The sequence below is a fragment of the Pan paniscus genome, chromosome Y, assembly GCF_029289425.2.
Source record: "Pan paniscus chromosome Y, NHGRI_mPanPan1-v2.0_pri, whole genome shotgun sequence".
NCBI classification, from domain to species: Eukaryota; Metazoa; Chordata; class Mammalia; order Primates; family Hominidae; genus Pan; species Pan paniscus.
This window is the reverse complement of record NC_073273.2, coordinates 19,790,093-19,862,181: the sequence shown is the minus strand read 5'-3', so window position 1 is coordinate 19,862,181 and position 72,089 is coordinate 19,790,093.

Sequence of the window (72,089 nt, the reverse complement as noted above, 5' to 3'; positions counted from 1 at the left end):
TTGCACACTTCCAATAGGTGTGTGCCCAGACTGGGGGGGGGATATGATTTTTTTTTTTTTTTCGAGATGGGAGTCTCGCTTTTGTCACCCAGGCTGGAGTGCAATGGCACAATCTCAGCTCACTGCAACCTCCACCTCCCAGGTTCAAGCAATTCTCGTGCCTCAGCCACCACACCCAGGTAATGTTTGTATTTTCAGTAAAGACGGGGTTTCACCATGTTGGCCAGGTTGGTCGCAGACTCCTGACCTCAGGTGATCCACCTGCCTCAGCCTCCCAAAGTGCTTGGATTACAGGCATGAGCCACAGTGCCCGGCTGGGGAGGACCTGATTTTTATCCTCACAACGGGAAGAAGTCACAGGAGGGCTGCACTCAGCGGTGGCCAGGGTGTTCACATGTACACAACCACCGGAGGCCTCGCCTAGAGAACTTCTGACAGTCTGGTCTGAAGCTGTTCTGGTTGCCCAAGAGGAATAAGACAGGAAGGGTGGGGTGGTGATGAAGGCTGAGGGAACAACACAGGCTTGCAGGGGTCTAGAAGGTACAGTGACCAGACTTAGGGAGGGACTGCCTGTAGGAGCTGTAGAGAGGAAAGCTCAGGAGGACGCCTACATTCTGGTTGCGACAGCTGAATCAAAGATGGTCCCCACTGCCAAAAAGTGGAAAGAATCCAGCTGATCATCAAGTGGGAACGGACTCACAAGATGTGGTCCCTCAATGCAAGATGGTGGGAATCGGAGCAAGGCTCAACAGGGCTCTGCTAAATGCCACCCTGGGTATGGGCCTCAAAGCTGTCATGCTTCAGCCTCAGTGTCCACCAAGACTGGATCAAGGAAACGTGGTGCATATGTGCAATGGAATACTACTCAGCCATAAAAAAGGAGATCGTGTCTTTTGTGGCAACAGGGATGGAACTGGAGACCATTATCTTCCATGAAAGGACTCGGAAACCAAAACTCAAATCCTGAATGTTCTCACTTATAAGTGGAAGCTAAATAATGTGTGTGCAGGAATGCAGAGTTTGGAATGATGGACACAGGAGACTCAGAAGTGTGGTGGGGGGTGAGAAATTACTCAATAGGTACAAAGTACATCATTCAGGTGATGGTCACATGAAAAGCCCACACTTTACTTCTATGCAACATTCTCATGGAATAAAACTGCACTTGTACCCATTAAATTTATACCCAAAAAAGCCAATTATGCTGAGTCAAAGAAACCAGGCACAGAAGGCCACATGTTGTTTGACTCCGTGTCTATGAAGTGTCTGGAATAAGAAAATCCACACAGACAGAAAGTGGCTTCCTGGTCGTCAGGGGCTGGAAGTGGGGGTGGGGATCCACTGCAACCCAGCACAAGGGATGGAAACCTCCCACACCAGGATGGTGGTGACAGGTGCACAACTCAGCAAATCCATTAGGAATCATCAAATGATATTCTTTTTCTTTTTCTTTTTTTTTTTTTTTTGAGATGGAGTTTTGCTCTTGTTGCCCAGGCTAGAGTGCAGTGGTGCGATCTCCACTCACTGCAACCTCCACCTCACAGGTTCAAGGGATTCTCCTGCCTCAGCCTCCTGAGTAGCTGGGATTACAGGCATGCACCACCATGCCCAGCTAATTTTTTGTATTTTTAGTAGAGACAGGATTTCACCATGTTGGCCAGGCTGGTCTCAAACTCCTGACCTCAGGTGATCCACCCACCTCAGCCTCCCACAGTGCTGGGATTACAGGTGTGAGCCACTGTGCGCAGCCTGAATTGTGTTCTTATTTTTATAAATTATAACTCAAGAAAACTTTTTGAAAAAAAAGAAAGCTTTTTTTAGTCTTTTTAAAAAGAAACTTTTTTAAAAAAATAAGTATTAAAATCCGTACTTTAAAAAAGTAACTGCTATCTAAGAAAGCAAATAAGAGTGGGACCAGATCTGGAGGATGTGAGAGAAGGTTAGGTCATAGCATTGGTTTTTGCACAACTTGAGGTGAGGGGAATCTGGGCTTTCAACAGAGAAGTTATCAAGGGGGAAATAAGACTAGGCCCCCTCAAGGGAGGCTGCAGCAGGAGACGTGACCGTGGATGCTGTGTAAATGGAAATTCTATCACCGCCTGGGTGCTGGGTGCAGGGAGCTGGACCTGGCCGAGGAGCCCTCCCACCACCCACTCCCCAGCAGGCCCAGGTGTTGAGGAGAATGCACCAGAAGGTAAATCTGACCAGAACCGGCTTTCTACCTGGAAAAATCCACCTGAGGGAGTCAAGGGCAAACCTTCTTGAAGTGGAATTAAGAGGCTGCCATTCAGGATCATGACCACCCAAGCTGTCAACCTCTCAGGCACACGGACTCCATCAACTCCTAGAAGAAGACACCCAGCTCTCACCTCGCAGGAGCCAGGAGCAAGCAGTGAGACACACACACAGCAAAGCATCAAAACGCAGCTTCTAACAGTAATGAACCACTCCTGCACCAGCCGCCCAGAGCCCTCTCTCACAATGGGTGAGTGAACACACACAGCAAAGCACCTGAACACAGCTTCTAACAGTAAGGAACCACACCCCTGCACCAGCCATCCAGAGCCCTCTCTCACAATGGATGGATGCACTCACACAGCAAAGCACCTGAACACAGCTTCTAATGGTAACTAACAACCCCTGCACCAGCCGTCCAGAGCCCCCTCTGACAATGGCCGGGTGCCTCAGGGTCTCTGAGGATGAGGAGTAAGCCTCAGGTACAGGAGGGGAAGATAGGCTCAGATGTTTCCAGGACAGGTAGAGTCCTCCCAATGTTCAAAAGTAGAGGAATCTTCAAATACAAAATGCAATGCGGTAATTATGTGCCTGTGACCAAAAAGAGGGGATTAAATCCTGAAGGCGGAGGAGATGAAACCTCCTTACTTTTGGGGTTCTATTTTAATCCACAATAATAAGCAGAGAGGCCAAGGCCACTTTGGAATCAAGCATATCCGGCCGGGCGCGGTGGTTCACGCCTGTAATCCCAGCACTTGAGAGCCTGAGATGGGAGGATCACTTGAGTCCAGGAGTTCAAAACCTCTCTGGACAATATAGTGAGACTCTGTCTCTACTAAAAAGAAAAAAAAAATCCCAGGGTGGTTGCGTGCACTTGGGAAGCTTAGGCAGGAAGATCCCTTGAGCCAAGGGTCCAGTGAGTCGTGATTGCACCACTGAACTCCAGCATGAGTGACAGAGCAAGACCCTATCTCAAAAAAAAGAAAGAAAGAAAAGGAAAAAGAAAAATCTGACAGTCCATTTGGAAGCAGCAGATAGACGAGAGGACATCCCCTTCAGCAGGTGCATGCCACAGGGTGAGGCAGCACAGCAGGAATGAGAGGGCAGGGACCTCCCAGCATGGCAAATGTAGCGGGGATTTTGAGTGACTGTATGGGAGGGGAGAGAGGGAGGACAGGTGAGTGACAATACATGGTCTTTGAGGGGGGTCAGGATGGCAGTGCAAATGCTTCTTCCTGAATGAAGTACTCCACTGGAAGATGCTTGTGCTTTATAAATGGAAGCACTGACTCAAGCACAGAATGGGATGCTCATTTTCCCTAAGCATCTGCTGGGAGGTGGGCCAGGTCACAAGGATCAGCCCTCAGAGTGGCAGCTTCAGCTGAGCTACTTGGTGCCAGGCCTCAGGGAGAGGCGGACGCGGGGCTGATGTACACGCCCCAGGAGAGCCCAAGAAAGGCCGCCACAGACCCGTTCTGTTTTCTTCTCTGCTCTCCTTGCAATATGGCATTCACTGTGGATTAAAGGGGTGGGAGGAAGGGGAAGGGATAGCATTGGGAGATATACCTAAAACTAAATGAGTTAATGGGTACAGCACACCAACATGGGACATGTATACATATGTAACAAACCTGCACATTGTGCACATATACCCTAAAACTTAAAGTATAATAATAATAAAATTTAAAAAAGAAAAAAAAAAGGAAAAAAAGAAAAAGAAAAACCACTTTGGGCCACAGGGCCAGTTTTCTTCCCTCTTCCTTATTCACACTCCCCAGAAATAACAGAGCTCACTATAGTTTGTACTGATTTTGGCATATACCACTTGTTTTAAAGGCCACACTGAATGCCCAGCGCCAGCACTCCACCACTGTGCATTTGAGAGGTTGGAGAGATGCTGCGCCCCCTGTGCCCAGAGCCCACCCCACCACTCCCTGCGTGGCCCAGGTAGCCCACCCACACAAGACTATTCAAGTGAGGGCTCTGGTTGTGCCTGAAGGGTTGTGGGCACTGCTAGAGGCTCTCACTCAATGACTTAAAGCTTCAGTCCCACTGGAGGGAGAGGCTCAGAAACAGCACTCACTCAGCCAGCAGCAGTGGGCCCAGACAGCAGGGGAGGAGGGGTGGCATTGGGGGAGAAGAGGGGGTGCCCATGTGCTTCTCCAGCATCAACTCCCAATTGACAGGCACTGGGCCTCAGTGCAGACTCACTCGGCAGCTTCTGGCTGGCTCCTCCAGGCAGGGTTCCAGGAACTGTCTCTTGTCCCTGGCTACACAGAGGACTCAGCCCCACAAAGGATTTCTCACATGGGAACAATGTCTGCTTTGTTGCTGAGAGCTCACACCCAGTGAATTTCTGGTTTCAGCCTCCAGGGGCTTTGTTTGTCTTGAGCAGAGTGAAGCAAAGTGGTCTTCAGAAGGTTCCAGAAACAATCAGGCTCCCACGAGTAGAGACTAAACCCTGAAGAGGCCCTGGGTTTCATGAGGAGGTGCTGTAGGTTAAATCTGGGCTGGAGCAGAGCTGTGGCTCCATCCATCACTCCAACAGGTCTCCAGTGCCTCTAGCAAAGTGGGCAGAACACCTGCTGGGGAAACAGTCCCGGCCCTGCAAGGGGAAGATTACCCTGCCATGGAAAGCATCAAACAGGCAGGGAGGCAGGGTCCAGCCAGGTGTAGGAGGCCCCTGATCTCCCAACACCCTTGCCCCAGTGCCGATGGAGCACCTCGCTGGCTGAGATGACCGGGGCCTCACTTCTACGTGGCTGATGAGAGCCACGTGATGTGGAGTCCCATGAACTCCACAGCTGTGACAATGAATGAACCCAAGCTACATGCGGGTCATCCCCAAAACAACACTGTACAAAAGGAAGGCAATTCGTGGAAGGATTCAAACCACATACTATCATTTCCAGATAAAGACTGGAAAGATGCCACACAGTCCTACAGATGGTACATGGGCATTTTCACCATGCGTAATGGCACAGAAGCAGTCAACTGGAAAGGCACATGCCCAACGCAGGAGAGCAGTTCCCTCTCGGAGGAAGACAGGGTGGGCCACACTGGCCACGTTGCTTGGAGCCATAAACTTCCTGAAAGCAGTTCCAGCAACTATGGGACAAGGTCAAACTTGATACAGTTGAGGACACAGATGTTTGCCGTATTATTCTCTTTGTTAGAAATCATTCACAAGGAGCAAGGAAGGAGGGCAGGAGTGCAGGGGGCAGAAGAGGCCACCCCAAAATATGCCACCTGGGCATAAAAACAGTCCTGAGCTGAAGGCGATGGAGGAAAAGCAGGTGTGAGAACAGCTCACTGCCTTCCCCCACCACCAGTGTGCCTCAAAGCAAGACGTAAATTCAGAAGGAGTACCCACCCCCACCACACCAGGAAGGACAGAAGTTCATCACTGGAGACAGCTTTAGACCCTTGTCAGCCGCACCCTGGAGGAACCTACAGAGCTGACTTCACCAACAGACTAGCCTTCAGCTGCTGTTCCTTTCCTAAAGATTGGCCACCCCACAATATGCCCTCCAGGAACTCACAGGCCTTTCCCTTTGTCTTGTCACTTCTCTGCAAATGTACTGTTCTTGCACTGAGGCGCCATCCCAGCACAAGCTGTAGCCACTTTTTCAGACACTCTTTACTGACCGGTGCTCTATGTGTTCACAAACTGTTTTCCTCTTGCGACTCTGTCTTATGTCAGCTCAATTTCAGGGCCCCAGGTAGAGAGGAGGGTAGTAGAAAAAGAAATTTCTCCTCTGCAGGGGGAGGTATTAGAAGAAAGAAAGGAGGGGAGGGAGGTGAATAGATGAATGGATGGATGGATAGATGGCTGACTGAGTGGGTAGGCGAGAGGGAGGAAGGAAGGGAGGAGGGGAGGGAAGGAGGTAGATGGATGGATAGATGGATGGATGGCTAACTGTGTGTGAAGGTGAGAGGGAGGAAAGAAGGGAGGGAAGGCGAAAAGTGGGGAGGCAGGGAAGGAGAAAGGGAGGGAGGGAAGGAGCAAGGGAGGGGGGAGGGAAAGAAGGAAGGAAAAAAGGGAGGGAGGTAAGAAGGGAGGGAGGTAAGAAGGGAGGGAAGGAGCGAGAGGAGGGGAGAGAGGGAAAGGGAGAGGGAGAGGAAGGGAGAGGATGGGAGGGAGGGAGAGGAAGGGAGAGGAAGGGAGGGAGAGGAAGGGAGCGAGAGGAAAGGAGGGAAGGAGAGGAAAAGAGGGAGGGAAAGGAAGGAAGGGAGGGAGAGGAAGTGAGGGAGAGGGAGGGGGAGTGAGAGAGGGAGAGGGAGGGAGGGGAAGGGAGGGAGGGAGAGGAAGGGAGGGAGTGGGAGAAGGGAAGAAGGGAGAGGAAGGCAGGGAGGGAGAGGAAGGAAGGGAGGGAGAGGAAGAGAGGGAGAGGGAGAGAAAGGGAGGGAGGGAGAGGGAGAGGAAGGGAGGGAGGGAGCAGGAGAGGAAGGGAAGGAGGGAGAGGGAGAGGAAGGGAGGGAGGGAGAGGCAGAGGAAGGCAGGGAGGGAGAGGGAGAGGAAGGCAGGGAGGGAGAGGGAGAGGAAGGGAAGGAGGGAGAGGGGGAGGAAGGGAAGGAGGGAGAGGGAGAGGAAGGGAGGGAGAGGGAGAGGAAGGGAGGGAAGGAGAGGGAGAGAAAGAGAGAGGGAGGAAGGGAGAGAGAAGGAGAGGAAGGGAGAGGGAGTAAGGGAGGGAAGGAGAGGAAGGGAGGGAGATGGAGGGAGAGGGAGGGAGAAGAAGGGAGAGGAAGGGAGGGAGGGAGGGAAGGAGGGAGAGGGAAGGAGGAAGGGAGGGAGAGGGTGAGGAAGGGAGGGAGAGGGCAAGGAAGGGAGCGAGGGAGAGGGTGAGGAAGGAAGGGAGGGAGAGGAAGGGAGGGAAGGAGGGAGAGAAAGTAAGGGAGGGAGGGAAAGGAAGGAGGAGAGGGAGAGGAAGGAGGAGAGGGAGAGGACAGGAGGGAGCAGAAGGGAGGGAGCGAGAGGAAGGATGAGAGGAAGAGGACAGGAGGGAGCAAGAGGAAGGGAGGGAGAGGAAAGGAGGGAGAGGAAGGGAGAGAGAGGAAGGGAGAGGAAGGAAGGGAGAGGAGGGAAGGGAGAGGAAGGAAGGGAAGGAGAGGAGGGGAGGGAGGGAGAGGGGAGGAAGGGAGGGAGGGAGAGGGGAGGAAGGGAGGGAGGGAGAGGGAGAGAAAGGGAGGGAGAGGAAGGGAAGGAGGGAGAGGGAGGGAGGGAGAGGAAGGAAGGGAGGGAGAGGGAGGAATGGAGGGAGAGGGAGGAACAGAGGGAGAGGGAGGAAGGGAGGGAAGGAGAGGGAGGGAGGCAGAGGAAGGGAGGGAGGGAGAAAGATGTAGGGAGGGAGAGGGAGAGGGAGGGAGGGAGAAGAAGGAAGAGGGTGGGAGGGAGAGGAAGGGAGGGAGGGAGAAAGATGTAGGGAGGGAGAGGGAGAGGGAGGGAGGGAGAAGAAGGAAGAGGGAGGGAGGGGGAGGAAGAAGGAGGGAGAGAGGGAGAAGAAGGAAGAGGGAGGGACAGGGAGGGAGAGGGAGTTAGAGGAAGGGAGGGAGAGGGAGATAGGGAGGGGGAGGGAGGGAGAGGAAGGAAATGATAAGAAGGAAAGCTGAGAAGACTTTCTAATGCAGGACCTAAGTCTGCTGCCAATTATTCACATTAGAGGAATGTCAGGGTAGCAATGACATTGATAATCCCAAATCAATAGTATAATCTTCTATTAAGTCTCTGGCTATAAACCAAAATATATTTACTGTGTACCAATTATACATGAGGGATCCCCCTAGGGTGCATGTGGCTTCATGTCCAGCGCACATTATTTCTTTGTAAGAAAGGCGCCATGCCATGGTCCACAGTTTTTGGAGCACCCTGCGTCCAACCACCTAACACAATCCCTGCCTAGGTCTCCTGGGGACTCTCGGCTACATGGAGTGGGTAGGGGCAGGAACTTCTCACCCTGTGTTTAGACACTTCACAAGGCAAAAACGACGGCACGAGCCAAGAAAAGGGGGCACCTGTTTCTTACTCTTGAGTCCCTAAAATGAGAGTGGGCTTTATAAGAATCCTGAAATTAGGAGTTTTCACAGAATATCTGGGTTTCAGTCATCTCTAGAAAAATCACAGGCTACTGCCTCCTGAGCCCACTCTACCCACCTTGCAGCCATGTGGGTACCGAGCCATGTGGCCCTCTCGACGGGGCAAGGGCAACATGATTCACCCAGCCCCACCTCACTATGCCCTCTGCATGCTGGGAGCCACTGCCCCTCACCATCCAGGTACACTGAGGCTCACCCTGCACTCAGCACACCTGCCCCATCAGCCCTGGGCCCGGGCAGCAGAATTGTGGACCCTGTGCTAGTGTTTTATAACTGGGGGGCCCTGTGAGTGTTCAGGAACCTCCCAGGGAGGCCATGGGCAGTTCACCAGGAACCAACACTCTATGTCCAATTAGGAGAAAGCTGATACCCGCTGTTGACTCCCAGCACTCTTCCAGCATGGGAAGAGCCTGCCGGGTAGCAGGGTGCACTAGAACCACATCCTCAGCAGGCACTCAGGCCTCGCCCCTCAGCTTTGCTGCCCCGAAACCTGAGAGCAGCCACTCCTCATCAGATATCAACCTCCACCTGTGGCTGTGATGCCACCCGATTCCACCCATTTTTATTCTTCATCCTCATTCTCCTGGGCCCTGCTGGGTTGGAAAGCAGCACAGGCATGAGGTTGAAGGGAAGGAGCCCTTCTTAAGTGGAGCAAAAACTACTCAGAGCTCACATCACTCATTAATGCAGAAAGAAGCCTAGTGTTGTAGCGATGCCAGCCTCAGCGTCAACATCTGAAATACGGGAGGTGGGGGGAGCCTGCAGCTCAGAGCCCTGGCACAGAGCAGACACGGCCCACACTGGTTCTGCCCCTGCTCAGGTCAGATAATGTCTGACTGGCAAGCGCAGGCGAGAGACCATCCAGGCTGCAAGCTGCTTCCAAGGGTGCGTGTGTAGGAAGCCCCCCTCAGTGGACAGTGGACACCCAGTGAACACATGCTGGGTGGCCGGCCAGGGCTCCTGATCACAGACGCCCACAAGAGCAGTCAGGGGGACATGAAAGGGGCGAGGCTGGCAGAATGTGGTCCCCAAATCAGCCAGGCAGCAGCATTCCCACTCTGGCCACAGCTGGTAGGTAGGAACACAGGTCTGGTGTTGCCAGGCCTGCAGATATCTTTTAGATATGTCAGATTTGACCAAAAAAAACATGAAATTTAGAAACATTGGAAATTCACTTTGTTTTTTATTGAGACAGAGTCTCACTCTGTCACCCAGGCCAGAGTGCAGGTTTTCAATCTCGGCTCACTGCAACCTCAGCCTCCCATGTTCACGTCATTCTCCTGCCTCAGCCTCCCAATTAGCTGGGATTACAGATACCTGCCACCATGCCTGGCGAATTTTTTGTACTTTTAGTAGAGACGGGTTTTCACCATGTTGGCCAGGCTGGTCTCAAACTCCTGACCTCAAGTGATCCACCTGCCTCCACCTCCCAAAGTGCTAGAATTACAGGCATGAGCCACCACACCTGGCCAGAAATTCACTGTTTTTAACGGATTACTTTGCAGGCCACATAGTACACATCTACAGCTGGCCCTGAGTCCAGGAACAAAACCAACAGCCCACAGCAGGAAGGACGGCAAGGAGGGGCTCCTGAGGCCACAGCCCCTGCTGCTGCCAGTGGATATCTTCACCCCCCTAGGACTCCTGTGTCCCCTTGGTACCGGCTCTGGGGGTGACGGTGAAAACAGGCGCATCTGCCCCCAAGCCATGGTGCAGAAGGGCCCCGGTGCTTGGTCTGAAGAGGAACTGGGATTTTGTGCAGAAGCAGGTGAGCAGAGAGGAGGAGAAGGCTGGGTCACACTTCTTGGGCTCTTTCCAGAACCATCCTGGGAGCTCATGGCCAGAGATCTGACTGGGAGGGTCTTGACCTTGGTAAGGGGCTTGAGTAACATGATTAGCAGCTTCCTGGGAACAGCAGACACCTGATCATTGCCTGGGAAAACATTTAATTATTAACTCCCGGGTGGAGAGCCACCGGGCATGGCAGACGGCACAAGTCCCATCTGCATTTCAGACAAGCAACAAAGACACTTTACTGCATGTCCCAAATAATTGCAGAGGACATCCTTACATTAAAAAACTCTCTGCTGTTCATCTGAAATTCAGGCAGAACTGGGTGTGCTGCATTTTATCTGGCAACACCATGGGAGAGCCAGCGGGGCTGGGCTGAGTTCTCTTACCCCGTGAGGCCCAGCACGCTGGGAGGCTCCGCAGAGAGAATGAAAGCAAAGCCGAAGACGCAATCTGAAATCCTGGCTTCCCCAGGAAAAGCCAGTGCCAGGTCAGAGGAGAGGAAGGTTGCTCACCTACCCGGGCAACCGTTTTCTATGTAACTGATCTCTTGGGTGGGTGGGGGGTGGGGGGAGAGGCTATAAAACCCCAGGTCCATGAACTTCAATGATTCTTAGTGTGTGTGTCTTTCCTTGGCCCTCCTAGGGTAGCTACTAATGAGGAGAAAAGAAAATCATCACAGTCAAAGCAAGTTCAACAAAAGCTTAGCATTTTGCTGCTAACTTACTCCAAGAAAACCTAAAATCCTCAACTGGCTCATTCGTCCTCCAATACCTCTGATGAAAAGGTAGAGAGACTTTTCCACTAATTATTTCAGCCACTGTGAAAATATGAAAGCTGACCTGGGAGAGAAGATACATAATAAAAACAAACAAAAAACCTCACAGCCAGGGCTGACTTTGTCAAGGTTAGAGTTGCAAAACCTTCGTAAACACCTTTAAAAGGGCAAGAGTTCAGACAGGCGCAGTGGCTCACGCCTGTAATCCCCGCACTTTGAGAGGCCAAGGTGGGTGGATCACCTGATGTCACTCAGGAGTTTGAGACCAGCCTGTAAACATGGTAAAACCCCATCTCTACTAAAATTACAAAAATTAGCCGGGTGTGGCGGTGGGCGCCTGCAATGCCAGCTACTTGGGAGGCTGAGGCAGGAGAATCTCTTGAACTTGGGAGGCAGAGTTTGTAGTGAACCGAGATCGTACCACTGCACTCCAGCCTGGGCAACAGAGTGGGACTCTGTCTCAAAAAATAAACAACGACAACAACAACAAAAACAGTGCAAGAGTTTCCTCAGCTGAACTCTGATTTAAGATTTTTTCACCATAAGAAGGTTTTTATTGATATGGAATCTCTGAGAGACACCCTGTATGTGAAACACATGGAAACCGAGATTTTGTGACTAAACACTTCATTTATTTTGTGCATTCCTGTGTATAAAATGCGCTGGTCCTCAAGGCAGTGAGGACCCCGAGGCTACCCTGGTGCCGTTTACAGACATTTAAACTCGGGGTCAAATGGCTGCAGGACTGACAGCACTCCATGGGAACCCGTGGAACTGGAACAGAATATTCAAGGAATCCAGGTTCCATCGGATGTTAGAAAATTGCCGTTCTAGGAGCTGACATAAACATAGAGCTGAGAGCAATTGCGAGGGGGTGGGCTTCAGGGAAGGGTGGGCCGCCAGCCAGTCCAGAGTTGGCCAGGTGTGAGGGAAGGGGAGGCCAGCCAGGTGTGAGGGAAGGGGAGGTCAGCCAGGCAGAGGAGAGAAAGGCATGCCGGCTTCCTTCTGTTCATTTAACCCACTGTTCTCCTCCCCGCACCTGCAAAACACATCAGCTGAGAAGGAGCTAGAACACAACATATGGGGGCCCTGGCCAAGGAGGTGGACTGCTCTAGAAGTTTCTGCAAAAGCAGACCTTCTGACACACTGCCACAAATACTGGAAGGCCGAACTTACCCCTGCCCACACTATCGGAGGGGAGGACCTACCCCCGGCCCACACTCCCGGAGGAGGGATGGACCTACCCTGCCCACACTCCCAGAGGAATGGACCTACCCCCGCCCACGCTCCCAGAGGGATGGACCTACCCCAGCCCAGTCTTCTGGAGAGATGGACCTGCTCCGCCCACACTCCCAGAGTGGTTGACCTACCCCCGCCCATGCTCCCACAGGGGTGGACCTATCCTGCCCACGCTCCCAGAGGGGTGGACTTGCCACAGCCCATGCTCCCACAGGGGTGGACCTATCCTGCCCATGCTCCCAGAGGGGTGGGCCTACGCCCATCCAGGCTCCCAGAGGGATGGACGTGCCACACCCATGCTCCCAGAGGGGTGGACCTACTCCAGCTAGGCTCCCAGAGGGGTGGATCTACCCCCGCCTATGCTCCCAGAGGGGTGGATCTACCCCAGCCCACGCTCGCGGAGGAGTGGACCTATCCCCACCCATGCTCCCGGAGGAGGGGTGAACCTACCCCAGCCCACACTCCCAGGGGAGGGGTGGACCTACCCCAGCCCACACTCTTGGAGGTATGAACCTACCCCAGCCCACGTTCCCGGAGGAGGGGTGGAGCTACCCCAGCCCACACTCCCAGAGGGATGAACCTACTCCAGCCCATGCTCCCAGAGGAGGGGTGGACCTACCCCAGCCCATGCTCCCGGAGGAGGGGTGGACCTACCCCAGCCCACGCTCCCAGAGGGATGAACCTACCCTGCCCATGCTCCCAGAGTAGGGATGGACCTGCCCCTCCCATGCCCCCAGCCACACCCTCAACATGGAGAAGCCACCAGCCCCCAGTAACTGAAGCAGAACCTGGCGGGGAGGTCTGGGGATCCGACCACATCAATGCTGGGATTCAGTCTAGCACCACCTCTTCCAGCAGTCTTGCCTAGAAGCTGTCCCCCAAACCCGCCCTGCCCCACTACTCCTCAAAGCCCCCCAGAGAGGTGGCCCATCCAACCCACCCCAAATAGAGTGACTATGGCCGTGTCCACATGAAACCACGTGGCAACCCCATGTCAGGGCTGTGCCTTCTGCCACGTAGCCCCCAGGAACCAGCATGGCATTAGACTCACTGTGAGCTGAACTGGGTCCCCAGCTCAAATCCGTATGTGGAAGTCTGAATCTCTGGGGCCTGGGAAAGTGACAGTATTGGAGACAAGGCCTTTAAAAAGGTAGTTAAGTTTCCACAAGGACTTACAGGTGGGCCCTAATGCAAGGCTGGTGTCCTTATCAGAAGAGGAACTCTGGACATACAAGGGGCACCCAGGGGTGCATGTGCACAGAGGGATGATCATGGGAAGACACAGCAAGAAGGCAGCCACGTGCACACCAGGGAGTGAGACCTCAGGAGGACCCAGCCCTGCCACACCTTGATCTCAGACAAACAGCCTCCAGAACTGTGAGACCATCAATGTCTGTCATCTAGGCTGCCAGTTCTGTGGTGCTTTGTGATGGCAGCCCGAGCTGACTCCTCCAGTCCCCAGGACCCTCCTGATAGGTTTGTGAAACAGATGCATGGAACAAACAGATTTCTGAAAAGAACCGCCATCTATCCACGTTTCCTGGGATTTCCCTAATCACCATCAGACAAACACTCTGTTACCAGCCCTGCTGGCATCTCGGGATGAACTCAGGAAACGGGATCCTGCCTCTGAGTTTCTGCCCTCCACCAGTGTCACCGTCTCCTGCCCTGAGTTTCTCTCCCTGTTCAGCCAAATCCTTCCCTTTCAGACTCGTTCTACCCCAAGTCAGTACCAACTGCCTACGGTACACAAGCTCCCCTTCCTCTCACCTCAGAGGGCCTGGAGTCCACGCCTAATTCCACATCTAATTCCTTCCTAAACTGTGCCTCCTGACTCCAGCTCTGACAAATAATTCCATTACACATACACCCTCAAACCCTCCTCTGGACATATACATTTGTGAAATGTAACTGGATAGAACAAAAACACGCAGGTCATTTTGCTGCTGAATTTTTAAGAGGGCTTTATATGGCAGTGTCTCAGAGAGAGGGGTAAAGGCAGCATTTCCCAAGTGCCCCTGCCCCAGACATTCTTTTCTCCTGGGGCTCATAAACAATCTCCCACAACAGGGAGAGAAGCTATGGTCTGAGTTGCCCATGGGCCCTTCCTTGCTAGACTCAAGATCTTAGAAGCAAAAGCCAATCACATACCTACAATGCATGGCCCACTGAGGCCAGCACCCTGCCAAGTATTATCGCCTGAAAGAGGGATAGCATTAGGAGATATACCTAATGTAAATGACGAGTAAATGGGTGCAGCACACCAACATGACACATGTATACATAAGTAACAAACCTGCACATTTTGCACATGTACCCTAGAACTTAAAGTATAATAAATATATATATGGAAAGACACTGACAGCAGGAACTCTGCAATGGTTCTCTATCTAAAAGAAATGGGCTCTTGGGATAGAACGGCTACTTCACACCTTCCTCTTAATACTAAAACCAATATCCCTAAATCAGAAAACAAACTACTAATAAATCAGATGCCTGAATTAAAATGATACGTCACTTAAGAGCACTCCCTTAGATGAATTGCAATGCCTCACTGGTGTGTTCTATTAAGATATTGGGGTGTCCAGGTCTTGCAAAAGACTGGTGAGATGGTACATTCATTAGGTAAGTCTATTTCTCTGCCATGCCTCAGCATTCACGTGGGAGTGTGCCGTTTTCTCGGTGGCACCAGTGACCACACCACTAACGTGGTCTGCACTATCTTTCTTTGGCCAGGCTCAACACAGCCTCCAACAGTCTCTCAGCTTCTGCTAGAAAAGCCAGAGAGAAGAGTCTGTCTGGCTTTCTAATTGGGCCTCAGTGGGTTTCTGTCTGGCTGCTGTAAAGAGCATGTGATTTATAAAGAAGGCTTCATTTTATGACAGGGTTCCATTTCAATTCTCTTACAGCAGAATTCAAGGGGTTCTGGCCAGCTAGCATGAACCCGCTCTTAGCTTATTTGTGATATGCTGGCCTACCCATCTCACAGTTCTGCAGAAACCATTCACCATGACCAGAAAGGGAGTGACTTGCCCAAGGTAAAAGGCTTCCTGGGAGACAACCTACAGAGAAGGAAACCCATCAAGACAACAGGTCAACAAGCTCCTCCTGGGACACTGCCCCTGTGTGCAGCTCTTAAGCGTGGGTCCAACAAGGCCCTGTGTCCAGCAGGAACAAGAGGCCCAGCCACGGACAGCCTGGGGGCCACAAACCACCCCCAGTCATGACCAAAGTCTTGGAAAACTGGGAATAGAAGAGAATTTCCTGAACTCGAACAGAGAGCCTACTCAAATCCTGTAGCAAACATCAAAAATAAGTAAGCAAACAGATAACCGAATGTACTGTTTATGGACTAAAAGCAGGGAAATCATTATTTTCAGATAATATGCTACTGTGAATAGAAAATCCAAGAAAATCTAGGGACAAATTAAATAACGTGTAACTATAAAACTAGTAAAAAAAAAAAAAAAAAAAAAAAAAGTCCAGCAAAATGCCAGATAAGAATATACAAAAGTTAACTGAATTGTTACATTAGCAATAAACAATTGAAAAACATTCAAAAAACACAATAATACCACCAACAATAACCAAAGTCAACTAAAAAAAAATCTAACACAATATGTGTGAGACCTTTATGGAGAAAAGTAATACTACATAGCATTATCTTTTTGAAATAAAGAAATAAATGAAGGTAGACCCAAATAAATGAAGAGCTATACAATGATCATGGACATTAGGCTTTAATATCTTCAAGATGAAAATTCTCCACAAAATATAAACTTGATGTAACTTCTAATAAAACCCTGATAGGACTGTTTGTAGAACTTAACACTCTGATCTTAACGCTCAAAGAAGACAGAGAGCCAGATAAAACCAAGATATCTCTGGAGAATAAGAGGATACTCATTCTACCAACTGCTAAGGCTTACCAGAAAAAGTTATAGTATAAAAACAGTATGGTTTAGACAAAGACAAATAGATGGATTTAAAAAGCACAGAACCTTAGTTTGGGCTTGTAAATATCAGACTCCCATATGAGTTGGGGGAAAGGGAAGAATTAATAAACCTATGAGGCTGACACTAGCAGGTACTCATATGGAAAAGATGAGAAATAGAGCCCCACACCACTCCAGACACGCAAATCCATTCCAGATGCATTGACTACTGTCACATGAAAAGCAACACAACAAACCTCTAGAAGAAAAAGTAAGAGGCAATGCCTTCATGTAAGGTCCTGAAGACAGGATTCTGGCTGCTCAATAAATACTGCTTTGTTGCTGTGTAAGAAGATAACACAGACTTCGTGGGTTAGAGCAACAGAAATGTGTGGCGATGCACTCTCATCATGCTGAGGTCAGAAGTCCTAAATGAATTCCACTGGGCTAAAGGCAAGGTGTTGTCAGAGCTGGCTCCTTCTCAAGATTCTGGGGAACAATCCACTTCCCTGCCTTTCTCGGATGTTGGTGGTGACCTGTACTCTGTCATTCATGGCCCCTTCCTCCAGTTTCAAAGTGGGTCACTCCTATCTCGGCTTCCATCTTCACATCACCATCTGCAGCCAAATCTCTGCAGCCAAATCTCCCTCTTAAAAATAATGACCCTTGTGATGACATTCAGGGCCCACCTGGATAACCCAAGTTAATTCCTCCCATCTGAAGATCCTTAACTTCATCACATCTGCAAAGCTCATTTTGCCATATGAGGTCACACATTCAGAGGTACCAGAGACTAGGACCTGAATATCTTTGGGAGCCATTAATTAGCCAGCGACAAACATGTTCAACTGTTATTTGCTGAATAAAACAAGGAGAGAAAGAAGGAGTTTCTTTCTACAAGGCAACGGGTATAAGGCATGAAGGGACAGAAAAATTGGACAATGTAAAAGTTAAGACTTCCATCAGACACAACAGTAAGAAGACACCTCAGGCCAGGCATGGTGGCTCATGCCTGTAATCCCAACACTTTGGGAGGCTGAGGTGGGTGGATCACTTGAGGTCAGGAGTTTGAGACCAGCCTGGCCAACATGGCAAAACCCTGTCTCTACTGAAAATACAAAAAAATTAGCTGGGCGTGGTGGTGCACACCTGTAGTCCTGGCTACTTGGGAGGCTGAGGCAGGAGAATCGCATGAACCCAGGAGATGAAAGTTGCAGTGAGCCTAGATCGTGCCATTGCACTCCAGCCTGGGTGGCAGGAAAAGAAAAAAAAAGAAGAAGACACCTGAAAGGGACCTTTACAACATAGGACAGAGTGCTGTGGAAAATCTGGGAAGAATTCCTACAGGGCAAAAAAGAAACAATTCCAGATGCAAATGGGTACAGTCCATCGCAGGGGACACCTGAAGGGCTAGTTGGCATGGGAGAACACATCCCAAAGGTACCAGGAAAACAAGCAATGCCAAGGCCCACAGAGAAAATGCAGTCTGAGGATGGGGAAGGGAATGCAAAGTGGGACTGTTCTGGAGGCTCCTGGGGACTCTGTCGTCTCCCACTAAAGCAGCCCTCAAATTCTCACTGCTATGAACTGAACTGTCTCCCTCTAAAATTCGTATGCTAAGGCCCCAACCCCCAATGTGATGGCATTTGGAGGTAGGACCTTTAAGAGGTAATTCAGGTTATGAGATTACAAGGGTGGGGTCCTGATCTCATAGGACTAGCATCCCTATAAAGGAAGAAACATCAGAGAGCCAGCATGCATGTTCATGTGTGGTCACGCATTCCCATCTCCCTGCAACCAAACATGTGTGGACACAGTCAGAAGGTAACCCTCTGCAAGCCAGGAAGCAGTCCCTCACTGGGAGCTGAATCAGCCAGCTCCTTGATCTCAGATGTCCAGCCTCCAGAAAGGTGAGAAAATAAATTTCTGCTAAGTCATCCTATCTATTCTGTTATAGCCTGAGCTGCCCAAGATACCCACCTTCTACAACATCATGTGTAAAACATAACAGAGTTGATGGGGAAAAAGTTGAGGAGGCCACTCCGACATATGCCATTTTGTCCCCATAGCCCAGCAGAAACCAGGAAAATCCCTGCTGTGTTATTTCAGTTCCATCAATGACAGCTTAAATGACAGTCCATGTTGGCAGCCTTCATCCCTGGGCTGCTGAGCCTCCTGAGACATGTCTGTCTCCAAAGAAGATGGCTTCCAATAGAAACCAGTTGCTTCAAAACTGAAAACTAAGTTTGCAGACAGCCTTCTTTAAGAAGTTTACTTTTGTTAACCAGAAATAAAATTCTAAGTCCAACACCAATTGAATGGATCCCCCAGCCGCTCTTCGCCAAGGGCATTGAAAAGTAAAACTGAAAAACTAGTTCAAGGCATGATGAGAATGAGGATTGAACATGCCTCATTATATGTGCCTCCCTTTGTAATTCAGGCACAACTGACCAGCGTTAACATTAAAACAAGAGATCTCAAGATGGACAAAATGGACTATTTGTAGCAATAAGATACCAAATTCCAACGTGACTCTAGTATAGCATCACATGATAGACAGCAGGTCCTGAAAGAAAACAACGTATTTTTTTACCAAAATATATTTCTTTGACATATTTTGAAATAGCCCTGCAAAGCTGTCTCTTGTGGGGAAAATTTACACTCTGTAGAGAATCCCCTTATCTTTCCAGGCCTCTTCCTGGTCCAGGAGAGATTAACTAAGAGGCTGGCATCTTTTTAGGTCTGTTAAGAGACATTTACCCTCCATTCTCCCTGAGTCTGCTACCTGGAAGCTTCTACCACATAATAAGAACCTTGGTCTCCACAACCCCTTATCTCAACTCAGACATTCCTTTCTATTGATTCCAGGTCTTTACATAATAACAACTCTTTCAACCAATTGCCAATCAGAAAATCTCTGAGAATCTACCTATGACCTGGAAACCCTCCCCTGACTCCACTTTGTGTTGTCCCACCTTTTTGGACTGAACCAATGTACACCTTGCATGTACTCATTGATGTCTTCCTGTAACTTCTACCCCCTAAAATGTATAAAATCAAGCTGCAACCCAACTACCTTGGGCACATGTTCTCAGACCTCTGGGACTATAAAATGGGCCTTAGTCACTCATATTTTGCTCAGAATAAACATCTTTAAATATTTCACAGAGTTGACTATTTTTCTTTGGCATTTACTTAGACACAGGAGGAAATGTCTTCGCAGTCTGTCCACAGGCAGGGCAGCATCCTCAAATCTGGTAGACAGTGTGGAGGCTCCCTAAGCCATTGCAACAGCCTCTCTTTACACTGAATGAGACACCCCTGCAGCATTTTCTGCTTTTTGTTCTGGAGCATCACATGATCTCTATGGACACTTGGTGAATTAACCAATAAACTGGAAACAGCTTAAATGCCACTATCTTATTCTACTATTTCTTGCTATAACAAGATACCATAGGCTGGGTTATTGATAAAGAAAAGAAGTGTATTTCTTACAGCTCTGGATGCTGAGAAACTCAAGAGCATTATGCGGCATCTGGTGAGGACCTTCTTGCTGCATCATGACATGGCAAAGGGCATCACATGGTGAGAGGGTGAGATCATGCATGTCACCTCTGGTCTCTCTTCCTCTTCTGTTGAAGCCATAAGTCCCATCATGGGGACCCCATGCTGATGACCTTATTTAATCCCAGTGACCTCCCAAAGGCCCTACCTCCAATTGACAGATGAATTTGGGGATCAAGCTTCCAACACATGAAATTTGAGGAAAATGTTCAAACTGTAGCAGCCACCAACAGGAAACTAAGTAAATGATTGTATAGTAATACCAGGTAAAATTATAGAACAGTGAAGACAAATCAAGTAACATACATTGGCATGTGACAGTGAAATGGGGAAATGTCAATTTCAAAAGAATAGATACATTTATCAAAACGCTTTCATACATGAATTAAAAATATAGATGTCAATGGCTATCTTCACCTATCTATAGCCCAACTTCAAAACAGTGATTACTGCTTTAAAACAGGGAAAACTGATGAGAACAAGTGGCAGTTATCTCAAAATAAATAAATATATATATATGGTCTGGGCGTGGTGGCTCACGCCTGTAATCCCAGCACTTTGGGAGGCCAAGACGGGCAGATCACGAGGTCAGGAGATTGAGACCATCCTGACTAACATGGTGAAAACCCGTCTTTACTAAAAATACAAAAAAAATTAGCCGGGCGTTGTGGCGGGTGCCTTTAGTCCCAGCTACTCGGGAGGCTGAGGCAGGAGAATGGCGTGAACCTGGGAGGCGGAGCTTGCAGTGAGCCGAGATTGCACCACTGCACTTCAGCCTGGGCAACAGAGTGAGACTCTGTCTCGAATATATATACATACACACACACACACACACACACACACACACACACACACACACACACACACATATATACACATATATATACAGAATAGAAACAAATATGCACATAGGGCAAAATCTTCAAATGTTTAATACTGACGGTGGGTATAGAGTCATTATTGTGTTTTTCTACTTTTCTGTGTTTATAATGCTTTTAACTAAAAATAAAAACTTTAGAAATTAGATGACCATGGCACAGGGTCTGCCTGTAATGGTCTTTCCAGTGCAAGCCCTTGATATATCAAATCTGTTCATTTTGGAAGCTGGACAGATGTGCTTGTGGGGGGATCTCAGTGGATGAGAACATGGCAGGCCGTGCTGCTGCAGGGAGGCAGAGCTGATGCTTCTTGAGGGCTTCCTGCAAGTCAGCCTACCAGCTAGGCCTGCATTTTAGTATCTCTTGTCAGTGTCGGGAGAATGTGATAGGAGGACGTTGTGACTTCCCCTTATCTGATAGATAAGGAGCCTTAGAAGATAAGCTCCTGGTGCATCACAGCCAGAAAGAGAGGCATCTCACCCTCAATCCAAATTCAAGATTCTCCAGACAATTTTCAAAAAATAGCTCAGTGGAAACTGCCCCAAATATTTGCAGTGAGAGGTCTCAGAGGAGTGAAATTTGAATCAATTCACTCCCCATCTTTTTTTTTTTAATTATACTTTAAGTTTTAGGGTACATGTGCACATTGTGCAGGTTAGTTACATATGTATACATGTGCCATGCGGATGCGCTGCACCCACTAACTCGTCATCTAGCATTAGGTATATCTCCCAATGCTATCCCTCCCCCCTCCCCCCTCCCCCCTCCCCACTTTCATGCAAATCACACACCCTCTTCAACAGGGAGGCTGGAGGAGGACAGAAGGCAGAATGCAAAATATCTATACATGCGTGCTGTTTATTGGGCACTTCTAAATTAATAGGTTTTATTTTTCTAGAGCAGGTTTAGGTTTATAGGAAACTGAGCTGATAGTACAAGAGAGTTCCCACTGATCTAGTTCCTAGTTTGTAGTCTGTCTGCTCTAACAAATCTGTTGCACTTAGGATCTAAAAGGAAATGTAAAATCAAAATACAACCCTCCCAGATGCCAGTGGTCTCCAAATTTTCAGGTGCCCTGTGTTTGTTCCTCAGCCTCCCGTGGTTGGCTTGGGTCCATCTGGAGAGTTCTGGCTCCTGGATTGTGAATGCAAGGGAGGGGTGTGGCAGTCGAGACTAGCCACTAAAATCATCCCCAAGTACAAGCCAAGTTCTTAAAATCCCAGTACCTGGCAGTAGAGGGCTGGGGGATTAACTGGCCTTTGAAGATTAAATATCACAGCACATTGCATCTCAGCAGTGTCTGTCTAGGCAGAGGGGCTTTGGCATTAAACAGACCCAGCAACCTAGGCTACTGCAGAGAAGACAGAAGCATGACCAGGTTCTATTCCAGCTCCAGACCTAACACCAGAGCAGCCACAGAATAACCCAGTGGGCCCCAGTGTCCCCAGTGAGGGGCTGACCGCAGGGTGACCCACCTAAGACACCTCCAATTCACAAAAGGGCCTCATGACAGCCGCTGCACCTTCTAAACTATGGGTTACCAGAAACTAAGTTAAATTACTGTGCCTAGGAACTGGGAACATCACACAACAAAATCACACAGCTCTGAGACCTCTATGGAGCGATGAAATGTCACTGGTAAACTACGATGTGCCTGTTACTAAACATATTTAGTGTACAGATGTGCTTGTACACTAAACAGATTTCAAACCAAAGGTAAGAACTCTCGACAGCTTTCTGTGCCGCACCCAATTCCATCAAAAGCCGGCCGCAGGCATCTATCTGTTCGGGGCCTAGGAGAGATGCCAAGTCCTTGAGTCTGAAGGGCACTTTCCAATCACCTGCTTGGGGACGGCCTTGACTCCACCATGAGTGGGACTGTAGCTACTCCATCCTGCCATCATCTGTAATGACAGTGTTTAAGCTGGAGGTGGGTTCCTTTAATTCCTATTATTCCAATGTTTGTGGGAACCTAGCTGTCCTTTGCAATCTTCACTTTAATTTTCTTGTCTTCATTTTTTTTTTTTTTTTGAGATGGAGTCTCACTGTGTCGACCAGGCTGGAGTGTAGTGGCATAATCTCGGTTCACTGCAACCTCCACCTCCCGGGTTCAAGTGATTCTCTTGCCTCAGCCTCCCAAGAAGCTGGGATTACAGGCATGTGCCACCACACCCAGCTAATTTTGTATTTTTAGCAGAGACGGGGTTCTCATCATGTTTGTCAGGCTGGTCTCGAACTCCTGATCTCAAGCCATCCACCCGCCTTGACCTCCCAAAGTGCTGGGATTACAGGCGTGAGCCACCGCTCCCAGCCTTGTCTTGTTTCCTTAAGAAGAAAGATTTTTCCCATCTGGAGCATTTTAAACTATCACGCTAACCTCATGGTGAGAGAATATCTTGCAGGCCTCCGTGGGAGCTGCCCCCAGTTGTGTGTGCCTGTCCTTAGTGTATCCTGCTCCTAGGATGCTATGCTGTGCAGCAGCCCCACAGCCTCAAGGCCCCTAAAGCATGAAGAATGAAGCCCAAACACCAGGTGGGAAGGCTGTTCTCGCTTCTCTCTGCGAATCCTGGTCAAATCCCAGAAAGGGAGATCATTCATCCCAGAAATCTTCCTCCTGGGAACTTCTCAGCCCTTGAGATTTGGATGCCAGGGGTTGCCTGGGGACCTGGGAATCATTCACCTTGAAATACACCCAAGTGAAACAGGGGCCCAGCCAAGGTTGAGAACTGGCAACATCTTTTATGTGGCGTTGTCATGTAACCTTTTCTCAGGAGCAGAGACACTTCTCATCCTCGGGCCTCCCTCCTGGAACACTTCCCAGCTGATCTCACAGTCCAGCCCTGCCAACTTCTCAGGACCCAGTGCAGACCACGTCCGGGGAGCACCCTCCATGAGCACTCTGTCGGGAAGCCGTCTCCTCTGTCCTCTGCTGAGCATGAGTGGAGGACAACTCTCCAACCTCCCAAGTGCTGCACAGACAGGCGAATGTCAGTGTCCACATGCCCCCCAGCCTGGACCCACACCGACAAGCACACACTACGGCTCACCTGGTGTCAGCCCTTCCCTTGAAGGAGGCTCCTGGCAAAAAGGCAGGGATGACAGGACAGACTGGGGGTTCCACAGATCAAAACTACACAGGCCAAGCGCCAAAGCAGGTACCATCCTGGTACTGGGTCACCTAGCTTCACCCTCTCACGGATGTCCTGGAACAAAAGGTCTGCAACAGATAGTCTGTGGGCTGTGCCACAAAGATGCCAGAGACAGGCAGGCAGGACCTCTGAGTGGGAAGAGAATTTGAGCACTGGAAGGATCTAGGTAAGGACAAGCCAAGGAATTAACTGGACAGCTACTTCTTTCCAGACAGCAAGAATGCAATGAAATCTCGTACAGCAATGCAGCCCCCCTTGGTATTACAAGATATGACTTTTCTTGGTTTACCTTCCAATCCACACTTCTTTTTTTTTTGTTTTGTTTTGTTTTTGAGATGGAGTTTTGCTCTTGTTGCCCAGGCTGCAGTGCAGTGGCATGATCTCGGCTCATTGCAACTTCCATCTCCCAGGTTCAAGCGATTCTCCCGCCTCAGCCTCCTGAGTAGCTGGGATTACAGGCACCTGCCACCACACCTGGCTAATTTTTGTATTTTTTAGTAGAGGCAGGATTTCACCATGTTGGCCAGGCTGGTTATGAACTCCTGACCTCAAGTGATCTGCCCTCCTCAGCCTCCCAAAGTGCTGGGATTACAGGTGTGAGCCACCACACCAGGCCCACACTTCTAAAAGTAATCAATATTCACAACAGTGGCAGGTAGCATCTAGGGACCATTTGACAACACTGATAAAAGGTCACTGAGTCAGAATAAGATGCATAAAGAGTTAGTTTGAGCAAACAGTGATTTATGAAATCAGGAAGCACCAAACTGAAGGTATTCGGTTGGTGCAAAAGTAATTGTGGGTTTTGCCATTGCTTTAAATGGCAAAAACTGCAATTACTTTTGCAGCAACCTAACAGTTTTGGGCTCCACCACAGGGATGGAATGGGAAAGCTTCATGGGGTGAACAGAGACGCAAGGCAAAGGAGATACTTGGTTGGTTACAATGATGTGGTCACCGTACTAGCTTATCCCATTGGAAAGTCCCTAGTTGAAGTTAATTGACAGCTTCTGATTCGCTAAGCTCGCTTTTCATTTTTCTTTAATATAGTCATTTATCAGAAATAGCTCAAGTTAGATTTCACTCAGGTGTTGCACATCCAGCGAGGCTGAGGTCACTTATGAAGTCTGATGGCTTTGCTTAGGATTCTTTAGGCCTGTTTTCCTTTTTAATTTATTTTAACAATATAAAACAACTCATGTGACTCCAAAATATGTAGGTACATAAGTCTACACAGAATGTGTATAAAACCAAGCCGGGTGCGGTGGCTCACGCCTATAATCCTAGCCACTTTGGGAGGCCGAGGCAGGTGAATCACCTGAGGTCAGGAGTTCAAGATCAGTGAAACCCCATGTCTACTAAAAATATAAAAATTAGCCAGGTGTGGGGGCAGGTGCCTATAATCCCAGCCACTTGGGAGGCTAAGGCAGGAGAACTGCTTGAATCCAGGGGCAGAGGTTGCAGTGAGCTGAGATCATACCACTGCAGCAGCTCCACCCTGGGTGAAAGAATAAGACTCCATCTCAAAAAAAAAAAAAAAAAAAAAAAAAAAAATGAGAGAGAGAGAATGTGTGTAAAACTACATACTGATTTTTGCATATCTCAGCGGTAGAACTGTGATTTGTTTTATATTCATAACAATACTTAGAATAAATTTTCAGAAACCTAAATTAAAGTGTTTCCATTTTATAGGAATCATTTAGATTAAAATTTTGAGGCCAGGAGTTCAAGGCTGCAGTGCTCTGTGACCCCACCTGTGAATATCCTTTCCAGCCTGGACATAATAGCAAGACCTCATCTCTTTTTAAAAAAGATATAATACTCATTAAATTTAACTTGTATTTTGCCTTTGAGCAGTTAATTTGGAATATTTTAGTAGATATCATTTTTGGAATCATGAAAAATGTTTAATGCTAAATTTATTTCAATTAATACTTGTATCAAAATACATCGATTTTTTTTTCTGTATTAGTCCATTTTCAGATATCCAAATTTTGTATACATTGAATATATTAAATTTCTAATCATTTAGAATATTACTCTCAATGGAACACAGATTGTGCAAAATGCTAGACTAGAACAATATAGTGGTAATTTGGCTGAATAGACTAGCAGGACAAATATATTTTCTGGCATATATAATAATGAATGACATTTATATTTATTACTTATCCAAATGTCACTATGCATCAATGAGATGCCCAAGTGTGCAACAGAACAATTAAACTCAGCTGTGTCTGGTGTATCACCAGCTTTCAATCTCATGAAATAGTCAATTCCCACATGATTTACATTTTGCCATCATGAAGGGATGTCTGTGAAAGCAGAAGAAACGATGATCTAACTGTGTGCTAGCTGGGTGTGTACCTAACTTTCAAATAGGAAACACATCACGTGGGCTTCCGCTGGTGCTCCTTGCCCAGACCCCAAATAGTAGGGACCGGCTGGCGAGAGGTGGGCACTGAGGGACGTGTTGCCTGTTCCCGACCTCCAGGGTCACGGCAGAGCCCACACTCAAAGGGGTCTCCAAAGAGGCAAGGAGCTGGGATGCTCCCAGGTACCAGGAGGAAGCAGCTATTTCTTTCAGGACAAGGGGCAGACCTTCATGCATATCAAATCACGTGAGCTTTAGGAAATGTGATGGTCCTCGTCCTCCCGGGATTCCTGCTGTCACTGGCAGGGGGTGCATTAGTCAGCTCTGCCGCCATCACAGAAAACCACAGCTGCGGCTATGACAGCAGAAATGTGTGTGTGCTCACATTCTGGGGACTGGGCATCCAAGATCAAGGTGCAGTACAATCAGGCTCCCGGTGAGTGTTCTTCCTGGCTCATAGACAGCTAACTTCTAGCTGCTCTCAGCATGGCCTCGTCTTTTTGCACATGCGAGGAGAGAGTGAGTCTTCTGTTTTCTCTTCTTCTAGGTGCACTGTATTCATCCGGATTCTCCAAAGGGACAGCATCACCAGGAAATGTATACAGACACACGTGGGTGGGCTTGTCAGGGGGCTGACAGAGTCCCCACAATGACAGAGGCTGAAAAGACCTATGATGGGCCGTCTGCAGGCTGGAGTCCCTCGAGGCTGAGAGTAAGACTCAGTCCAGGTCCTAAGCCTCAGCACCGGGGAAGGCGATGGCATAAGTCACTCTGAAGCCAAAGGCCAGAGAACCTGAGGGGAAGTGGCTGCCTGGGGATCTGGGGATCATTCAGCTTGAAATGCCCCCAAGTGAAACAGGGACTCAGCCAAGGTTGAAAATTGGTGACATCTTTTACATCTTACTGGCTGCTGGTCAAGTCCTGAAGTCCAAAGGCTTGGGAGTTGTCCAAAGACAAGAGAGGACGAGTGTGTCCAGCCCAGTGGCTCCATGCCCTCGCCCCTTCTCTTCATTGTTCTCTCTGGACCCCCAGCATATTTAATGGGCCACCCATACCCAGGGCAGATCCCTGCCTGCAGTCCCCTCAGACTTATGTGCTAATCCCCTCTGGAAACCCCACATAGACTCGCCCACAATAACACTTTACTGGGTTCCCAGGTGTTCCTTAGTCCAGTCAAAAGGACACCAAAGATCACCCCTCAGGGCACTAATCCCATTGGATTAATCAGATTAATCCCTGTGGCCTTGTTTAACCAGGATCACTGCCTTAGAGGCCCCATCCTCAAAGACAGTTGTGATGGGGGTCACGGCTTCCACGGAGGAATCTTGAGGGGACTCAATCTAGTCCACAACACCTGGGAAGGCCCAGCTCTGATCCTGAGACCCTGGGCCTGGGAGGCCTCCTCAGGGCAGCAGCAGTGGGGTGATGGGAATGTCCCCTTGGGCAGTCCCCCATGGCTGCCCAAGGGTTGAACAAGGTGGCAGACTTCACCACTGAGCCCCATCCATTGCACACTGACCATGTAACCAAAAGGAGCAAACAACTGCTAGGATTTCCAACACAGTGATTCCCATATGGTGCAAGGGTAGCCCTCAAAATATGCAACTGTCCTGCCAGCTCCCTTCCCTGACCTCACACAAGGAGAAGGAGTGCCAAAGAAAGGCATCAACCTCAAGAATGCAGGGGCCACGGGGGGCCACGTGCTTTCTCTTGTTACCTTATTTACTTAAAAGAAACAGCCTCCGGGCGCAGTGGCTGACACCTGTAATCCCAGCACTTAGGGAGGCCAAGGTGAACAGATCACAAGGTCAGGAGTTCGAGACAAGCTTGGCCAATATGGTGAAACCCAATCTCTACTAAAAATACAAAAGTTAGCCGGGCATGGTGGCAGGCTCCTGTAGTCCCAGCTACTCCGGAGTCTGAAGCAGGAGAATCGCTGAACCCGGGAGGCAGGGGTTGCAGTGAGCTGAGATTGCACCACTGCAGTCCAGCCTGTGCAACAGGGCAAGACTGTGTCTCAAAAAATTTAAAAAAAGAAAGAAAGAAAGAAAGAAAGAAAGAAAGAAAGAAAGAAAGAAAGAAAAGAAGAAGAAAAGAAACAACATGAGCAGCATCTTCCCATATTTCCAATGGCCTCTTGGGAAATACTCCTGAGAAGGGAATAACCCTCAGGGCACATGTACCCCCTAAAGGCACTCCCCCATGAGAAAACAGTCAGACTGCCACCCAGGAAGCCTGCATAGTTAACGCCAGGGCAATGCCTGCCTCCTGTAGGTGCACAGTCTAGCCCTGCATGCCAGGGCAGGCAACAGCAGGTACACACACAGTGACTGAGTCCCGTGTGAGAACGTGATAAAAAATGCACGAGCACAGCAAATTTTCACTCCTTCAAAGACACTCTCGTGGGCTGCATTTCAAAGTGCTCTGGCCTCCAGGGCCATTGGGCTGCTGGAGGCTGAGAAGTGGGCATCCCAGCCAGCACTCAACCTTGTCGCTGTGCACTGTCGTCTCTTAGCAGGGAGAGGCAGAACGCCTTGTTTGATGAAGTGTCTTATCAATCATGCCTTGTTTGATGAAGTGTCTTATAAATCTATTACATTTATTTTTTCAAGCTACTGGTCTTTTGTGACTATAAAATACTTGACTATTGGAGTCAATAACCATAAAAGGAAAATCGGTCTCACCCCTCATGGAGGACAAGATGAAACGGAAGAGGGAAATTGATTCCAGTATAGGTTTCTCCTTCTGGCTGGGATCACTGCTGGAAGGTGTCTGCTGTGACCCTGCCTGCTTTTGGAGCAGATGTAAAGGATGAAGCTCCCGGGTGCCTCCAGGCAGGGTGGCTGCTGGCCTGGCCTCGGGATTGGCACCACTGCATGTGGTCCAGGTGTAAGTTCACCCTGCTGGAATATCCTGACTGTCCAGCACCCAAAGCTAATACTGTTTTGAACCCTCTTCTTTGATGAACCAGGCGAATGTCCCCCAAGGAAACATTCTTTCACATCCACAAGTTAGGAGGACTTCCACTACAATAATTTTAACTTCTGCCCAAAGAGTAGACTATTCCAAAACACACTGAAACCTACCCGAGTGCACTGGCGTGAAGAGTGTCCTCTCAAAATGCATCTTCACCCAAACCACAGAATGAGATCTTCTTTGGGAACATTTGCAGATGTAATTAGTCAAGATGAGATCATGTAAGGAGTGTGGGCCCTAAATCCAATGCCAGGTGCCTTTATGAGGAGGAGAAATGATACAGAGGCAAAGACGGGGAAGTGACCAGGTGAAGACTGAGGCAGAGACTGGAGTGATGTGGCCACAAGCCAAGGAACACCTGAGGCCTCAAGAGGGGAGGAAGGACCCTCCTCTAGAGCCTTTGAAGTGAGCACGGCCCTGCCAATGCCTTGATTTTAGACTTCTGACCTCCAGAACTGTGGGAGCAAGTTTCTGTTGCTGTGAGCCACTAGCTTGCTTCCATCTGTTTCAGCAGCCATGAAAACCCAATACACCAAGGCTTCACACTTATGGAAGTGGCACCATTAAAAACTGCCATCAATGTATTTCTCTTTGGATGACACGTACACTTTAAGTCTCATCCTGATATCTTTGCAGAAAGAGGAGACAATCATGGTAGTCGTCACCATTAACAAAGGTGCTTAGAAGCCACTGATTTAACACAGTATCTGTGACTGGAAACAGTTGTTAAGAACACAGGACCAGGCACAGTGGTTCACACCTGTAATCCCAGTACTTCAGGAGGCTGAGGCGGGAGGATTGTTTGAGTCCAAGGGTTTGAGACCAGCCAGACAACAGGTCAACATTGTGAGACCTCATTTCTATAAAAAATCAAAAATCAGGCCAGGTGTGGTGGCTCAAGCCTGTAATCCCAGCACTTTGGGAGGCTGAGGCAGGCAGATCACGAGGTCGGGAGTTTGAGAACAGCCTGGTCAACATGGTGAAACCCCGTCTCTACTAAAAATACAAAAATTAGCTGGGTGTGGTGGCGCACGCCTGTTATCCTAGCTACTTGGGAGGCTGAAGCACGAGAATCACCTGAACCCAGGAGGCAGAGGTTGCAGTGAGCCAAGATTGTGCCACTGGACTCCAGCCTGGTGAGAGAGCAAGACACTGTCTCAAAAAAAATAAAAAATAAAAAAATAAAAAATTAGCTGAGTATAGTGATGCATGCCTGTGGTCCCAGCTATTGGGAGGCTGAGGCAGGAGAATTGCTTGAATCTAGGAAGTGAAGGCTGCAGTGAGCTGTGACTGCACCACTGCTCTCAGCTTGGGCAACAGAGTGTGATCCTGTCTCAAAAGAAAAAAAAAGAACACAAGCTTTGGTGCGGGGCACACAGGATTAGATTCCAATGCTGGGGCTCCCTCGAGGAGTAGCTTGGACACAGTGAACATACCCAGCTTTGTGCTCATGATTTCTTCTGCCTGGAATTATCTCCTTGTCTCCCCCTCCTCCTCTCCCAGTTTACATGTACTGGTTTCAGATAAGCCTTCCCCGGTTACCTTTCTGCAGCTACAAAACACACACACATGGTCGCTTATCTGCATTTAGCAGAGCAAGGGATTTTGTTAAATCTGTGCCTTATGCATTTTGTGTGTCGCTCCCAGGAGGGCAAGAGACAAAACCCATCATCTTCGCCAGTGCTTCCTCAGCACCTAGTCCAACTCAGCACAAGTACAAAGAACGAATACATGAGCAGCAGCAGGCTCCTGGATGGGCATGGAAACAAAACAGCTGAGCATGACAGGTCACCACAGAAAATGCAAAGCTGATGAAACCTGAGCCACAGAGGTGGTGTCAGTCAGAAACCAAAGCTGCTGCTAGGTGGTCCTGTGGACACCGAAGCAGGAAAGTGAGTATGTAAAGAGAGCAGGAGGAAGGAAACAAAAAGAGGGAGAGGAGGGGGAGAAATAGACCAAGGCTGGAGAAAGAGAAGTGGGGACAAAAAAGGCAGAAGGGCAGAAACAGACAGACAGACAGAGAGAGAGAGAGACAGAGACATAGACAGAGACATCACTTCCAGCCAAGATGGAGGAAGGGAAACTGGATTTAGTGTCCTACCTGAAACCACCCAAAATATATTCAAAATATGTAAAAAGAAAAATAACATATATTTTCAAAGTATAGGACAGGATGCTCAGGAGAGAGGAAATAACGAGGTGAGCCCTATGATGACTCCCAGCTTTCTGCCTCCTCAGGGTTTCCAGACCATGCTGCAAGCAAGGACCACCCAGGCAAACTCCCAGAGTGGAGGTGATGGGGCTGAGAACATAGGAAGGCCAAGGTAGCTCCAGTTTGCGGGACAAAACCAGGAGGGGAGAGAATGGAACAGAGCCTAGTAGAGATGTGTTCCCTTATTCAGAATATGATGGATGCAAGCATGTAACAAACCACCTTAGGCCAGAGAAAGAACCACCCAAAAGGACTGGCAGAAACAATACATACTAATTACATAGGCCAGGAACAGTGTCTGTTCCCATCTCACCACTCATGGGGCAGTGAACATACAGAAGAGTTTTGACTCACTTAATGGGAAATAATCAGACATAGGCTGAACACTGCCATTATCCTGCCCAACGAATATACAAAGCAAGACCCACAAGGATCAAGCTGTTTCTAAGTAAATTAACTAAATCCCCCGCCCCCGCAAAAAAAGCTCAAGAATATGTACAGAAATCCAAAACACACAGGTCCAACAAGATTAAATTCATATTTTATAATGTTTAGCAATAGAAAATTCAATTCATGAAACAATGAAAAATTATCACACATGCAAAGAAGAAAATATGACCCATAATGAGGAAAACAACCAATCAAAACTAAGCAAAAATACCAATGTTATGATTAGCAGACAAAGCATTCAAATCACATTAACTGTATTCTGTATGTTCAAAAAGGTAAGTGGCAACATGGAAAAAAATTAAACTTCCAAAGATAAAAACTACAATATCTGAAGTGAAAAATACCCTGAATAGAATTAATGGCTAATTACACATCACACAAAAAGATTTGTGAACTTGAAGCCAGAGCAACAGAAACTGCCTAAAATGAAACACACGAAGAAAATAGTAATAACACCAACAAACTATAATAAAAGAAGAGAGTATCAGTGAACCATGAAACAATGTCAAGCAGCCTGATGTGTACATAGTTGGAGTTTCTAAAAAAAGAGGGGGGAACAGAACGAATATTTCTACTTTTGGCCAAAAGTTATTGAAATTTGATGAAAAGTATAAACTCCCAGCTTCATGAAGCTCAATGTAACCTAAGCACAAGAATCATAAAGAAAATTACACCAAGGCACAACATAACAAAATGGCTCAAAACCAAAGATAAAGAAAAAATCTTAAAAGCAGACTAGGGAAGGGAGACATGTTACATCCAGAAAACAAACTTAAGAATGACAGCAGATTTCTTGATGGAAATGATTCAAGTGAGCAGACAGAGGACTGGCATCTTTAAACGAAAAAAGTCAAACTAGAATTCTATAAGCAGTGAATATATCTTTCAGAAATGAAGACTTTTCAGACATATAGTAGCCAAAAGAATTCATGACCAGGAGATCTGTCCTACAAGAAATGTTAATGGAAATTCTTGAGGCAGAAGAAAATGATACCAGATAAAAATATGAATTACACAAAAGAGTGAAGATGATCAGAAATGGTAACCATGTGGCTAAATATGCAAGTTTTTCTTATTTAAACCCCTTTAAGACAACTGACTAAGCAGAAAAAAAAAATGTATTATGGGGTTTACAAGAGATATAGAAGAAAAATATACAACAATACCACAAAGGTTGGGGTGGGAAAATTGAAGCATATTATTGTAAAGTTCTTATGCTTACATGAACTGGTGTAATACTACTTGATGATAAAAGTGTAGTAAGATAAAGATTTATGCTATGAACCCTAAACCAACCATTGAAAGAACAAAACAAAGAGTAATCGCAGATGAAACAATAAAGATAAATGGAATCATAAAATTCTATTAATCTAAAAGAAGACAGAAAAAGAAGAAAAGCAGAATGATGTAATAAAAAGAAAATAAATAGTAAGATGAGAGATTTAAATCAAACCATTTATCAATTTTTCCATTAAATGTGACCAAACTCTAAGCTTTCTATAAGAAATGCACTTTAAACCAATAAGCCAATTCAAAAATAGGCAAAGAATTTGAATAGACATTTCTCCAAATAAAATATGCTAATCACAAATAAGCACATGAAGAAAACATCCAACAGCGTTAGGCATTTGGGGAATGCAGATCAAAACAACAGTGAGATATCACTTTATATCTACTAAGAGGGCCATAATAATAATGATAGTAATAAATTGAAAATGACACATTTGCTGAGTATGTAGAGAAACTGGAACCCTCATGCACTGCTAGTAGAAACGTAAATGGCGTGGCCACTGTGGAAAATAGGATAGCAATTTTCCAGAAATTTAAATAGAGAGTAACATCTGATCCAGCAATTCCACTCCTAGTTATAAAACCAAAAGAATAGAGAGTAGGTACTTAAACAGAGCTTTGTACACGAATGTTCATGGCAACAGTATTCACAAGCACCAAAAGGTGGAAACAACCCTTTCACCTGTCCATCAACTGCTGAATGAATAAATAGAATGTGGTCTATCCATACAGTGGGATAAAACTCAGTCTTAAAAAGGAAGGAAATTCTGACTCATGCTACAATATGCACAAGCTTTGAAAACATTATGCTAAATAAGCCAGACACAGTAGGAGACATCTTATATGTTTCTACTTATATGAGGTACCTAGAATAGCCAAATTCGTAAAACCAGAAAGTAGACTGGTGGTACCAGGGGCCAGAAAGAGAGGCGAGAGGAACTATTGTTTAATGGGCATGGAGATTTTGTGAAAAATGACAAAAAAAAATTTGGGTATAGACAGAGTGGTGGTTACACAATGTTGTGAATGTATTTAATACCACTGAGTTGTACACTCCTGAATGGTTAAGATGATAGATATTATGCTATACACATTTTACAACAATTTAAAAAGTCTTTAAAAAGAACTATGCTTTAAAAATAAAGACAAATACAAGTAAAAAGTAACTTGATTCAAAAAAGCATACTTAGTATTAGTTTGGCCAGGTGCAGTGACTCACACCTGTAATCCCAGCACTTTGGGAGGCTGAAGCAGGTGGATCACTTGAGCCCAGGAGTTCAAGACCAGCGTGGCCAACATGGTGAAACACTGTCTCTACTAAAAATACAAAAATTTTTGGGAGTGGTGGTGCATGCCTGTAATCCCAGCTGCTCAGGAGGCTGAGGCATGAGAGTCACTTGAATCTGGGAGGCAGGGGTTGCAGTGAGCAGAGGTTGTTGCAACACTGCACTCCAGCCTGGGTGACAGAATAAGACTTCGTCTGAAACGAATGAATGAATGAATAAAATAAATAAAAGAATAAGTTAATATTAATCAAAAGAAAATTGGAGGATTATATTTTTTTCCAGAAAGCTGGATAAAAGGAAACATCCCAATGCCTTATGTGAGGCCAATATTACCCCGATATGAAAAAGAAAACACAGACCAACATTCTTCATGAACACAGATGCAAAAAGTCAAAAGAGAACAACAAATCAAATCCAACAATATGTAAAAAGGATATTTCATAACCAAGTGTGATTTTGATCAGGAACTGATCAAATTTAACATTTGTTTCAACATTTGAAATTAACTGTTGATTTAACATTTGAAAATCAAAGCATACTAACAAACCATATTAACGAACAGAAGCTAAAAACCCTATGAGTAGCTCAATAGTTGCAGAAAAAGCATTTCATAAAATCTAACACAGATTTGGGATAAAATCCCTCAGCAAAGCAGAACTGGAAGGGAGTCTCCTCAGCCTGAGAAAAGGCATCTCTGAAAAACCCACAGTGTCCACCGTATTTACATGGGAAGACTGAGAACTTCCTCCCTAAGATCAAGGAAAAGGCTGAGGTGTCCACTCTCACACTTCTCCTCAGCAAGAAAAGAAAAATACATAAAATGCATCCAGAGTGAGATGGAAGAAATAAAACCATCCTTGTTTGCAGAAGACATGATTGTCCCCATAGAAAATCCAGTGGAATCCTTGAAAAAAGTACTAAAACAAGCGATTTTTAGCAGGAAGACTGAAGAAGGCAACAGGAATATACAGCAGTCAATTATATTTCTATATAATTGCAATGAATGATTGGAAGTTGAAATGTCAAAACAACTCTATTTACAAATGCCAACAGAAAATAAGTAAGACATGCTTAGGAGAAAATCTTGGTGAAAGATGTGAAAGATTTACACACTGAAAACAAGAAAACACAGCTGCAAGAAACTACAGATGACTCGATAACCGAGGTGCCACCTTGCAATGTGAGTCTCACAGTCCACCTTCATGCAAACCTCTGCTGGCCAATTAGGGTTACAGGACTTCCAAGCACAGGACATCCCGGGAGCAGACAACCATCCTTCATATAGTAACCTGCCTGCCACTTAGGAATGACAAGCATCTTGCTGAATTTCCCGGGGACAAATATCATTATCTTCACTTTGCAGTTGCAGAAAAACGTGACTCAGAAGGAAATAGCTCTGGACATCGTTATTCCAGGTGTACCCACAACTACATCTTACTCCAGATATGCCCACCAACACCTTGTTATTTGTCACCACAAACCACGGGGCACAGAATATGTGCCTTTCTTTGAATGGAGTCTACCTGCTGGAGTTTTTTATCAAGAGGTACAGGATAGAAGGAAAGAGAACAGAGGAAGTGGTTTCCAAAGAAAAATATGGAGGAGTTGACAGGCTTTGTTAATTTATGATCTGGGCAGTTAAAACAGCTTTTCCTAGCAGGGTAGGAGCAGAGGGAAAGCAAGAAAACACGAAGTTCCTTACCCTGTGCCCATCTAACAACGCTTTGTAAAAGAAGTCGACAGTGAAAGTCTAGGTTGCAAAGAAAAAAAGAAAACAAACCCCCACACACAAAGTTCAGTTTCTAATGAAAATAGATACAGGCTTCTAGAAAACATCTACAGATGGAATTTTTTTTCGGGGGGGGGGCTGTGGGGATGGCATGTTTAAACAAACCAGTCAATCCACATAAACCACACCACACTAGCCCACACACCAATGTAGATCAAATGAATTTCAGCTCAGGAACTTACACTTTTAGGAAGTGCTGAAGCTACAACCCAAGAAGGATGGAATTTTTACCAGCCACCACTCTTAAATATACCACTGGAGAGGAAGCAAAAATTCACGGGGCAAGGTCAGACCATTGGATAGTCCCTCCCCTCCACCAACGCCCATGAGGCACAGCCCCATCCAGCTGTCTAGTGTATTTCTAGCCATAAAACAACCTTCCCCTTCCATGTGGCAAATCAGCCTTACCCCTGCTTGAAATCACACACAAAAAACAGCAGCAAAGGGATTTCATTTTTAACGCGTATAAACACAAGGACAAACAGGAAAGGAGAAGCTGGGAAAGAAACCAGAGATGGTGGAAGATCCGTGAGTGCAACTGCTGCCAAGGGGAGGTCTGGAGAAGCCAACCAGCTTGCAGCACAGAACTGCAGGAAGGCCCAGGAATGGAATTGCAGGTTCCTCCCGCTGAGTTGAAGGCAGGAAGACTGGTTCAAAGTTTGTCAGTAAGGTAGCACTTGGATCCCCTCAATACAGCCAGCTCCTCTTTCTACACTACATCACTCTCATGTGCAAAGAAGCCACTGGGTAACAAGTGGCACATGGACTTTAAGAATGGCAATGACAGCTGGGCATGGTGATGAGTGCCTGCAGACCCAGCTGCTTGGGAGGGAAGGCAAGACGGGAGGATCATTGGAGCCCAGGAGTTCAGGGCCAATTTGGGCAACATAATGAGGTTCTAAAAACAAACAAACAAACAAACAAACAAACAATAAAAGGCAATGGTCACATGACAATTCAGGATCTCAGAAGAATGAAGCCGAGGTCAGAATCTTATCTTGACAACCCCAGTGTCAGGGAAAACCTATCGGAGTGGCCAATGGCAAGAGGAAAGAGCAGGTGCTATAGGCAGGAAAGGAAGCAGCAGAGGCCTCCAAGCAAGGCGCCCACTCATGGTGAAACACTGCAATTCCCTACATCCAAGGCAACCATGACACCGCATGCACAACGGAACCAGGACAACAAAGAGCCACAGGTGTGGGGAAGTGCCCAGGAATCCTCAATCCTGGATGCTGTCAGAGCCACCTGTGGAGCAATAAGATGTTCAGGTTCCCAGCCCCCCGAACCCAGATCTACTGAATCTGAATCTCCAGGGAAACAAGTGGGAAGAAGAATTTGTATTTTAGCAAGAAACCTACGATTCCAAGGGGCCACCTGGATGAAGCATCATGGGTGTGACCAACCTTGCTGGAGGGGCAGTGCCCTGCAGTAACCCTACCAGGGGGGTCCCTCTCTATCCCTGTCTCCCGCTCATAGAGGACGGCTGTGATGACAAGTGTTTTCTCTCCTGAGGAGGAACAGAAATCTGCTTCCCAGCAAGTTCCAGAGGCTGGGGCCTTTTCCTTCCACAAGGCAGCGACTTTGTTAGGGAAAAAAAAAAAAAAAAAAAAAAAAAAAAAAAAAAAAAAAAAAAAAAACTCTCCAAACCTGTTCCTATTCCAGGTTCCCATGCCTGTAAGTAGCACGACTGTCCATCTGCTGGGAGGAGATTGTTCTTGGGGCTCCTGAGTTTCTACACACAGAGCAGAAACAGTGTCTGTCTTTGTTCAGACGATCTTTTCAAATGTGCTTGCAGATGGAACAGCTTTGAAGATGGATTTGTTTCTTGGGACTACCACGACAAAGTACCACAAACTGGAATTGAAGCAAAAACGGCAGAAATGTATTATCCGACAGCTCTGAGGCCAGAAGTCCAAGATCATGGTGTGGGCAGGGTTGGTTCCTTCTGAGGCTGTGAGGAAGCATCTGCTCCAGGCCTGTCGCCCAGCTTCAGGTGCATGGCCTCAGGCATTCCTTGGCTGGTAGGTGACCATCTTCTCCCCGTGTCTTCACACAGTCTTCCCTCCATGTCTGTGTCTGAGTTCCTCCTTCTGATAAGGATGCCAGTCATTCTAGATCTGGACCCATCCTAACATTTCATTTCAACTTGATCATCTGTAAAGTCCCTATTTCCAAAGAAGATCTCATTCTCAGGTCGAGGGCTTAGGACTTCAACATATTTTATGGGGAGCAGGGATGCAAGGTAACCCATAACGGAAGATATGGTGTTTCCCTCTGGTGCAAACGGCAGACAGGCTCACTGTCTAGCATAAAATATTTCACTTCCCTAAGCTCAATGTTTCTCTCCCACAACGTGCCCCACCATGCATGCAGGCATCATCCATGCCTCTCCGCATCACAGTGTGGGAATCAGGGCTCAGTAAACCAGCAAGAAAACCCTGAGGCTCTGTCTAGTGCTACTGGTGTGAGTAATAAACTCCTTCATCTCTGACCCGGGAGTCTTGTGTCTTCATGAAACTCTGGTGAGCTCACTTGTTAGCCACCCAGGAGGGGAAATCTCAAAGCCTTCAGGGTCTTGACAGTTTCAATGAGGAGGATGGGATACTCCCACAGCCAAGGCTTTCTGGAAGATAAAATAAAGAGGCTGTGCAGGCTGGGTTCCAGGATATGAGAACCCTCCCTGGATCAGGTAGCAAATGTTCTCGTCCAAGTGATGGAGGGACAAGAGGAAAAGGTGCCGGAGTTTCGAGGCTGAGGATGAGACCCTGGATGGAACAGCCTGCCCTGACTCATGCTGTGGGTGAGACTCACTCTCCCCTGAGTGAACAGAGAAGGACTCCAATCAGGACAATGAGGCGGTACTACCCACAGTCCCAGCTGTGAGGCCGCAGGGCTGCAGCTGCTGGGCCAAGACTCTGGCATGCTTTAGAATGGTGTCAGTGAGGAGGCACTTGCTTTTCAATGCAAAGCTCTAAGCAAACAGAAAACAGCAGCCCTTCATCTGGCTATGCCCTGAGCAACCGTGACACTGCTAGAAATCAATACATCAATGCATGTGGCTCACAGGCACAAGGTCACTCTCCCTCTGCTCCCATGGATCCCTGACACCCCTCTACCCTGACTGCAGCTGCTGTAAGGAGAGAGATGACTGGGGGCAGGTGGCTCCATCCCCAAGGAACCCCAAAGACCACCAAGGCCCACCCAGCATGCTGGGAAACTTCAGGGATGGGTGGAGCTCCAGCTTTTAGGGCTCTGTTGGAGACAGTTGTCCAAGTCACAACCCCACTGGATCTCATGGTGGGAGACGGTGCCTGGACCCAGCTGATGAGGCCAAGTTTATAGGGGAGAGGGTAGCTTATGTACCCTTGTAGGGGGAGAGGTTGGACCACATCAATAAACTGGTTTTGTGGCCTCCACATCCAAAAGTAACATAGGAAGGGGTGTGTTCTATGCTTGTACTTCCCCATTTCACACGGGCCAAGAAGGACGCTCCTGACTGGGGAGCGCTAACTAGAGCCCCTGGGCTACAACTCTGAAGACTCCATCAAGCTGCCCATCTGAGATTACCGACTGGGCAGATGGAGACAGCCCCACCCCGGCGACACCTGGACTTGCCTGGCATGGTTCCCAGGCACCCACCGTGTCATTATGCTCTTTTTGAAACTGAGCATCTGATCCTTGGAGGGAGGCTTTGTGATTTTCAGGCTTGATATTCCCATTTTTGGGTGGGCCCGCTCTGACTCAATGGCCCACAAGATAAGAAAGGCCCCACAAGCCTCGCTGCTTAAACATCCATGGTCTATTCTACACCGAGGGCCAAGCTGCACACAGAGGCATCCTGGCCCCGACGAAAAGCAGTGGCTCTCACTTCTATCACTTGAAACAATGTCGCTGGCTTCATGGGTCCCTCAATTCAGAGTTTGCCCCGAATGTCGGGGCTGGGTTCACTGATGGTTCAACTATACTGAAGCTCAATGATGCCCACTGGGCTGCATCGGCTGCTCAACCTCAGGGCTGGCTCTGTAGAACTGCAGGTGCCCAAGGCCACACCACTTAGCGGGCAGGACTCAGGGCTCTTCTCAAACCTGTGGTCAACTCTCCCCCTGATGAACTTGGTTATGTTTTTACTGACTCATGGGCAGCTGCTGGCAACAAACTCACTGTCTGGTCTGCCACTTGGAACAGTCAGATTAAAGACGTCCTTCTTTGGGGCCACACATTCTGGCAAGTCACGGTGGCTGATTGGCCATTCTGGGTCAGCATGTAGATGCCTGAGCTAAGAGTCCATTTGTTCTTTGATGATACTGAATGAGACCGAGCTGTTGACTGGGACTTCACTGCCCAGAGGCCACCACTACTACCCAGATGCACCATCACACTAGAGAGCACCCCATCCACCACTGCCTGGGCACAAAGCTAAACACTCTGTTCCTGATGCAGAGGCCACCTCTGCATACTAGACTTGTGACTCCTGCCCAAAGCTGTCCTGTCTGTCCCCTGTGAGGGCAGGCCCATTGCTCCTACCTCCTCTCAGCCAATCAACAATCTCAAAATGTGGTGCTCTCCCCACCAGGGGTACCGGTGGGGGCCTCAGCAACACTGAGACCATTATAGGCTACAATGATTCTGTCCCAATACAATCAGCCAGCACTGGCCATGCTGTTATGGTTGCTGAAACTCACCTGTGGCATGTCTTCAACTTTCAAGACCGTCTACACTCAATGATGGTGTACCTTGTATCACAAAAGCCACTTGCCAGCAGGCAGAGCATTGAGACACTCAAGGGACTGTCTACCCTCCCTACTCTCCACCCTTCCTACCCTCACCTCCTTCTGGTCCTTAGTAGAAAAGTCTGATCACTATATATGGCTGATCCAGGAAGGAATCATCTCCTCTTTGCCACATCCTGAGTAGTGGCCAGGAAGAGAAGGCCAGGAAGAGAAGGATGGGGATTATATTGACCAACTGTGAAAACTCAAGCTTCCACCCTGACCATCCTTGGGCATGAAGCTTCTTTCTTCCCTCTAGCAGCAAGCCCAGGCTAGTCTGGTTGGGGCAGCCTCCAGGTGACTACCCAGCCAAACGGGGACCTAGAGGGTTCAAACCTCATTCCAGTGCAGCCACCTGGATTCTCCTGTTGACTGACATGGTCCTGGGTTGCAAGGACAACACACACTTGGGAGAGGGCCCTGCTGACCATGTCCTTCCACATGGGACAAAGTGGATACAATGGATCCTCCAGTTTTATAAAAATGCCTCTTGCGTTTGACCCTTCAGAATGAAAGTCCGGGTGCAAGGAGGGGACAATTGAGGAAGAAGGTGAAGTTGCAGCTATTGTCACGAGACACCAATTTGGGGGGTGGGTGGGGAAAGAACAACAACCCCAGAGCCTGGAGAGGGAGGGGGATATTAACAGTCTTGTCTGTCTCCCATGGCGCATTCCCAACAATGGAAAATACAATGGTACGGTGACATCCGCAAAGGGTGGTACATTTCACTGGCTGCGGGGTCCAGCATTCTCTGCCTTTCTGAGCCACCCATGGCTCATTCACCACGAAGGAAAATATATTCATACAGTGACGCCCGAAAAGTGTGATAAATTTCACTGGCTGCTGGGTCTAGCATTCTCTGCTTTTCTGAGTCACCCATGTCTCATTCCCCATGATGGAAAATACATTGGTACAGTGACACCCCAAAAATGTGATAAATTTCACTGGCTGCTGGGTCTAGCATTCTCTGAACACAATTTGATGCCCATTCACCTTACTGTCACTGAGAAATCTGTCAGAACACGCATGGGAGAACTTCAGTCCTGCACGTCCCAGACAAAACACAAGTCAACACCTGCTGATGTCTTCCCCAGCCCCAACCTCACCCCCACTCCTGGAACCACTGGCCAGTCATTCAGTGGGGTGGACAAATGCCATCTGGCATGGACACATTAAACAGTTTGGACCCACAGACTGAACTGAATTATTCTAACTGAACCAGGCGCCTTAAGGTCTATCAGTCATCCAGGAGACCATGTTGGAGACACTGACAACCTCTATCCTGCATCCTATGGAGGTCCCTCTTGCAGGGGCTCCAGCAATTGTAAGCAAACCTTACTTTCCAGGGCACCATGTGCCCACAGCTCTCTGCTTCCTGTGTGGAAGCCAAGTGTCACCTTGCTTCCCTCCTGAGAACATGGACACTTGTAACTTAGAGGGTTCATAAGAGACCTTCGGGTATATAAGCAGAAGCACTCCCTGCATGTCACATAGCCCTCGATCACTGAGAAGTTCCCTCCAAAGTGGACCTGCCCTCAGTGACTTGGTTAACTTCTCGGGTTACTGGCACATTATTTATGTGAATGCTGCAGACAGCAATCCATAGGAGATATTTAACTAGAAAAGGTTCTAGGAAATGTGTCCCAGGACTTAGGGAAGTTGATCAATGCCACTACCTTGGCCCTCGGCATTCAGCCCAGCCTCAAGTCACCATCCAGGAGCATCACAGATGACAGGATTGCCTTTGACTTCTTCCTTGTGGTTCAAGGTGAAGTCCGTGCAATTGCCGATTACTCCTGCCATAGCTGGTTTCTTAACACATGCCGCCAAGTGGAAAGGTCAACAGGAACTTATGGAGAAACTAGCTTGGTTTCTAAGGGGACCCTGGAGGCTTGTGGGATTTGCTCAGCTGGCTGGATCCAGGACCCTGGAAGTCACAATTGAGGTTAATACTGCTGTCCTGTTGGCTGTCGTCTTAATTAAAGACTGCATGAGACAAATGGGGTGGATTTGGTCCCAATCTGTCTGTTAGATTGATCAGCATTGCCAACAGAATGGCACACTCAGGAAAATTTGCCAGGATGATGTAGACATGAGGGGTAGATATTGCTCAGGAACAGTTCTTCATGGGTTTCTCAAGTTTTATTCAGGGACAGTTCTTCACGGGTTTCTCATGTTTTGTTTGGGGACAGTTTTTCATGGGTTTCTCATGTTTTGTTTGGGGACAGTTTTTCATGGGTTTCTCATGTTTTTTTCAGGGACAGTTCTTCATGGGTTTCTCGTGTTTTATTCAAGACAATTCATGGGTTTCTCATGTTTTATTCAGGACAGTTCATGGGTTTCTCATGTTTTATTCAGGACAGTTCATGGGTTTCTCATGTTTTATTCAGCACAGTTCATGGGTTTCTTATGTTTTATTTGGCAGAGTTCATGGGTTTCTCATGTTTGCCTAGGAACCGTTCTTCATGGGTTTTCATGTCAGGAATGTACAGACCCAGGCAGAAGCCTCGGTGGGAGGCAGTACTCGGTGGGTTTCTCTTGGTCTGTGTGTTGTGTGGGCAGAGGCACTGATTCTGCCTTTTTCTGGCTCATCCTCTAAGATGTTTGTACAGCGAGCCGTCTTGGAAGCTAGAGAAAGTGTCTTCCTCTGGAGCAAAGGGCAGGTGTGCTGAGGTCATCTTTCATAAAGGATTCTGTTTCCCTAAACTCAGCACTTCCCTCCCATAATGCAACACGTTGTGCATGTGGTGCCAGGTGGCCTTCCCTGCACCGTCCTGTGGAAACAGGGCCAGTGCTTTTCCTACTGGTGTTGCTGTGAGGAATGAACCTTCATCTCTGATCCAGGGGCTTCATGTCTTCTACTGGTATCACGAAACTGAGGTAGGCTAACCTGGAGGGTCAAAGGTCAGACCACACACATTCCTTGCCACCACCAATTTGCTCCTCCCATTAGAAACTAAGACATCATCCGAGACATTTCCCTCTGCCTCTGCCCAGTTATGCCAGCCACTCCTGAGACCTGGTGATCTTGCCACCTCCATCTCTCTCACATCCTGCTGAGACCTCCCCTTATTATCCCCTGCTCGTGTCACTCTGGTCATGGACCACTGGAGCTGCCCACTCACCATCCTACCCACATCTGCCCAGCCCCTTCCAGCATATGCCTGAGAAGGTCAGCCCCAAATGCCCTCAACAGCCCATGCCCAGGCCTCAGTACACACTATCCCTCAGCAAGCTGAGTGTTCCCAACAAGGACCTGCTGAGGTCTCTCTAGACACAGTATCCCCTCCCTCTGGGGAGAAGGACTTCAGGGCAAGGCAACAGGAAAACACTGCTAATATTTACAGCTGACGTACGAAAAGGCACAGGAATAGTGAGTAATTGAAAGGCAGAAATAAATGAAGCCCCATGAATTACCCTGGCAACCAGGTACAGCTGGGAAGACAATGAAATTCACTGTGCCTATAACTCAAAGTCAAGATGAAACTGAGGTGTGGGCCCAAATACACCGTTGCCCACCACACCCCTTCTCATCTGCTGAGGGCCTGCCATGTCCCTGCACTGTGCTGGGTGCTGACCTGAGATGACTATGACCACCTCCAAATGGAGCTCAGGCCTACACGGTCTCTCAGGGACCCTGACCTTCTCTCTAGCAGGGGGTCACCCCTCACACAGGAAAGTGATGGGTCAAGGTGGGTGGAAGCAAACCCTGGGGTTCTCTCAACCCAGCAGGAGTGGGTGCCAGCTCCACGGCCCCCCACTCCTACCTGGATGGAGTCCCAGGAAGCTGCCCCGCCACAGAGCAACAGCCAGGTCACAGCAACCACAGACGGCCAGGGAAGACAGAGCTCCTGGCTCCCAGTGATGAGGCTCTCAGGGTTGGGTTGTGAAATAGTTGCATCTGCCATTCTCGGCTGAAATCCCGACCATTCATTCCCTCTCTCTCCCCTTGTTCCAGGTTCTCATTCCTGAGCCTCCTCCTGGCCACCTTGGCTTCCCACCATCCACTGGCAGGTGAGTGATTCCCCCAGGGGCTCCCAGGTCCTGTCCTGTTTCATTTCCAAGCTCAGCGGTGCTGTTCAGGGCTTATTCCAGTCACTGGTGTCTCGCTGGTGACCAGTCAGTGCCTGTGTAACTGACAAACTCTATCAAACCTCAGAGAGTCTCTCAGTAGAGAGAGAGTCACCCCAACTTTATTCTTTCCTTTTTTTTTTTTTGAGACTGAGTCCCACCCTGTTGTCCAGGCTGGAGTACAGTAACACAATCATGGCTCACTGCAGCCTCATCCTCCCAGGCTCAAGCAATCCTCCCATCTCAGCTTCCTGAGTAGCTGGGACTACAGGAGCACAACTCCCACACCAAGCTAAGTATTTTTATTTTTTGTAGACTCGAGGTTTATCCATGTTGCTCAGGCTGGTCTCAAATTCCTGGGCTCAAGCAAGTCACCTGTGTTGGCCTCTCAAAGTGCTGGCCATGAGCCACCATGCCTGGCCATGGTCCCAACTTTACCATGAGCCCACCAACACTCAGAGAGGACAAGCTGTGTATCTGAGGCCAGCAGGTCTCAGGGAAAAACTCCATGTCCAGAGTGCCCCTCCCAAAGCCTGTGCTGCTGCCCTTGGGGGTGAATGAACATGGGAAAGGCCACAGCTGAGGCCTGGGGAAGCTTTTCTGCCAGCCTGGCTTCAAAGCCCCAGCATCTGGGGGAGGGTTCACCACGATTGCTGGGACAAGACGGGCACAGTAAGGAAGCTGAGCAATCCGAGCATGAGGGCCCAGCCCAAGCATCCAGTAGCATGGTGAAGAGCACAGCCGACTTGCTCCCAGCAGCCCAGCCCTTATCTGCAAGGAAGCCCCAAGTCATCCACACATAGGTCGACCAACAGCAGAGATGTCCACCTGCAGGGCCCCAACCCCACGACTGAAAAAGAAACCAGCCAAGCACAGGCACTGCTGCCCAAACTGCCCAGTGGCTACAGCTGCCATTGTTCTAGTCCCCGCTCTTATCCAAGCTGGCCTTGGACTAGAAGATGGCCTTGCCACTTCGGAGCAGAGGGGAAATGCTTCTGCAGCTGCAAAGGTGGGCGTTGTTGGCAGCAGCTTCAGAGGGCTTTGGCTTCTTGTGTTCTCCTTCCAAGTAATCAATAACCAGGCCCTAGAGGTGGCGGTGTTAAGTACTTAGCAAGGGGACAGTGTGAGGTTCCATCCAGACCCTTAAGCATCTCAGCACCCATCTGCCACACTCCTGAACTAACCCCTGCAATGAGAGAAAGGGACATCTATACCACTTCTCAGAGGAAGTGTGGCTCACCGTTGTCTGGAAAAATGAGGTCTTGGAACCAACAGATGGTTGATGGGGAACAAGAGAAAGTGTGTCACCACCCACCAAGGCACAAGGCCTCTGCAGGGAATCAGCCTCTTAAGGCCTCTCCCCTTTCTGACAACGTATGTGCAGAAGTGCTTGATGTCCCGCAGGCCGTGACGGAATGCCAGGACATGGGAACAAGGGCTGCACGCAGGCGTTGGGAGGAGGCTTCTGCAGGTCAGGCAGAGCCCAGTCCCAATCCCACGGCTCCACCCTGGGCTGTGTGGCCTGCATGAACCCATCATTTCTGTCTTGGCCTCACTTTCCCCATATGGAAGGTGGACGTCCAGCCCCTGCAGTGCTGGAGAAGGCCATTGTGAAGCTTAAATGTGAGGTATCCCTGGTGTGTTTGTGCACATATATTCATGCATGCATCCGTTTCTCCCATGCAATGGGAGAAAGGGACGTCTATGCCACTTCTCAGAGGAAGTGTGGCTCACCAAGAAATACCTCACACCAGAGATACCATGCACAGTGGCTCATGCCTGTAATCCAGGACTTTAGGAGGATGAGGCAGGAGGATCACTTGAGCTCAAGAAGTCAAGGCTGCAGTAAGCCATGATTGCTCCAGTGCACTCCAGCCTGGGCGACAAAGCAAGACCTTGTCTCAAGAAAAAAGAAAAAAAAATGCAAAAATGAATGCAGCACACTCAGCTGTATCCCCATCCATGCTATGTCTTAGTTCACAATTTAATACTGATAAAACTGTGTGTTATGAGGGAAACAGGACGCTGCATATCACCTCAGATGTCTTTGCTCAGGCTACCGTACAAAGCCCCACACACAGGGCAGCTTACGCAACAGACTTTCATTATCTCACATCCCGGAGGCTGGAGTCCGCACAGGGCTGGGTCCTCCTGAGGCTTCTCTGCTTGGCTTGCAGACACCACCTTCTCACTGTGTCTTCACAGGGTCATCCCTCCACACAGGTCTGTTTCCTCATCTCTTCCTCTGTTTTTTGTTTTGTTTTGTTTTGTTTGGAGATGGGGTCTCACTCTGTCTGTCATCTAGACTAGAGTCCAATGGCATAATCTCGGCTCACTATAACCTCCGCCTCCCAGGTTCAAGGGATTTTCCTGCCTTAGGCTCCCAGTAGCTGTGATTACAGACATGCACCACTACGCCTGGCTAGTTTTTGTATTTGTAATAGAGACGGGGTTTCAACATGTTGGCCAGGCTGGTCTTGAACTCCTGGCCTCAGGTGCCTGCCTCAGCCTCCCAAAGTGCTGGGATTACAGGTGTGAGCCACTGTGCCCAGCCCTTAACTTTATTTTTTATTTTTTTTTAAGATGGTGTCTCGCTCTGTCGCCCAGGCTGGAGTGCAGTGATGTGATCTCAGTTCACTGTCACCTCCACCTCCTGTGTTAAAGTGATTCTCCTGCCTCAGCCTCCTGAATGGCTGGGACTACAGGTGCACAATACCACACCTGTCTAATTTTTGTATTTTTAGTAGAGATGGGGTTTCACCGTGTTGACCAGGCTGGTCTCAAACTCTTGGCCTCAAGTGATCCACCCACCTCAGCCTCCTAAAGTGCTGGGATTACAGGCGTGAGCCACCATGCCTGGCCTTCATCTCATCTTCTTACAAAGACACCACTCCTTTGGATTAGGGTCCATCCATATGACCCTAACTTAACTTGATTACCTCTCTCCAAATACAGTTACATTCTGTGCTACTGGGGGTTAGAGGTTCAACTTAGGAATTCAGGGAGGGGACACAGTGCAGCCAATGAAAATTCTCCACTCTGTTCTTCATGACCTGTGGTGATGGGGCTCTTTGAAGACTGTTGGGCTGTGACTATGAGAGCCCACTGACCAATACATCAAACAAAACTGCTACTCTATGTCAGAGTCCACATTTTTGATGCTTGTATCTCAGTCACTGCCTGGAACCCTGTTTCATGAATGGGGCAAGATGACATTGGAAGTTCCCAGGCTGTCCCCACTGTAATTAGAAAGACCAGAACCTGAGCCTTTATGAAGATATTTTAAATGAAAAGAAACATGAGGTCCGGGTGAAAGGAACAACGTGCCCCACCCTGGGTGGAAAAGCCTCGCCTTTCCCAGGAAAATGACCTAATCAATACAATTTCATACACTCTGTCTTCAGTCATTACTGGAATATTCACTTACAAATGCAAATTGAAAAGAGATCTATATTCATCAAGGCTTCCTTTTTCTTTTTTTTTTTGTTTATCATCTATGATTGCTTTTACTTAATAACAATTCTTTTTCTTTTTTTTTCATTCTTTTTTTTTTATTATACTTTAAGTTTTAGGGTACATGTGCACATTGTGCAGGTTAGTTACATATGTATACATGTGCCATGCTGGTGCGCTGCACCCACTAACTCGTCATCTAGCATTAGATATATCTCCCAATGCTATCCCTCCCCCTTCCCCCCTCCCCACCACAGTCCCCAGAGTATGATATTCCCATTCCTGTGTCCATGTGATCTCATTGTTCAATTCCCACCTATGAGTGAGAATATGCGGTGTTTGGTTTTTTGTTCTTGCGATAGTTTACTGAGAATAATGGTTTCCAATTTCATCCATGTCCCTACAAAGGATATGAACTCATCATTTTTTATGGCTGCATAGTATTCCATGGTGTATATGTGCCACATTTTCTGAATCCAGTCTATCATTGTTGGACATTTGGGTTGGTTCCAAGTCTTTGCTATTGTGAATAATGCCGCAATAAACATACGTGTGCATGTGTCTTTATAGCAGCATGATTTATAGTCATTTGGGTATATACCCAGTAATGGGATGGCTGGGTCAAATGGTATTTCTAGTTCTAGATCCCTGAGGAATCGCCACACTGACTTCCACAATGGTTGAACTAGTTTACAGTCCCACCAACAGTGTAAAAGTGTTCCTATTTCTCCACATCCTCTCCAGCACCTGTTGTTTCCTGACTTTTTAATGATTGCCATTCTAACTGGTGTGAGATGATATCTCATAGTGGTTTTGATTTGCATTTCTCTGATGGCCAGTGATGATGAGCATTTTTTCATGTGTTTTTTGGCTGCATAAATGTCTTCTTTTGAGAAGTGCCTGTTCATGTCCTTCGCCCACTTTTTGATGGGGTTGTTTGTTTTTTTCTTGTAAATTTGTTTGAGTTCACTGTAGATTCTGGATATTAGCCCTTTGTCAGATGAGTAGGTTGCAAAAATTTTCTCCCATGTTGTAGGTTGCCTATTCACTCTGATGGTAGTTTATTTTGCTGTGCAGAAGCTCTTTAGTCTTCCTTTTTCTTAGGGAGCTTATTAAGCTATCGGAAGCTATCAGCTCGTAAAGGTGATAGGAAAAGGCGAGACCCAGAGAATGCAAAACAAGAGCTGGTACTGCTTACACTTCCCCTTTAAAGAAGCCTGCAAAACCAAACCTGGCTGTCTGGAAAGTATTAGAAAAAGAGAGAAATAAAATCCTTCCTCTCTTTATTGCCATGTTAGATACACAGAGACAAATGGCCTCCAGGCAATGCAGAGACATAACTCTGCTAAAGCCAGATTCCTCCACCAAATCATACTAATAAATCAACTGAAACCAAAGGCACGGGACCCAATGATGGTCACACTCACCAGAACCAGCTGAGAGGGCTTCTGTGGCAGGTCTGGCATCCCAGCCCATGGGTTCTGGGGCCGTCTCATCAGAGCCTTGCAGCCATTCCAAGAGGAGTGTGTGAGTGTGTGTGGGAGTGTATGTGTGCACAAACACACCAGAGATACCTCATTTCCTGGGCTCCCCTATGATCAGCAGAGCTGTTCCATATCCCAGGGCTTGACCTTGAGCTGGACGTGCAAACATCTCATGACCCCATCCAGAGGAGGGGTTGAGGTCTCTGTCATAACATGAGATAACAGGCTGGAAAGAGCCACAATTTCTGAGGTCAAAGGGTACTGGTGTGACTGTTAGGACCAGAGTCCCCATCCCATGTGCTCCTAGCCACTGCCTGCTCCCCGTCCAGAGCTCTCCAGCCTCCTCTGGCCCTGGGCACCTGCACGAGTTGGCCAGGGCTGCTATGGCAAAGGGCACATGCCAGGCAGCTGAAACCACAGAGACGCACTGTCCCACGCTCCCGGAGGCCAGGAGTCCCAGGTCCAGGCAGGGTGGGTTCCCTCTGCAGGCACAGATTGTTCCAGGGCCCTCTCCTTTGCCTGGGCACTGCCATTTTCCCTGTATCTCTATACAGCTGTCGTCTTCTAAGGACACCAGTCACAGTGGATCAGGCTCCACCCTACTGGCCTCATTTAACTTGATTACCTCTTTAAAGACCCTCGCTCCAAATAAGGTCATGTTCTGAGTACTTGGGGTTAGAGCTTCAATCTGTGAATTTGCGGGGACACAGTTCAGCCCACAGCAGTGCTGCTGGTGGGAAGGGCTGGGCCAAGACGAAGATCGTTCCCATTTTCCATGGAAATCAAGGCACAGAGAGATCCCCAAGCCTTACTGACACCAAACACATCACCACCCACTGCAGGATGGGGTGGACAGCAGGTATTCGGGTAACTCAGGGAAAGTTTTGTGCTCAAAGTGACCTGAGGCCACATCTGGGGATGCTGGTCTGTAGGTGGCTGTTCTGATGGGACCACAGTTACTCACGGGGACAACTAAGCAGTGGGTGCCCGACGGAGTTGATGTCATGAAGAGACCCCAGCATCAGTGCCGGGCGTGATGGCTGAGACCTCAGGACCTAGGTGTGGGGGCTGCAGGAAGTCAGGGCAGGCTGCCACTGCCTCAGCCCCACTCTCTCTGTAACCTCAAACCCCAATGCCACTCACTTGCACTTCTTTAAATCACCTCACCTTTGTGTCAACTGAGAATTAAGCCAAGAAACAGGATGTTAACAGCTGGATCCAAAGAGCAGGTGCCAATGGGAGAGGGGCAGGTCCAGACAGACACAGAGTTCCAGTGACCAAGGAAGTGGATGCTAAGTGACACACAGGTATGAAGGGGCTGATGACATGGCGACATGTCTTCAGAGCCAACCTGCAAGTAATTAAAATTACTAATGTAATTTGTCTAAAGACTGCAAAGAAATGCAAAAGAGAACCAGACCATTAAAGTGAGCTCCGAACTTCCTGGCAAAGTATGCTTGACACAATAATGCAGGCTTCCATAACTCAGGCAGGGGCTGGTGGACAGCAATACCCAGCCTTCTGCAAATCACAGAAGACCTGCTACAGCTGCAGAGAGCAAGGACCGTGAGGAAGAAGCAAATCCTGGGTCCCAGCGCTACACCCACCCCAGTCAAAGGTCAACTGCAGCTACTTAGAAGGTCCAGTCTCCTTCCTTTGTGGGTCAATGGTTTACAATCCCAAAAAGGCTTAAACCTGAGGACAGACATGAAGAAAGAAACCAAAGCCACCTGACATGTGTTGTTGTAAAATCCAGAAATAGAGCTCACTTTTTACATAGGTCACCTATTTATATTTAGTATTAAAAAGTGTCTAACTGGCCAGGCCTGGTGGCTCACGCCTGTAATCCCAGAACTTTGGGAGGCTGAGGCAGGAGGATCACAAGGTCAGGAGATCGAGACCATCCTGGCTAACACAGTGAAACCCCATCTCTACTAAAAATACAAAAAATTAGCCGGGCGTGGTGGTGGTTGCCTGTAGTCCCAGCTACTTGGGAGGCTAAGGCAGGAGAATGGCATGAACCTGGGAGGCGGAGCGTGCAGTGAGCCGATTGCGCCACTCTACTCCAGCCTGGGTGACAGAGCGAGACTCCGTCTCAAAAAAAAAAAAAAAAAAAAAAAAAAAGTGCCTAACCAATTAATCTTGTCATCACAGCCAAAATATACAGGTGAATGATTGATGGAGACATGAAATTTTATACTGAAAGCATAATTTTAAGAAAAGTGAAAACATTTCTTAGCTATTTTAGAGAATTTAGGATTCCCATTTTCAGTATATTGTGATTAATAAGGATTATTTACATACCCAAAACAGAGTTTTTGGATAGAATTTCAGGAATTCAGGTTTACAAATGAGATTACACTGTAATCAGAGTCCCACTCTTAAAGGATCATAAAATCAACTAGACATAGAGACATCCTTGCAAAATTTACAAACTTTAAGAAAAATAAGTTTTTGAAGCTATCACTCTAATAAATTAAAAGTTTAATGCTAAAATCACACATAACAAAAATACTCTTTTCTGAGGGGAAATCTTCCCTTGAGGAACAAGGAAAGACCTGGTGTTGGTATCTGCCTGTCATGGAGGACAGTCAGTCATAAAAATAAATGTGATGGGCTTGGTGCAATGGCTCACACCCCAAATCTCAGCACTTTGGGAGGGTGAGGCAGGAGGATGTCTTGGGCCTAGGAGTTCGAGACCACCCTGGGAAACATAGTGAGACCCTGTCTCCACAAAAATATTTAAAAATTAGCCAAGCATGGTGGTGAGTGTCTGGGGTCAGTCGGTAGGCTGAGGCGGGAGGATTCCTTGAGTCTAGGAGTTTGAGTCTGCAGCTGCAATGAGCCATGATCACGCCACTGCACTCCAACCTGGGCAATAGAGTAAGACCCTGTCTCAAAAATAAATCAATATGTATGTGAATAAATGGATGATTCTTAAATTTTAGCTACATGCTTTAATCTACCTAAGGCTCTCAACCCACCTCTGGATTTTTGTTTGTTTTTTTTCTTTCTCCTGAGATGGTATCTTGCTCTGTTACCCAGGCTGGAATGCAGTGGCATGATCTTGGCACACTGCAACCTCTGCCTCCCCGGTTCAAGCAATTCTCCCGCCTCAGCCTCCCAAGTAGCTGGGATTACAGGCGCACGCCACCACATCCAGCTAATTTTTGTATTTTTAGTAGAGACGGGGTTTCATCTTGTTGACCTGTCTGGTCTCGAATTCTGGACCTCATGATCCACCCATGTCGGCCTCCCAAAGTGCTGGGATTACAGGTGAGAGACACTGCACCTGGCCCTGCCTCTGGTTCTTTCTGCTAAAAATGGAGAGAGACTAGCAAGGTCCTAGGAATGTGAACCGCTCTCTGGCACAACAAACAAGGGTTCTCCCCACATGCCCTCCCCGTCATGACTTACAAAGACCCATCGGTGCCCAATGCAATGGCTCATGCCTACAATTCCAGCACTTTGGGAGGCCGAGGCAGGCCGATCACCTGAGGTCAGGAGTTTGAGATCAGCCTGGCCAACATGGTGAAATTTCATCTCTACTAAAGATACAAAAGTTAGCTGGGCATGGTGGTGGGTGCCTATAATCCCAACTAATCAGGAGGCCGAGGCATAAGAATTGCTTGAACCTGGGAGGCAGAGGTTGCAGTGAGCTGAGATAGTGCCACTGCACTTCAGCCTTGGTGACAAAGTGAGATTCTTTCTCAAAAAACAAAACAAAACAAAACAAAACAAAAAAAAACCCATCCCTGCTCTCAGCTTTTATTGGATGAATGCCCTCAAGTGACTCGTTCTCTCCCTAAGGGCTTGAGACCTCACATTGAACAAAATCAACATAAATCTCTGCCCTGGGAGACCATCTGTTGTCCTGGGAGTCACAATAGAACTGAAGGTAGAAGAACTTAGTTTCGTGACTCAGTGTGACCCCACGTGTTTGTATCCATGAAACCATTTCTTCATTTCCTTCCCCCCAGTGTCCGGCCTGAGCACATGGCTGGGCCTTCCCGGGTGGGGTGGAGGAGGGTGTGGGCAGGTTCCAAGATGCTACCACTCCAAGCACGTGCTACAGCCTGTGCCAACCTCAGCTCACAAATCTGCTCAGGGCTGTCTCAAAAACAGATTAATAAATAATCAAATAAATGTGATGGTTCTTAAGTTCTAGCTCAGTTCTTTCATCTAGGGTTAGGCCTCCCTGGTGCCAGGCAAGCTGAGGCTGCCAACACCCTGCCCCATAAGGCCATCTTCTTCTCTGTGTCTCCATCTGGGCAAATCCCACCTGCTCCATCAGATGGTGAATGCTAGGGAGATGGATCCTGTCAGTCTCAGATTTTAGATTTTGTCTGAATCTTCTGAAGAGAACCTGACAGATGTTTTATTTTATTTTATTTTTTTTGAGACAAAGTCTCACTCTGTCACCCAGGCTGGAGTGCAGTGGTGCAATCTTGGCTCACTGCAAGCTCCACCTCCCAGGTTCACACCACTCTCCTTCCTCAGCCTCCCAAGTAGCTGGGAATACACTGGCAGGTGTTTTATAAATCACTGTTGATTAACCAAAAGGCCATTTCTGAGCCACATCACTTACCCATGCTCAGCTCCAATGAAAGGGCAGTTAAAGCAAAGGGTCTCAATTACCAACACCAGCCAGGGAAGAAGGAGTCAGGCACCCTGGTCACAAACTCCAACATCAGAGAAGTCCAAGTTCAAACACAGGGGCAGTCACTGCTAAGGATGGTGAAAGTGCAGCAGTTGCCGAAGCTTCATTCTGTGTGCCATTTCAGGTCAGCTCCACACCCAGCCTTCAAGGACAGTGGCTTGAGTTTGCATATTTGCCTTGCTTTTAATTATTATTATTATTATTATTATTATTATTATTTTTGTAGAGATGGGGTCTCAATATGTTGCCCAGGTTGGCCTCAAATCCAAGAGATCCTCTCATCTCAGCCTTCCAAAGTGCTGGGACTGCAGACATGAGCCACTGCACCCGGCTGCTTTTGCCTTTGTATGTTATGAATTTTGTGGCTGGTGCTGGGGCCTCCTGCCCAGCATCTGTCCCAACAGGACAGTGACCCCAGTTAGGATCTCCCCCTGCGGGGAGTTTGGATGGGCCAGCAGCTCTCAGGTTAAACAATCCCATTCTCCCAGCCAGAGACCAGCTGAGGAAGTCTCATGCCATATGAGGAGAGGTCTCCAGAGGGGCCTCCAAGAAGGGTTTCTGCACCCTTGAGAGACAGTGCCACAGGAAACAGGCCTTCTCTTCCCCAGGACCCTGTCAGGGACATCCCACTACCACACCGTGAGTCTGCAAGCTGTGAGGGGTGAGACCACTGCTGACCCCGCAGACACCGTCCCCCACCAACCCCCATCCATGGCTGATTCCACACCACACTGGGGATGGGCCGAGACCAGACTCCCTTCCACATCAGTCCCAGTGGGGCCCCTCTCATCCAGCAGGTGACCTGGAGATTCAAAACCCAGAAGGCAGCAGCGAGCCTCTGAGGCAGATGCCTCGTGTCTGTGGGCAAGTGAGGTTGCAAGGCAGCAGGGCCTTTGAAGGCAGAGTTGTTTCTGGATCCTGCACTGGCCACCATGGCTCATGGAGGCCTGAGCATCCCATGGCAGGCTCCTTAGGCTGCAGCCTTGAGAGTTGCCTGTGATGCTCAACACATCTCAAAGATGTCGATGAGCCCAGCATTGACAGTCATGACCAGGCCCATTTCCTCAAATTCCATCCCGTTCTGCTCAGTCACCTGCCACCATGCCACAATGGATATGGGGTGGAGGCGTATTCAATGATGTGGCCCAGAGCCCACGAGTGAGGCACTCCAGGCCAGGGGGTGTAAGGGACCCCCCAAGAAGGTCCAGAGACCAGAGACGGTCTCAGGAGATACCAGTTACTTCCCTTACTCACAGGAACTGTAGGCCAGCGTTCTCAGCTCTGCCACTTGCTGTGTGACTTTGAGAAAGTCACCAGACCTCTCTGAATCTTGGCCCCTCCACCTGTAAAATGGGAGCTTTACTTCCCACCTCACAAGGCAAATCCACAGAAGTCAGCTTCTGCAGATGTGAACAAGCCACATATTAAAATAGAAGACTCAGCCACAAACTGTGTCACCACCTGGAGGTAGCCAGCGTTTGCTCCAGGCAAATGGGCAGGCAGGAGCCAGACTGAATGAAATGTGACCTGCTCTGGAGGCAATACCAGCAGCTACACGTGACCACTCAGTCAAAATGAACGTTGCATTCACGCCCCAGTAAGAGGCACTTCATGGATGGGAGGAAGACACAGCAGCAAGGATGCCTTGGCTCTCAAAGCCTTCGCTAAAACATGCACACTCCCCAAGCTGCAGCCCATGCAAAGCAGCTGCAGCCTCGAAGGGAGCATGCAGGAAAGATGTGACAAGACAGCCACTGCCCCTAGGACCTGAGCCCAGTGGATGCCCATGAAGCAGCTGGGTCATCAGGAACCATGGAAGGAAAGCTGGCCGCATGGACACCGCACCCTGCCATAGGAATTCCTAATTCCCTGTGCTGTAAAGACCGAGGATGACCTTGGCCAGACGTGCAGACCTGGTAGCCATGAGCTGCTGGGGACAGCGTCGGGTGTATTAAGGATTCAAGGAGACAGCAAAATGCCAGGCAGGAATCCCCTCTGGCAAAGAGAATGATGCTTCATTTCCAAACAGATTAATCTCTCAAAGGCAGACATGGTTTTGTCTTTTAGGGCATTTGTTTCCTTAGCAATTTTTTAGACAGATAAAATTCACATAACACAGAATTTACCACTTTAAAGTATTTAATGGTTTTTAGCCATGTTGTGTAACCATCACCACTATCTAATGCCAGGACATTCTCAGCACCCCACATGGAAAGCCTAAACCCTTTAGCAGCCACCTCCCAGCCTCTGGCAACTGCTAGTCTATTTTCTGCCTCTATGGATTGGACCATTCTGGACAATGCAGATAAATGGAGTCACATCACACGTGGCCTCTGCATCTGCCTCCTTTCAGCACACATAATGTCCTCAAGGTGTATCTATGCAGTAGTCCTCATCCGTAATCCATTCCTTTTCAGCCGAGTCACATCCCATCACATGGGTACACCACATTGTTTATTTATTACTCAGCTGACAGACATCTGACTGAGTCCACTTTTGGGCTATTATAAATAATGCTGCCATGAGCATGTATGTAAACATTTTCACTCGTACCTATGATTCCATTTCTCTTGGGGACACACCCAGGAGTGGGACTGCTGGCTCATGTGCTAACTCCACATTTAACTTCACTCTACATTTGACTTCACTCTACGTTTGACTTCACTCTACATTTAACATAACTCTACATTTAACTTCACTCTACATTTAACTTTTTTTTAGGGCTTGCCAGGCCGTCTTCCTCAGCGGCAGCCACATGTTAACCGATACCAGGGTTATGGCTCAGACAGTAATTCTCTTCCCACTGCTGTCATTTGGTCTTCAAGCCTTTATCTGCATGCTCAGTCAGGAGCTTCACACCGTGGTCAGATGTGTTTGCCCTCAGTCACCAGACCTCAGAGAGGTATCAAGTCTCAATTAATACACATACGCACACACACACACACACATGCACACACACACATTTCAGATCCTTATTTTAGTGACTGTCATATGGGGAAAACCCTACGTGTAAAAAAAGGTATGTGCTCAAAGCTTTGTTCAGTGGTGCATTCAACCAATATTGGGCACCTGCAATCTGGCAGGGCCTGCCACGGGCCCCGAGGATGCATCAGTAAACAACATAAAGCCCACACACCGACCTCCCCTGAGCCATCAAAGAGACAGACATGATAGTGACAGTTTAAGACAATTAGCAGTGCCCAAAAATTCCTCTCAAGATGGAAAATTAATCTTCCAGTCAGGCCATGAGGAGCTCCTGCAGATGACAGGCATTCATCTCCCTCAACTGTTCCTTATCCACAGCAACCACGTGCCCTCTCCCATATTCCAACTTGACAAAGCCGTGGAAACCTGAGGCACTGCAAAGAGAGAGGCCTCGGCTACGAGAAGCACCTCTGCCCTCATGGATATATGAGATCCGTTGTGATCCCAAGGATGAGCATATCCTTCCATGCCTCAGGAGAGCTGCGCTGCCTGCCACTGCCTGCCCAGAGATTGTGCTGAGCTGGCATGTGCCACAAAGGGTGATCACCACACTGTGTCCACTGCACTCCAATGCCACGATGGTTGGAGCTGCTGCTGCTGCTACTCACTTGGTCACAGATGGCGGTCACCTGCACAGCAGGGGCTCATGAGTGAGGGTCCCTATGAGCCAGTTCTCTTTCAAGCCCAGACACCAATGACTTCAGCTTTAAGATAAATCAAGTGACTATTCCCATTTTATAGATAAGAAAAGCAAGGCTGAGAAGTATAGGTCACAGGTTCACAGCCAGAGTGGGTACAAAGCTGAGACATGTCCACGCCCAGCACACAGGGTAGTGGGGCTGGCTTTTAAGTCCAGAAGGAGCACATCATCTCCCGCCAGAGGATGGCGGATGAATCTGTGGGAAGGAGGCAGGGACGAGGCACCTACTCCAGTTCCTCCAGCCACCCTGACCCAGGGAAAAAACCTGCCTCCTGGAAAATGCCCAGTGGCTTCTGTCAATGCCAAATTTCAGAGGCATAGCCATGAGCCCTCCAAATGGATTAGGGTCCCCTGTTCTACAGGATACTGACCAATTATTGTTATTTGTACAAGTCCTGGTTTATCTGATTCTCTGATTCTTCACAGCTGTGTGGAAGACGGTTGTACCCACATGGCTCACGGGTACACAGTAGGTGCTTTATCTCTGTGTGCCAAGTGAATGAATGGCTGCTTGGCAATGAGGGTGCAAGGCGCATAAACAACTCCCTGCCTTTAAGGCATCTGCATGGGCCTGGTGGACATATCCTTCTGCCGGGTGGCAGCCCGGATCAGGACCTCACCCCAGAGGCCACTGGTTCCCCAGCCCCATCCCCTCCTCATTCCTCCCCTCGGGGCCTAGACAGGTCATGGAACCACATCTCAGAATGTGCACAGAAGCACAGAGGGGACACAACCAGCCACTCTCTGCAGCTCAGGTCCTTGTACCTTAAGAACTGCCTATCTGGTGGGTGGGCAGGTGACTGAACCCATTTCAGAGATCCATAGACTGAGGTCAGAGAGGTGAGGGTGCTCCCAGCCCCTCAGCCAGACAAGGCAGAGCTAGGACCCGGGTCTTCCAACTCCATGCTCAACATCATACCCACATCTCAGACTACGCATCCTCAGGAGCTGGCTTCCAGGTGGCTCTGCCCAGGTGTCAAAAGGGGTCGATGTTGGCCAGAATGACACATTGGGAAAGCAGCCAGCACACAGAGTCACTAAAGGTGACCTTTGGAAAGTCTCTGAGTCATAGGCCAGCCAGAGCACACTATGGACAATCCTCTTGTCCATGTGGGATTCCTGACCAGGTCCCACCCAAAGGGCACAGCAAGGCTGTCTCCATCCACCTGGCCAGCTCCACTGCCCGCTGTGCCAAAGTCACCTGCCCTGGTTAAGTCAATGAGCATGCAAGGGGCAACAATGAGCATGGCACTGACGCAGGGTCAAAGCCATGGGAAACTGCCTCGGAAAAAAACGGAGCCAGATGCCACCAGGATAGTTGCCACTGGGGCTGGGTGACTTTGACCCATTTTCTCTGTTTTCCAAATTTTCTGTGGGGCAGCAAAATAAGAAGTAAATTGAGATTTGGAAAATACTATGTGTCCGCAGGACTGCACACACAGGCATGTTCACGGAGCAGGTGGGCCTGTGGGGTTCCAGTGAGCTCAGGTACCACCTGCAAGGGTGGGGTCAGCTTTTGGAATCAAGGGTCACACCAGCGTAATGACCATCTGTGAGAGGGAGGTGCAGGGTCTAGGGAGACGTGCCCAATTGTCTGCTGGAGATGGTGAGGAGGCAGTGAACTTTTGCCAAGACTTTAGTGGTCAGCATTTGCCAACAAGTCGATCTCCCACATGCGTAAGAGATAAGTGCTATGATAACCCCTATTTCAACAAGAAAATAATCAGATATAAGAAGTATCTAAATCTGAGAGCTAATAAATGGTCAAACCAAGATTTGATCCTGTGCAGCTTGGACCAGATGCCAGACATTTTAATACTATGGTGCAATAAAGGGTTAACTCAGCAGGCCTGGGTTGTCCAAACCCCACACACTTCAAAGAAATACTGGGTCCCCAGGAGAATTGCTTGAACTGGGGAGGCAGAGGTTGCAGTGAGCCAAGATTGCACCACTGCATTCCAGGCAACAGACCAAGACTCTATCTCAAAAGAAAAAGAAAGAAAAGAAAGAAAGACAGGGTCCTTACCCAGCTCATGGGAGATCCCCTCTGAGCCCTGGTAATATCCTTTGTGGTAAGAGTGCCTCAGTTCACCTGGGGCCTTGAGCAACATCAGACGGCCTGTGCTAACAGGCATTACAGTGGGGACCCCAGTCCACATGGCAGCAGCATGACCTCTGGGGTCCTAGGGACTAAGGCCAGTCATACCTATGTGAAGAACCCCCAGGAAAAGCCCTGGCTCCAAGGCTCTGAAGCAGGGTGCCGGGGGCTGGACTCCTTGTGTGCTGTCACACATCTTTGGGGGGAGCCATCTATGTGCTGCCCCAGGAGAGAACACGGGAAGCGGGTGCCTGGTCTCTCCTGGACTCTGCCCCACATGCCTTTTGCTTTTGCTGATTCCACCCTTCGCTGTGATGAACCCTGCCTGTCGCTAAAACAGCTTCACTAAGGACTCTGTGAGTCCTTCTCATGAATCAGTGAACCAAGTTGGGGGGAGGTCTTGGGTAGCCCTGAACACAGCTGTCCTGTTCCGAGGAAAACTGCAGGCCAGGGGTGGGGAAACTGAGGTCTGGCTGGATTTACAAGAACATAAGTTACTTTTATAAAAGTCAAAGATGTAAATCCAAAAAATCCCCATAAACTCCATGGAAATGATCTGGAAGGGGAGTGCTCCCATGGTAACTGCAGCACCAGGCAGCCAGCTCAGGGCACAGGCAGAGGGCCCCTGCTGGGCTGGTGGTGTGGCTTGATAGGAGTGTCCCATGGGCAGGTAACAGGACCCGGCACACCTCCCATCTGCGCTGCCTCTGTAAAGTGAGCCTGTGTCAGGAAGGGACCCCATGGACACGTTCTCGGGTGACAGGCTCCAATGTGAAGAGGCACCACAGGATGCTGCTTGCTCACCTCCTCTCCCCTGGGTGAAGGCTGTGGCAAGGGACTGTTGAGGCAGGTGCACTTCACCCTGACACCTGGACACCTGTACCCTGCCAGCCATGCCCTTGCACTTTAGGGGAAGATGGGGTTTCTGAGAACAGGGTCCCCTCAAGGTTTCAGCTGGGGCCACTGTCTCCTTCCTAGACAGGCCCAGTCTAAGCCTGACCAGAGACACAGAAAACAAGACCAAGAATGCACTCATTCTGGGACCGCTAAGTGATGAGGGCCACCCTGGAGCCACGCCTGGACAAGTCCTGGGAAGGGGGCAGGAGGCAGGGGCTTGGAGCACTCCACCTCCCCAATGGCCCATCCACAGGATGCTGACCACGGTCAGACAGGGAAGGGACACCTGGTCCCAAGTAGGAGGGTCCCTCTGCAGATGGAGATGGCGGAGGCAGGGGACAGCCAGCTCGGGTGATGTCAGTCTTGGGTTATGTCAGCCTGGCCTCCCTCCCTCCCTCCATCACCTGCCCTCTCTCCTCTTCCCCATGAAGGCAGCCCCAGCAGGGTCCCCCAGTTAACACCAGAGGCAGGAAGGCCCCAAGTGCCCAGGGAGTCCCAGCCCTGGATTCTGTAGCACCCTTGTGTAATGAGCTACTCAGACCCAAGTTCCCGTGGCCTTTGCGGCCAGAGGCCTGACCACAGAAGTACCCCAGGCCACGGCCTCTCAGCACGGGCCCATCCTGTGGGGTAGCCCCTTTTCTCACAGTCACCACCCCGCATCCAGCCCACATTCTCCCCAGCTTTGGGTCATCTGAAAATCTGGTGGTCATGCCTCTCTCTGGTCAGAGGGTGCTGACCAGGGCCACCCTGACCCTCAATCAGTGGCAAATCCAGCAGAGTCCTGTGACTCTGTCTCATACCCCTGCTGGGCACTCCTGCAAGAACCTCCAGCCTCCAGCTCCTGCCTGTGCCCCTCTTGCTGGGTTCCAGTAGAGGCTGCACAGCCCCTCAGGAGGCAGTGCCAGGAGACCCCCGTGCCAGGAGGGAGAGTCCCCTTCAGCCTCCTTCCCCAGTCCCTCTAGCTGTTTGTCAACTTTGGGAAGTCCAAGTTTGGCCACCCAAAGGTTTCCAAGATGTCACGGAATCACCACACTTCCAAATTTTACCAGGAGGAAAGTTCCAGAGAAGAGTAGGTCTGCTAATGCTCCCTCCCTCACACCTACCAAGCCACTCCTAATGTGCATCTGGGCATGTTGGGTCAGGCGTGTTATTTATCCAGTTGTTGGTGGCAGGGTGGTGGCAGAGTCCACAGGGTCACTGTGGGAAGATGGCCAGGGACAGTCTGGGACAGCATCTTGGGGCCATGTCAAGAGTCATTTCTGGATGGCTGCTGAGATCTGGGAGAAAGGAAAGGCCCCTTAGCCCTGTGTCCCCCCAGGGCTGCAGCAGGTGAAATGAGGTTGGGGTCCTCTGGGGAGAAAAGCTCCAATCAGGGCTGAGCTCTCATCGGCCCCATCCCCATCCAGACAGGAGCCAGGTCCAATTTCTCTCCGTGTGCCCCACGCCAGCCTGCATGGAACCCTCCATGTTTCCTAAAGTGGCTACTCCACGAACACAAGGGGAAAGAATAAGTGAACGCACTCTGCAAAGTACACATCTGCCCATGCTGATGGAAGAAGAAGGATGCTAGTGCAAAGTCTTCTGTTTCTGAATTCCCTCCCATTGCTTCCCTCTCCGGACAGGCACACACACAGGGCGACTCCAGAAAGGGCTGGGACAACACCTGCATGTGATCAACAGCATCCGCCCACCCGGATCTCCTCTGCGCGTTTTAGTTAACTATTCCTTAGAGGTTACATTGTGACTGTTAAACAGCTATTGGAAGCCAACTCTTCCCTCTGAAAACATCCAGACAGAATTAACACTGGAAGGTGGATCTGCAACTGCCACTCAGAGTGGCAGGAAGCACAGGAGCGTAAATATTTAGAGAAAGCCGGGAGACAGCAGTGCCGCACCCCCGCCAGCCTACATCCAGACAGACAGAGAGATCGCACTATTCTCAAATCCACAGTTACGGAACCACAGTAAAATTACAGAGCTCATGTCCCCATACCTCCAAAAGACTAGCTTGCTACCTCGGTAAACAGTCGATAATTTGTAATATAATAAAAACATCAAGGCTGCGTGCAGTGGTTCATGTCTGTAGCCCCAGCACTTTGCAAGGCCCAGGCAGGAGGGTCACTCGAGGCCAGGCATTTGAGATCACCTGGGCACCATAGCAAGACGCAGCAACTATAAAAAATAAAAGTAAAAAAACTAGACGGACGTGGTGGCACACCCCTGTAGTCCCAGCTACTCGGGAGGTTGAGGTGGGAGGCTCGCTTGAGGCCAGGAGTTTGAAACCACCCTGGGAGACACAGCAAGACCCTGGTCTCTACAAAAAGTGAAAGTAAAAAAAAGATTAGCCAGGAATGGTGGTGCATGCCTGTAGTCCCAGCTCCTCAAGAAGGTGGGGAGTGAGGATTGCTTTAGCCCAGGAGGTCGAGGGTGCAGCAAGCTATGATTGGGCCACTTTGCCCCAGCCTGAGTGACAGAGTGAGGCCCTGCCTCAAAATAAAAAAAAAGAAAAGAAAAAAATCATAGAATGAAAGAAAAAGAGAACAAGAACATTTGGATTCAACCAACACTTTAAATTCTTTTCTTTTTTTTTTTTTTTTTTGAGACAGTCTTCCTCTATCAACCAGGCTGGGGTGCAGTGGCACAATCTCAGCTCACTACAACCTCTGCCTCCAGGGTTCAAGTGACTCTATGGCTTCAGCCTCCCGAACAGCTGGGATTATAGCCTTCCACTACCACATCCAGCTAATTTTGTATTTCTAGTAGAGACAGGATTTCACGATGTTGGCCAGGCTGATTTTGAACTCTGGACCTCAGGTGATCCACCCACCTTGACCTCCCAAAATGCTGGGATTACAGGCATGAGACATCATGCCCAGCCCATTTTAAATGTTATTTCTAACAGTCTCAGATAGGCCAAGCCTCCTACATTAGGTTTGTTTGCTTGTTGTGGTGAATTACATTCTGATTCTTCCCTTCTTGTTTCCAAGAAAAGGGGAAACTAGCAAGTTTCTAATCTATTTTCTGTGCTTTGCTGACATGCAGGCAAAGTTTAACCAAGAAGCAAAAACAAATCAACAGATCAGGACAGCACTGACTCCAGGGCCAGCTTCCCCGTGTGACCCCATGTCTCTCCCTCAGCCAGGTCTTCCAGTCCTTGTTTCCAGAATCTAAACAGCTCTAACTAGTCCTCAGTGTGACACCATGGCTGGAGGCTGACACTGCACCAGGCCTCTCTGGAAGGTGGCACACTCAGGGTCACTCTTGCCTCTCCAGGCTGGAGAGTGAAATGCTGAGAAAAGAATTCCTCTGCGTTCCTGCCTGCTTCTGAGGCAGGCTTACTGAAATTTCAACAAATTCCACTAAAAAAAAAAAAAAGAAAGATTGGCGTCTGAGGGGTACACTGGGTTTGGCAGTCTGAGGGCTCCCAAGAAAGCTTTTAAGGGCCTTAAGACACCTAAAACCCACACATGAAGAAATTCACAGCTGCCCTGAACATCCAACTATTCCAGTGTCCCTGTACTTAAATCTGAGGGGGGGGTGGGCAGAGAAAGCCATGCAGTGGTGTTCCCAGGGGCCCCACTGTGCACCCGGTGTGGCAGGAGGGTGCCCTGGAGGGGCATGAGCTTGAAGTGGGCATTGCTGGTTGAGTGGGATGTGCCAGGGCAGGAAGAAGCTGTCCTGGGAAAGAGGGCAGCCCCAGTAGAAGTGTCAGGGGAGATGGGGAAGTGGGGGGGAGAAGGGACACACACCAGAGCCAAGTATGTGCAGAAGGCTCCAAGGCTGGACTGGGTGAGGCTATGGAACAAGGGGAGAAAGAATCTCAACCCCATAAACCCTGGCCCAATGCTGCTTTCCAAATCTCAGATAGCTCCACCGGATGTTACCTTGCCAGGACAGGGCTGTGCACCCAAGTGTTCCTCCCCAGCCTCCCTTCCCGAGTCCTAGGCAGGTGCTGTGGACAGTACAGGTGCGTACAAAACAGCCCTGCCTCAAGGGAGCTCCCAGGATAGAGTGGCTCGCATGGCTAAGGGGACTAACAGGCAGTCTCTGGGATACGAAACACTGGCTTGGAATCCTGATTCCGATTCCCCTAGTTGTGATCCTTGGTGAGTTACTGAATCTCCAGTCTCAGTTTCCTTATCCATCCAAGGCACCCTCCAAGCCTCTTGGAGGCTTAACAAGAGAGTCTAGGAAGACTGGACTTTTTATTGAGACAGAAGTGCTCAATAAATTGCATCTAAGGCACGCACACACACACACCCTGTGACTTAGAGCAGAGGTTGCTAAACTCTGGGCGATCACAGGCCAGGAAAAAGAAGAAAAAGAAATTTCATCATCCTGTTGGGATGACCAACATTATATGTCTCCAGGAAAAGGCATCTGCAGAAGTGAGATGCACCGTCAGCCACCGTTCCTCACCAGAGAGGACACTCGGCCCCATTCTCAGGGGAAAGGTCAGAGCAGAATAAAGCCCAGTCCTCTGAGTCTAAGCCACTGTGCTTCAAAAGCAGAACATCCCTCTCAGGCCCTGGCTCTTCTCATCTCACCACAGATGGAAGGAGCTGGTCAGGAACCAGCCAGGCTGAATCAGGAAGCAGGAGTCTCCTCCAGCCCAATCCCCAGGCCAGGATAAATGTCGCTCTAGGTGAGGACTTGAGGAAAACCACAGGGCCTTGCAAGGACTGTCATGATTGTTCTCATCAAGAAATCCCCTTCACAATTTGTACTGGGCCACTCCCGACACAGGCCAATCAGACACACCCTCCCACGCCCTGCCTCAAGAAAACCCACGTGCAGGGCTGAGCCAGGAGGGAGCTTCGGTTCACAGAAGCCCAGCCAAGCATGGTGTGGAGGTTCAGGTCTCAGGCTTCCCTGTCCAGGGACACACCTGGGTGCTCGCCTTTGCATAGGTCATGCCTCCTCTCAGAATCGGGAACAGCCATGGCGCCCCCTCCCACCAGCACATGCGTGGTCATACCCAGACCCAGCTCCTCACTCTTGACTCAGTGAACTTCTGAGAGAGCTGCAAAACCAGGCAGCAGCTGTCCCTTGTGGCAGAACACACAGCAGACAGGAGCCCTGTGTCGGTGTCAATGTGCTGGGTGCTCCTGCAGGAGACCCTCCGTGCTGCATGTCCCTGGACTACCAAACAGCACATCTGCTCTGGAGGTGAGGGTCTTCATCCCATTCCATCAACAGAGCACCTACTGTGAGCTGCCTAGAGAGATATACTGGGGGGTCTCTGCCAGACTAGATCCCAGAGGCCTGCCTGGCACTCCTTGGGGGCTCTCTGGGACAGCAGGACGTGTCCATTCTTCACAAGACTCATCAGATGACTGGCGCCCCGTTGGGTATCTCTGGTAGTGGCAATAAACCACTGAGGATTCAACACAGGATGTGGGTGTGTGCCGAGGCATCCATTCTTCACAAGACTCATCAGATGCTCAAACGAGTCCGTGACCCCAAAATGTGAAGAACAGAAGCTTTCGATCATCTGCAAGGGAACTTCAGAAGGCAGCCTCAGTCCCAAGGGGTCTCCAGGGGCTGCAAAACCATCCCTGGTGCTTAGTGGTACATACTTGGTCTCAGCCCTTGCCACCTGGTCCTCTTCATTGGAAATCCACAGGTATATGTGTGTATATATATATATTTTTAATTTTTTAATTAATTAATTAGGTTTTTTTTGAGACAGTCTCACTCTGTTGCCCAGGCTGGAGTGCAGTAGTGTGATCTTGGCTCACTGCAAGCTCTGCCTCCCCGGTTCACACCATTCTCCTGCCTCAGCCTCCTGAGTAGCTGGGACTTCAGGTGCCCACCACCACACCCGGCTAATTTTTTTTGTATTTTTATTAGACATGGGGTTTCATCATGTTAGCCAGGATGGTCTCAATCTCCTGACCTCATGATCCACCCTCCTCAGCCTCCCAAAGTGCTGGGATTACACATGTGAGCCACCGCGCCCGGCCCAGATATACATTTATATTCATGTAATGTGCTTTCGTTTCTGTTCACACTTGGCTCACTTCTTCCCTACCAGCAGACTGTTCTGCAAGTGACAGGAAATCCACTGCAACTGGAGACCAGATCACTCCATCCACCCACTTCCCTCCACTTGACCTGGGGCTCAGTGGATACCGAGAGACCCAGGTGTCTGCTGAAGGAACTGGGGACAGAGCACCATTGTCCTAAATAAAACGTTCTACACCTGGACAGCACTCTCCCTGCTCCAAGAATGAGCCTGGCAGCCCCAGGACTGAAGAGAAAAACATCTCCAGGGCAGTGAAGAGAGAGTGATGAAGCGCCGGCACTCCCCTCGTCATCACAGATTTGGGGAAACACAACGGTGTCCAAGACAGAAGCAGGAGGAGAGGACAGGGGTGTATTCCAGCTCAGTCCATCTACACCACTGACAGGATCCTGCCACTTGACCCCTCGGGATCCTGTTTCAGGGGGTCCCCCGGGGCTGCTGCAGCCCTAATTGCTCCCCTTACCAAGTTCACGATGACAGCTCCTTGAGACACTCACAGGCCCCGTGGCTACTCCATACTCCCTGGCACCCAACCCTGGATTCAGTCCAGCACACTGAGTCCTATTGGTCAATTTCCTTTTTTTTTTTTTTTTTTGGAAAAAAAATTGAGATTTTAAAATTCACACATCATCAAATTCACCCATTTAAAGCATGTAACTCAGTGCTCCCAGAACTTTGGGAGGCCGAGGAGGGCAGATCGCTTGAGCTCAGGTGTTCAAGACCAGCCCAGGAAACATGGAGAAACCCTATCTCTGCAAAAACATAAAAATTAGCCAGGCATGGTAGTGTGCGCCTGTAGTCCCAGCTACCTGGGGGGCTGAGGCAAGAGAATCACTTCAGCTAGGGAGGTCGAAGCTGCAGTGAGCCATGGTTGTGCCACTGCCCTCCAGCCTGGGCAACAAAGCAAGATCCTGTCTCAAAAAAAAATAAATAAACACAATAAATAAAATATATAATTCAATGGGTTTTAGTGAGTTCACAGAGTAGGGTATCTATCACCACAATCCATTTTTGAGCATTTGCAAAAAAAAAAAAAAAAAAAAAAAACTTGTATCCCTTAGCCATCACTCCTCAAGCTCCCCATCCTCTCCCTCCGTCTCTCTCCAACCACTAACTATTTTCTCTCTATATAACTTGGCCACTGAGGCATTTCATATAAATGGAATCACATGATGTATGATGAGTCAATTCTCTTCCATTCTTTTTTTCATTTATTTTGAGAAAAGCTTTGCGGTTTTCCAGATCTCCTCTGTGCCTGGTTCTTCAAGTTGCATGCCTGAATCACTTCAAAATATGAGATGGGAACACGCTGGAACCGCTTTGGCTTAACGTCCACCTCAAAGCCTATTCATTATGTCTTCAGCTTTCACTGAGGTCAAAGGTATTTGAAACCATTTTGCTTTTTGCGAAACCCCACCTGCAAACACCGTGTCACATTAAAAAATTCTTCCTAGATGAGAGCAGCAAGAAAAGTCTGCTTTCGAAATGAACTGATATTAGACAAAAGAATTCTGTTATTCCATCTTTCTCTTCTTGCCCTGGCTGCCAGGAAGCTCAGAGATTAAAAACCAGATGTAACTGTACAAATGCTCTCTTATGCTGCAGTTGGGTCTTAGAGACTCCTCATGCTTCAGGCAGAGTTTTACCAGCATGGCATGCAGCAGACTCATTTGGGAAATCAGCTAAAAAGACAGATTCCTGCTGAATCTGATATCCTATAGATAAGGTCTTAAAATCTGCAATTTAAATAACATGCCTAAAAATGTTCTCAGACCTGGCTTTAAAGCCAAAGCAAAATGTCACAGCCCTTTTCCTAGGACTTAAAAGACATTCTGGGGAAAACAAGCCTCGTTCCTCCTCTTGTGTCATCTTCATCATCACCCAGTGAGCACCCATGTGCATCATGCGGCTGTTTCCAGGGGCTGCAGTGAACAGAACAAATGTGCCCATTCCACATGAAAGGGTTGCCATTGCTCTAAGATGATGAGACCATCTTTGGCTGAGATGGGAGGATTTATAGAAATGAGCAGGCTGAACACAATCCTGTTCCCTGGATGCATAAACTCATTCCAAGTCCTCAAAGGGTTCCAGCAGTTTCCATGAATCCACTTCCTCAATGTCAAACACCAGAGCTTTGCAAAGCTTTAGGATGTTCTTGCCACCAGGAATCCCTGCTCTGGTAGGAGAGGTTTCTTTCCCCATTTCCTGCACTGGGTAACCAGGTCAGAACAGCAGGTGGAGGCACCAGGAGAGGAGCAGGAACCCCAGGTGGAGGCACAGGGAGAGGAGCAGGGACCCCAGGAGGAGGCACAGGGAGAGGAGCACGAACCGAAAAACACTGTGCCCATTTCTACAGAACCTGCAGGGTGCAGGACAGCTGCTGCCACCCAGGTAAGTCCAGGGGGCTTAAGGGCTGAGGTTCTTTACAGAGAATGAGCAAAGTTGAAAAAGGAGAATCTTCCCGGAGCAGCAGGGACTCCTAGCAGCTGAGGGGCAAGGCACAGTAAGGGGTGGCTCTCAGGACAGAGGCAGATATTTCCCACACGGCCAGCAGCCTGCACAGCTGTGCCTGCCAACAATTGTCTGGTATTTTGTGAGGACGCCAAGATTCCCGTACTCTTTCATCCCTCTATTCTGGAAAACACAGTTTGCTCCAACCTTTCACTATCCTAAATAGTGCCAAGTTGGACATCTTTATGATGACAGTTTCACTTTACTCTTCCCTCTGGATAAATCCCCGGGGGCAAGGTTTTTAACTCAAAGTCCATTTTCCTGTAAAACAGAGGTTCAAACACCACACAGAGGAGAGCACAGACTCTGTCCTCTGTGCTATGGAATTGTTTTTAATCACTGCATGAGCCATGTGGGGCATTAGAGCTAAATAGCATTGTTGAACTCTGAGGGTCTCGTTCTGATGTTCCCCACACTCGGAAACTGAATCCCTGTGGGAAAAGGTGGCGGCCACACCTGAGCACCCGGCTGATCTTCCTCCTACAAACACGTCATCTCCCTCTCTGGCTCTTGCCAGCCTGCTGCCTCCATCCACACAGAAGAACGGCCTTTCTGATAGGCAAACTGGACTAATCATGTCTTTTATTTTCTGTCGTAGGACGTTTTAACATCCAGGGGAGCCTCACAGACACTGGGAGAGACTGCCCCTTCCAGGGCTGACTAATTCCCACAGACAGTAAGTGGCTTTCTTGGGCCACTTACCATGCACTCACAGGCACAAGCCAACCACCTCTTTTTCAACTCCTATTCACCCAGTCAATATGAACCACCCCTGCCCTAAGGTTCCCCAGGACCAGGTGCCAGGCAAGCAAAGACCTCTGCTACGGCCCCAGGCCCACTGCAATGACTCACCCAGCCTGGCCCTGCCTCTCTCACAGAAACCCCCAGAAAAGCTCTGGCCTCAGTTTCCTCCCACATCCTGCCTCTTGACCAAACCCTGGGGCTTCCCCTGTGCCCCCAGGGCTCACACCCCCTGCTCTTGGGAAATGTAAGCCATAAAACCTTGTTTTGGGGAATCTTTTCTCCTCACTCAGCCACCTCCATCAGTTAAAATCCTGCAGCACAAATGAGACAGACACAACAAGGACGACGGTTTCCAGCCAGGTGAGAAACTGCAGGCTGGCTCCCCTCTAGACCCCACAGCAATAAACCAGGGCTCCCCAGGCACCAGAGGGATATGCTCCCTTCTTTTCCACCCACAGCCGAAACACACACAGCCGGGAGTTCTTTCTTCTGTAGCCAAAAGACATCGTGATTTAGCGCCATCAGCTTTGCTTGAGAAAACGACCTTCCCTAACCACACGTTTCCAAAGAATTGTCGTCTTTGCTTAGCCTATGTTGGGAGACTAAAATGTGAAGATGGGTCTGGCTCAGGGTGCCACTGCTGTCTCAGCAAGTCTGGCCAGAAGCTAACTGGAGTCAGGCCAAGGGGGCAACACTGTCAGACCCTTGGGACACCCAAGTGCCCACCCACACATCTGTCACGTGCAACCCCAGGGCTGCCCTGTCCTCTGGGGTGGGGTATTGTGCAGTTCTGATTGGGACCCATGCAGCACTCCTCTCGTGCAAATTGCTAAGAAGATGAAGTGGGGTCACAAAAGGCCATTCTAGGACAGCAGGTGCTCGATGGGAGGTCTGGGGGTGACCACAGACTTTCGTTCTGGTCTCCAGGTATTGAAGGCCACCAAGCATCCCGTCTTCCACACATCCTCCTCTCAGCAGGGAGGGAGAACAGAATAGGGCTGTGTGGAGGTTTTCTCCTGGATCCCACAAACCCAGAGGAGCTGGCTGTGCTGCAGGTACATGGGGCCTTCCCGTCAGCCGACAGCTCCCTCCACCAACCATCCTCTCACAGCCCACATGGTCACACCATCAGGCAGGCATGCCCTGATGTATGATGTCCTTCCCTTCATCAAAACCCCTCATGATAGTGCAGCTTAATGCCATCCGAGTGCTGGAAAGAACCAGAGGCCCCAGCTCTCACCCTGGAGCCGCAGCAGGGCCCACGCTCTCTCTGAGCCTCGGTGTCCACCAGTCTCAGCGGGGGCAGCACCAAGTAACGTCTGGTCCCCTTGCCCCCTGCGTCTGTACTTTTGCGGCCTCCCTGGCTCCCCTCACCCTGTCTGAACACACCACTCTGTCATCTCAAGGCTTTGTGTCTCCCACGAAGCGTTCAGCAGGTTCTGCCCTGGTCACCCCTGGCTGCCCATCAGGAGGCTGAGGTCCCAGCGGCACTGAGGGAGCTTCAGACGGTGCCTCCTGCCAAGACAGGCCCCCTGAGCAAACGTGAGGTCAGGCCTGAAAAGAAAGCAATGAAGGCCTGCTGAGGATATACCTCCTTTCCCAGGCAGGCACCTGCAGAAAGCCACAGCCCCAACTGTTGCCCGAGGAGGT